The 71,745-nt window shown below is 40.2% G+C and overlaps 1 protein-coding gene across 3 annotated transcripts; it reads left to right on the top strand.

The window, feature by feature from the left end:
• The first annotated feature begins 24,128 nt into the window (after positions 1-24,128).
• Positions 24,129-62,646, top strand: BCOR (BCL6 corepressor). 3 transcript variants are annotated; one of them, XM_044670168.1, is made up of 14 exons: positions 24,129-24,227; positions 25,725-25,803; positions 26,795-29,647; positions 30,327-30,380; positions 30,868-31,054; positions 39,819-40,097; positions 40,697-40,951; positions 41,835-42,163; positions 42,582-42,842; positions 49,955-50,121; positions 55,904-56,049; positions 57,153-57,230; positions 57,493-57,646; positions 61,318-62,646. In XM_044670168.1, exons 1-14 carry the CDS (start codon positions 24,142-24,144, stop codon positions 61,610-61,612), a joined length of 5,223 nt encoding a protein of 1,740 aa, XP_044526103.1. In that variant the 5' UTR covers positions 24,129-24,141; the 3' UTR covers positions 61,613-62,646. The 3 variants fall into 3 exon arrangements, with proteins under 3 accessions (XP_044526103.1, XP_044526102.1, XP_044526104.1); XM_044670167.1 differs by having other exon boundaries at positions 40,595-40,951; XM_044670169.1 differs by lacking the exon at positions 30,327-30,380.
• The last annotated feature ends 9,099 nt before the right edge of the window (positions 62,647-71,745 follow it).

Raw genomic sequence — 71,745 nt, 5'->3', positions numbered from 1 at the left:
GAGTTGGACGCTGGCTCGGCCGAGAGACCGCTCCTGCCCTGGAAGGCTGTGGAAGTATTATTCCTTGCTAACTCTGGTGGTTGTGTGCCGCAGGAGAGAGTCCGGAACGATATTTGCGGGGCCTTGGTGATTAAAAAAAAATAGTCCCTCCTCTTCTCCCGCGTCGACCCGTTCCTCCTCCCACCCACCCACCCTCAGCAATTTCCCCCGTCTAGTCTTCCGCTGCTCCAAGGTCTAGGAAACTGCTGCTACTTGTGTGTACCTGACCAATAGTAGGCCGAGATGGGTGCAGCTTTAATTTTCTACTAATGAGTCTTTTCCAGAAAGTAAGCTGACTGCCACTTAAAGTGTGTACATATGGAGGAGGAAGAGGAGGAGGAGGGCTATGCGTGTTTAAAAATAAACAGCAAAAAAAAAAAAAAAAAACCGTCATGGCCCCAAATTGGTATGCACACAGACTGGTGGGAAAGACTTATAAAGTCTAGACAGCTTTGGTTTTTAAAACCTTATTGTTTTGAGACTTGTAGTAGGTATGGGAAGAGGTCTTTGGTCTCAAAGATAGGCCGCAGCTAGGTTCTATTCGGAGAATACCTAAAATTGGTCGGTTAACAAAGATAAGGAAGAAGTCTCCCACCCCAGAAGGTGGTGGGTGGTAGGCACAGACAGCAACTTGGATATTTCTGGCCATCTAACACTTCCTGTGGCATTGGAAACAGACACTACCAGCTGAAATCAATGGTTACTTGGTGTTGAATTCGGCTTCGCTAATAAGATGGCGAGTTGCGGGGCATTTTAATTGTTGGTTTTGTACGTGGGCAGTTCTGTAATATGCTTCTCCTCCCCTCTCTACTCTTAACTCCCACCCCCCACCCTTGAGCCATTATTCTGTCTGCACTTTGAAATGACTGTTCTTCTGGGAGCGTTGAGGGGAAAATTGGGATTATTAATATTGTGCCTGGTTTTTAATTCGAAGGTGGCCAGCAGTGTGCTGAGCACCCTAATTGCTATGGGGGTGGGGTGGGGGGTGGATTATTAGGTTTTTTCTTTTGAAGGCTGCCGGTTTGGGTTTATCCCCAGTGCTGTACTTTGAGCCGCCTTCACCAATAGGTGACTGAGAGTTAATTAGGAAGTATTCTCTGGATCAATGAGTTGCACAACTCATTAACTATTCTTCAGCCTTTTGCTGGATTGGGCCTCTGCCTCCCACGCTGCATCCACCTTTAAGAAGTGGGGGGCTGTTTTGAAGGTAGACTTGGGAACTGAGTGAGAGGGAAGGAGAGGCAGGAAGAAGGTGTGATTAAGAGGCATTTAACTTTCCAGGGTATTGCCTTCAGTGTAGGAAGTAGAGCCAGCCAAGACATCCATTTTTCTTCCTGCCTTCTCTGTCGCTGTCTGTCCTCTGGCTCTGGCTCTTTAACACACTCTCACTTGCTAGCTCTGGCTCTGCCTGTCTCTGCCTCGCGGTTCCTCACTCCCCCTCCCACCCCCCATCTCTTTTTTCTGAGAGCACTACGAGGTTTGTTCCCCGCCCAGTTCGGGATTAAACAGATAAAAATAGGACTGCCCTGAGTTAGAGCTCGGGAAAAAGCCCAAGCTGACCAGAACACTGGAGGAGGTTGAGGTCGAGGTCGGCAGTTGGATTGGAGTATTGGACCCTGGGATTGCTAAAGCTTAATAGGGCATCAGTCAGCCTTCTTCCCTTTTTCACCCCAAGGCATCTCTAAAGTGAACTGAACAAGCAGAACTGAGGATTCCTGGGTCCTCAGGTGTTATAGGCTGGGCAAGGTCAGTTTATAGTGTTTTGCAGGCTCTTAAAACTGAAAAACTGGAGCACAGAATGGGAGAGTGGGGGCAGGAGGGAGGAGAGAAAAGGTCACCATGGTTTCCTTTTCATTAACTCTTTAAGGACTTAGAGGGTAATTTGAAAAATTAGGCTGATTACTTAGAGAAAAGGGAGGTATGGCCCTTCCCAATGTTCTCATTTTTCTCTTGTGTGTATCAATGATCCTAGATGCTCTGCTCTATTAGATATGGGACTGTTTGAGGGTGAGGGCAACCCAGAGTCTAGTACCAAGTAGTATTTTCCAGAAGTTCTTTATCAGAAACTTAGCTATCTAATGTATTCTTTTTCTGCTTTTAAGTCAGGATGTATAAATACAACTCATACACTCATCTGAAAACTATAGGGCTTGAATAAATAAATGGGTACATTGACCTTCATATTTACAAAAATCATAAACAGGCACCTACATACAGAATTACATAATTAGGTCAGATTTAGAGATAGATGGAATGAAACTGAATAGAAAAGCATTTTTATTACGATCTTACCATGTGCCAAACCCTGTGCTGGAAATACAAACAGAAAACCAGACAGTCCTTATTCTCAAAGAATTCAACACAGTCATTCAGGTAGACAACACATAATAGAAGAATTCAGATGAGCAACTGGATAGGCCAAGTGGTCCCTAAGATTTGGTGGTATGATTCTGTAGTAGAAGGAATATGTCCTTTAGAGTCCTTTGGACAGGAAACAGATTTTAGTAGATGGAATATAGGTGAGTAGATCGAATGATAAGTCATAGTAATTCTTAGAGAAAAATAGACCTACATTCATATGTATATTTAGAGATAATCATGACAAGTTTAGAGAAATGTGTTCATTGTGATGTGTGTAGGACCAATGGCACATTGATTCAGAAAGTAAGGAGTCATTTGCTAATGAGCTGCCTTTTTTGGAGTAGGATGGATCCAAGGAGGTAACAGAATTCCTTCATTCTTTTGGTATCTAAAGGTCATGTCTTCAGGAGAAAGTTCTTAACTATACCACTACCAAGTTTTTCCACTATCTTGGTGCATGGACTCAGACTTGGACAGGATCAGACAGGCTTAGAAACTTAGAGGGCAGGGGTGGGTAGAGCCTTAAATTTAGATGTGGGGGGAAGAGTTGCAGATACACCTTAACATATACATGTGCAAAGACAGGTAGGCATATACACAGACATTTACAGAAATATACTGTATACTAAGAGGGTCATATAAAGTCAGAAGCACACATGATGCATGTTCAGACAGAAACTTATAGATTCTTAGGGGAAGAGACCAGTAGGAACAAAGACCCATTAAAGATGTATGAAAAGAATCACTCAGAAACAGAAACGTATAAATTGTATAATTGGTTCAAAGAACACACAGACAGAATATACATAGGGCAAAATCCCTTCCTGTAAAGTGAGACATATGAAAATAAGGGATTCTTAAGTAACCAGGCATATGTATACATACATAAAAATGTATACATACATATAAAAGGTAGTTAGGTGGCAAGAAGAGCAATACTGTTGGACTTCAGAGTCAGGAAGATCCAAGTTAAAATTCTTCTCCATGCTTTGGTAGTTGTGTGACCCTGGGAAAAGTCATTTAATCTTATGTAGCCCCAGTTTCTTCATCTGCAAAATAGAAATAAGTAGAACTTAAGCCTGCAGGGTTATTTTGAGAATCAAAAAACTCATGCATAAAGTGCTTTGCAAACCATAACACTATATAATTACTAGCTGTTGTTATTGTTAGTAATAAAAATGAGAGATTTCTAAACAGACCCCTAGCACATAGTTAGAGGTTGAAGCAGCATCCCCAAATGGTAGGGAGGACAATCAATGGCCAATATTTGATACAAGGTACTTCTTGTCTTCTGGTATCTTAAGTATCTGATATACTTAAGGTATCTAAATGCATGAAACTAAAATTTCTGGAAGTTTTCAGGGAGGCTCAACTTCCCTCACATTTCAGAACCTCTAATAAAAATCCAGAGGGGAGACTAACTATGACTTTGTTCATCATAATTTGTTTTTTGGGACAAGGCCCAAAGGGGGTGGGGTAGGGAGGGTTAAGGTGCTTTTGAATCACATTTGTTTTTGAGTTTCATTTACTGGGGTGATAGCAAGGCTAGAAAACAATATAATGGGCAGGAAACCAGGGAGAGCCATTGGAAGATAAAAGGTTTAAGAAACTGAGGGTGGGAGGAACTAGAGGAGTTGAGTTCTTGAAGTGACCCAGAGATTCACACACAAAATCTGACTTAATGTTGAATTTCCCTGGGGCTTGGATTTTTTTATGTTCCTTTTTGTCTGCTCCTGAACTTGGGATATCCCAGCCATTATTGGGAATACAATACTTATGTGGAGCCCAAAGGGGCCAGGCATTGTAGGGCAACAAAAGCAAGGTAGTATGCTATCTATTAGCTTATTAGCTAATAAACATTTATTAAGAGCTTCCTATTTTCCAGGCTTTAATGAAGAAGACAACACCTAAAGAGAAGCTGTAAAGTTGGTAGAGGTGGTCAGGAAGGCCACATGGCTCAGGATTGTCATGAAGTCCTATAGTTGGGGTGGGAAGTGATCTGGGAAGAATTGCCTGGTTATTTTCCTTAAATGGTGGTGGATTAGGGAGAATCTTATTATTAGAGAGCCTTATACCAGAAACACAAATTGGTTATGTACTTAATAACTGAATAATAATAATAACAACACTTAGATAGCCTCTACTATGTGCTAGGCACTGTGTTAAGCACTTTTATGAGGTGGTTGGTGTTATTATTTCCATTTTACAGTTGATGAAACTGACACAAACAGGTAAGTGACTTGCCCAATGTCACACAACTTACAATAATACCCATTACAGTTCAATACTTTTAATAGTCAATAAATATTTATTGAGTTCTGGATATGTGCCTGAACCTGGATTCAAACTCGGGCCTTTCTGACTTCAAGGGTTGAACCTATTGAACCCCACCTACTTGCCTAATCCTCATCTCCCTCTTTTCCCCTTCTTCCTCCTACCAGAGTGAGCATTTCCTCCCTGATGAATTTGAGGTTTTGGAGGCTTTGTTTGAAAAAGGCAGCTAGCTGATGAAAACATAGTCCCTTCTGCCTCATGGAGGTCCCCTAAGTGCTTATTAACATTTTGGGCCAACTTTGACTCAATGAAAAATTGTCCCATTTTCAGAATTTCCTTTATATCCCCAGAACAGTTTTTCTAGTTGTCTTTCAAATTAGTAAAAAGTGATGGAAAGTGTATTTGTGTATATGGCAGCTGGCACTTGGTGGATCAGGAAGCACCTCATAGTAACCCAAAGAGAAATTCCATCTTTTGGACCCAAAAAACCCATTCCATAGCTTTTTGTTGGACCGTGGGTCCAAATGCCATTGGCTGTATTATGGTGGATAGGACAGGCAACATAGACTATTGACTTCTTTGGGTTGGTGAGGAAAAGGATTCTCAGAAAAGCTGACTTTGGGAGCCAAGGTTTTGGGGTTAAAAGAGTGTTTACTTGTGATTCAAGCCTGTTGTATTTCACTCCTCTGGGACTTGAACCTCTGGCTATTTATTTAGAGACTGTTTTTCCTAGGTCTTACCTCCTTTTTATAGGCTATATAAGTACGCCTGCCCTCAGACTTGGGCACTCCATTAGGTCTGGAAAAGGATTATAGGATCGTAGTTTGAGAACTAGAAGACATCCAGTCCAACTCCACTCAGTTATCCTTATTTTACAGATGAAGAATTGAGGCTTAGAGAGGACAATTATAAGCCCAAGGTGTCACACAGGTAGCAGAAATAGTGATTGAACCTAGGTTTTATGACTCCAGTCATCCTTTTCTCGACAGCGTCGACTTCTAGATTTTTCCTTCTCCGGAGAGAGGGGGGAAAAAGGCATGGGACAGTGTGACATTTTATGCCTAGTATAACCTCAGACTCACTCCTTTTGCAGCTTTTTTTCCCCCTTACCTGCAGCATATCCTCTTAAATAAAGCAAACATTTCTTCAGAAAAGCAAACTATTGATTGCCCTTTTTAAAACCACTCTTCTCTAAATCTGAGAGAAAAGAGGCCTATTTTAAAAGGGGAAAGGGGTTCATGTTCAAAGATGGGAACAGACAGACTTTTTGCATTTAAAATTTAGAAGAGGCCAGGCCTAGAGACAGGAGGTCCTAGGTTCAAATATGGCCTCAGACACTTCCCAACTGTGTGACCCTGGGCAAGTCACTTGACCCCCATTGCCCACCCATACCACTCTTCTACTAAGGAGCCAATATACAGAAGTTAAGGGTTTAAAAAAAAAATTTAGAAGAGGACTGGGGGAAACTGGGAGCTTTTCTTGCTGAGTATGCAATCTGAAGCCCTTGATGGAGTTGTAATAGTATTTAAGCTGAGGTCCCTTTTCAGAGCCTCCAGCAGATAACAAATTCTAGTTCTCTTAGACCTGCCTGAAGGTCTAGGACCTGAACTTTGGGGCAGGCACTCTCTGCCTGGCCAGAGTTAATGAATGTTTCGCCAAGACCTTTTTTGGCGGGCCTCGACCTCAGCCAGTCTAATGAATGCACTGTCTTAGTCACGGGTCGGGCAGATTGGAGGCCACCAACTCCTCGGAAAACCTTTTCTAGTGAAACGATTGGACTCTTATTTTTTCTATAACAGGATTGGGGGAGGGAGAAGTTGGAAGGAGGGGGAGACACTACTGGGTAAGGTGAGAGTAAAGGACGGGAAGGAGTGTCAAATCTGAGATAGGGAGGGCATTTTTCTCTTCAAAGAAAAAAAAAAGAGGGAGAATGCTCCCTAGGACAGTTTTGCCATTTTTGAAATCATAGAATTCAATAATTTTCCAATGGATACTTCCTCTATGCATGTTTTCAGTGGAAACCTTACTTTTATTGTTTAGTATTGTTCTTCCTCATTCGAAATTTCCCTTGTGCCTTAATGGGTTTGGTGCCGTGTGATTAGACATGCAAGGAAGTCCGCTTGGAGAAGATCCTGACAGCATGAAATATAATTTGTGATCTGAAAGACAGTTTCCAGTATAATCTCATTATGCACCACAGACTCCCGGTGTTATTTTGTAGAAGGCGGACAATGATCAATTTACATTGACCCGGGGCTGGGCGAGCTTTTAGATGGTAATTGCCATATTGATTTGCATGCAAAAAGGAGACCTGCTAAAATTAAAGACCGGAAGCTAAATTAAACTAAATTTATTGTCTAGGTGAAAACCGGAGGGGAGGGGGAGGGAGGGGAAGCTGGGGAGAAAGGAGTCAAGTGAGGGTGCTTTGCCGTGGGCGGGGCAGATAAAGTTGCCGAAGAGTTTCTGGAGATCGATACTCCAAAAAAATGTGACCAGCTTTTCTTTTTCTTCATATTTTTCCACATTTGAGGGAGAGGAGAATGTATGAAAAGGGGCAGTTTCGACGCAGCAAAAGATAGCACTTACCCATTAAAGACTAGGTCTTTTAATTATATGATATCCTTAAGAAATACGGTTCGTTTAAGGTTTTCACTGTTTCAATCACTCCCCACTCATTTTTTTAATCGAAGGAATCACTCATCAGCTGTCCAAAAAAGCTAGGATGAGAAGAGTTAAAATTTTGAATATCCCTGTCTTGCCTCCCCTCCCCCTTCCCCCAAAGGCTGCAGTCTTTATTAGTCTGATAAGACAATTAAAGGAGAGAATGGGGGAGTCCACCAGAGCTGGAGCTGGAAACTCGGTCGCTGCCAGTGCTGAGTGCATTCACTGGACCGTTAGGAAAGGGGGTGGAGGAGGTGGAGGAGTTCCGCTCTGTGGCACAATAATACTCCGGGCACAGTTGTATTGCCTCAATTCAGCGATGGCGGGGTCGTTTTATCGTTTTAAGGAAGCTTCTTTTTCGAGGTTTAACAAGTAGGAGCAAGAGATGTTGCCCGTTTTCTCACGCCTTTCTAGACAGGCGGTGGGGGGCGGGGTGTGTTCTCCGTAGTCAGGTTTGTCTGTCCCTCCTGCTCAAGGGTTGTTTCCTCAGACTCTGGTCAGGTCATGGCTTTGGCCAGAAACTTGGCCTTAGTGTGAGGGGCTGGAGCAGTCTAGAAGAAATACAAATGACTGGCCTCACCTTTCTGGGTGAAGTGGAAAAGGATCGGAGTGGATGAAGGAGGGAATTGCTTTAAATTCTCCAAGCCAATAAACATATCCTTCCGCCTGCTTGCTTTCCCCCATCCCTTCCCCCTCCCACCATCTCTTTTAAAGAACTTGAGTTCTAGACTTCTTTGCTTAAAGAGGGGGAGGAGGGGGAGAGTTTTTGTTTTGACTTTAAAGAAAGGAAAAAAAAAAAAAAACCAACTTCCTGGCCTAATTCCCGGTGGTCAGACCCACTAGATGATAGGCCACCCCCACCCAGGCTCGGGAAAACTTGATTTCCCCTCTGTCCCTCCCTTGCCCTTCCTTCCTTTCTTGGAAGGATGGCACTTAAGTCTCTCTGCTTCCTTATTGGAGGCTCCTTTAGGAACTTATCATATGAAGGAGACTGGAAGGCTCAATTTAGAGGTGGGGGTGGGGGCAAGGACAAGTGCCTTTTAGACCTAAGATCAAATCTTATTGGAGGCCAGTCGGAGAGATCTTGCCCTTGGGTGAGGTCTACCACCTCTTTTGTTCTTTCCTGGGCCCCTCTTTACATTTACACAGCCTCAGGAAACCTACGGCCTTGCCTGGGCTGCCGAGGCACCCCCACCTGGGTAGATGGCTTTTTTCTTTCTTTCAAGTTAAACCTTACCTGTGGCCTGTGTGTAATTATCATCTGTGTATATGATCTTATGCATTTGATTGACCCTGTGTATATGTTTGTCTCCACCTGAAAACCCAAGAGACAGACAGCCTGGAAAAAGTAGTCTGGTAAATGCCTAACTGTTCAGAGTGCACTGGCCTTAATAGGCCAGGGCATCTTTTGAATGTTCTCAAAGCTTAAAAGAGATCCTCCATAGAAAAGGGGGTGGGGGTAGGGGGACAGGTAGGGTAGAATATCTTAAGTACACACAACTCAGAAGACCTGAATGGACAAACTTAAACTTTTATGCTCTAGTAAGAGTCTTCAAACTTAGCGGTTGTTGCCTTTAGTGGTAGAGGGGGCAGAATGTCCTACCCTTATCCATCCCTAACAGATTCTGGGGAAAGCCCTTTGGTCTTCTCTGACTCTAGATTCTCTGCATTTATTGCTTGGTACCTTAGAAAATAAGATTGTGGGAGGACACTTTTTAGTGAATGCATACCTTCCTGCAGCTCTCCATCCATTACCCCACTCATATTCACTCTCCTCTTCCTGCCTATTCTAGAGCTTCACTGGCTAAAGAGCTAGGTCATGTTTCCCTTGGAAAATATTGTGGGGAATACAGCTGGGGGAGGGGAGAGAATTGTTGCTTTCCTGGTATAGAGGAAAGAATTGACACCCTTTTTCTATGAAGTGTTGGTCATTCCTATGAAGCAAAGTGTCCTCTTAATGGATTCTCCCACTTCCTTAACCTGGCAGCATGCTGGCAGATATTAACTGATGTTTAGTGCCTCAAGAACCTGATCTAGAAGGAAATATAAATAAGGATTGGCATTTCAAAGGAGGCTGCTGTTGTACTGAAATAGTGGAATGGGAAAATTCCCCCCAAGAAGTGATGCCCCACTTCCATTCTGTTTCCCTTAGTGATGGGAAAAGAAGACTTTTTAATTCCCCAAAGCCTAGCAGAAGTCCTAATACCTGTGAGTTGTTGAGTAAATAAATGTCAGATTTCTTTAGATTGCAATTGTTTTCTCTTTTTGCCCCCAACTTGCTCTAGGAACTAATAATAAGTAGGGGAAAACACTATGCTTATCCAGTTCATATGTAGCCTTAACCTAGGTTCAGATTGAGTGACCCACATATTTCACCTATTAGCCACAGCTCTAGATAAAGCTCTCAGCTCCTTGATTTTTCTGTCAAAGGCAAGTTCCTGGTGGCTGCCTGGGTTCCTTTTTGTTACAAAAAAGGCATGCTTTTGCTGTCACTGTTTTATGGTTTAGAAATGGCTCAGAAAATATTGAGGTCTTTAGAAAGTTTTCTTTGCTAATTGGGAGAGGAATCAAAAAAGTACAGAGAGATATCAACAAAAGAGATGAAAGAAAATCATCAGAAGAGTTGAGATGACCTGAAGTAGAAGTTCTAGATGATGTTTTGTTTGATAGATAGTGATTAAGTTCTAATGTTGTGAGGTCTCAGTTTGAGTTTTCAATGAACTCTACCAAAGGTCCCTTCTTGATCTAACTATCCTTATGTAGAAGAAAGACCTGGCTTGTATGGAATGAAGCTATAGAAGTAAGTCTGTATGATCAAATTTCCTACCTAGTTCCCAGGGGAGAAGTCAGCATTTCACTCAAGCTACACTTGGTTCTTGTCTCTCAAGGGTATGGCAGCTTCTGAAACAGGAGACCTCTTCTTGTCTCCTCACCCTTTTCCTCTTCTTTTCCTAAAAGCCTTTGTGTGAGACTTCAGTAGGCGTGAATTGCTGGTCTCTCTGTCTCTGGAAAGAATTTCTTTACAGGCTTTGCTTATTACATTGTTTTGTTTATTTGTTTTTTAAACCATGCTAGCAGTTTTTTTTTTCCTTCATTGCTACCCTCTTCTAAAGACAACACAGGAGTATGCTCCCAATAGCATGGTTTTCACTGTAGGTAGGGGAATTGATCTAGGCCTTTGATAGTTTTGCTTTTCTGAAAAAAAAAAACCTTAACCCTTTCTTATTAGGTGTCCTTGGACCGCCCTGCCTGTTGATTTTGGGGGCAGGGTGTGGGACCATCAGGGCCATTTTATTTTAATATATATTTTTTTCAGCCTTCAAATGCAGAGTTGGAGTTATGAAGTCAGAATTCATGTTGCTGTCTTGGTCTACATAAAAGCTATATTTAATTAGATAAACTCCTAGGGCATTTAACAGTTCTGTACAAATGCAAACTTGAAATAACTCTTAGACATACGTCATTTAGGAAAGAATAAATGAACTACAGAAATGTCCAAACTATGTAAATCCTAGAGTAGTCTGCTCTCCCATAAACACATTACAAGAGCCAAGGCATTTCCAGTCAAAACATCAGTAGAACCAGCAGCCTCTATCCTTATTTATTATTTTATTAACAGCATTTTACATGGCATTTAACAAGCATGGCTTGCCTGCTTTGCATCATGACAGAATAAAGGCATAAGATGGGGAGGGTAGGAACATTCTCTCAAGTTTCTAGTTTGAGAACATTTTTTAGATTGGAAGTACCATGATAGCATGCCACTATGGCATCATTGGATTTGTTTCTGCTAGCTACAGGTAAATAGAAGAAACTAGTTTAGTTTCTAAAATGCCTAACAAAGAAATAAACCATTATTTTTACAATCCTTCCTCCCCCCCCAAAAGATAAAGGAAGTTATTTAACAGATGCAGTATTGCAGTATAGTTTTTGATTTCTTGGCTGTCGAGTGAAACAGAGTACATTCCAAGATACTTTTCCCTAGTAAGTTTATTGGTTCTCTGAGTTTATCCAGTATCGTTATTCTTTATCTTGCTAGAAAGTTTATAATGAAAACTAATGCCTTTCTTAAGTCATAAAATGAGCCTTGTATGATTATTTAATTAAAATCTATTTAAAGACTGATTAGGCATGTAATTTGCACTAATAATGATGATTATGGAAATGTTAAACTTAACAAAAAAAAATCATGAAGGCGATGTTTAGAACAGTTGGGCGACCAGTAAGTGTCCAGTGAATTAACAATTTCTGAGATGTAAGGCATTAAATTATCTCGAAGGAGTCCAAGTTCTACCTTCTTAGGTGCTTTTTCACCAAGAGGGGGGGAAACCTTAGCTTTTAGAAATTCTAATTTTGCTCTACATCCTACTTTGTTGAATTCATGAATTTGTGAGACTGAACTTTACCTCCATATCAAAATCTCTTCTTCCCTCCTTTATCTGTCTTTAGTAGAACAGTCCTATTGGACCCTTTCCAGGGTGGGGGAGAAGTAGTTGTAGAGATGTGATATACTACAGATAGACAGGAGAGAGATGAGGATAGCTATGTTGCCAGAATAGTCAGCTGTGGTAAACATGGTCTTCTTTATCTTTAGGCAGAGAATTGGGAGGGGGGATGCTGGGGGTCCCATGTCCAGAGGGACCAGCCAGCTGCAGTAGTTGGTGCTAAGGCACTGAAGGCAGACACAATGCTGCTGTTGTTGGTTTGATCTCTAACTGTGGATTGTTAGTCTGGATTTAACTATGTGGTAAGGGGGGAATGTGAAGGCTGTTTACAGCTAGTGCAAATAATGTGACAGCTGTTGGAGCTCTAGCAGCCCTTCGCCTCTCCTGCACTTACACAAAGCTCTCACTATGGGAGCAGGGAAGCAACCACTGCTACACTTAAGTCCCAGCAGCAACAACCGGAGGTGGTTCCAGTTTGTCCCCATCTACTTCAGCACCCTGAACAAAGAAGAATCTGAAGCTCCCATTGATATATTTCCAGATTTGGGATTTGTTTTGTCTGAAGGAGAGAAAGGTGTCTATTTAATGAGTTACAAGTTCCACCTAACTCCAAGATTAAGGGAACTTAGGTTTTAGGTTGTCAGAGGTTTCAACAGCTTCTTGCTGGCCTGGAGGGAAGAAATTGGAGAACTTTTCACTTTATACTTGAAGTTTAAATATTTAAAAAAACTTGTAGGCAAGCAAGTTTATTGGAAAGAATGTGTTCATATTTATTCCATAGGTTCTCTGAAAGTTGCAGGTAGAAGTTTAAGGAAGGTCCTCTTGGGAGCAAATACCTAAACACAGGAATATGATTTAGGTATAGGTGTGAATGTTATCATAGGGGGCTAGGCAGTGTTTTGAATTTCACTCCCGTAATTGTTTACAGAATTGGAAAAGCAAGTGTGTATACTCTGTATGCAGAGAATAGTTTTTTGTTTATAGCCTCCTCCCCCTCCCCCCATTGGCTTTCCCTGTCTCTACCCACTTTCTTTCTTTGATATTAAAGGGTCTCCCCTTCAGTTGCTCATAAAAAAACTTGTCAAAATTTGGGAGGGGGGATGCTGGGGGTCCCAGCAGGAAATAAAGGTGTAATCCTGAAATCTGCACAGGATACCACCCACTCTGTGACATGTTAAGACTACTGCACACTGCCACAAACCTTCCACTAAATTACTGGTATGGGGCCAAAGCACTGTTGAGTAGTCAAAACGAAAAAGCAGTTGGTTCAGATGTGTCACTTGAGCCAGAGAATGTTTTGCTGTAGCTAGCGATGCCTGCTTTGCTGCTTTTTTCATCTCCTCAAGCTAAAATCTGAGTATAATGGATGGAAAAACTGAGATGAATTTGGCAGTTCACCCTATTATATTCTAGGTTCTGGGTTCCACTTCAGTCATATCCTACCCTCTAAAATTTTGGTCATTGGGTAATTGCCTTGACACAGGATGTACTTAAATCAGTTTGAGTTCTTCCTCAGCTCCTAGAGTTTTAAGAATTAGTCAATCCAGTGAACAGTTCTATGTAGGCTAAAATTTTGCATTCTAAGTGATATTTCAGAGTCAATTCTGTAAATTAGCCCAATATAGCCTCTTTATATAAGACTGGTGTCATTTTCTGTAGGAATGTTGCTTGTGAAACCAGTTTCACCTTGGCAAACAGATAAACAAGTCTCAATCTCCAAAACAGGCGATTTTTTTTTCTCCTTTCAAATCTCTTAAAGCAACCCACTTGTATTTCCAGGATTATTCTAATGTTTGTAAGAAGGGATGCTTATTGACCTTTTTTTTTTTAAAGCAAATGCAAATTAGAGAAAAAATAATTTTCTTTCAAGGATAGGCAATGTATTAGTCACTTGTTATCGGACTTAGAAGCAGACCTCATTTGCTCGGCTGCCAACTCACTCACATCTGCTCTTAGCTGTTCAGGGTATTTTAACCTTGGCTGTGTAGTGTCTTAGTCCCCCAATCAAACATGAGTGATTAAGATCTAAACAGCTACAAAAATTCACTGACCCCCCATCTGTAACACAGTTGTTCCACTGCTTTGTTTTGATGTTTAAAGTTCCAGACTCAGATTCTTATTATTCTGGGGGGGGGGCAGAGACAGGATGGGGGACCGGATTGAATTCCCCTTTCAATCTGATTGGAATCCACTCGGGTCCCTCTTCCCTGAAGTTGACATATATAGTTATATATAGACATAGTGTTATCAAAAGGAAGATGCAGGAACCGTGGAAAACTTTCGTTTTTAAAAAGTAATATAAATGTCACCATTACCATAGTAAACATAAATGAAACATTCACTAGCGGGAATTCTTTCTTGATGTGGAAGTGGGCACACTGGGATATATTAGTAAAGTTGTCCAGTTTGGCTATAAGTAGTAAAATTAGGAGGCCTGGCTTTCCACTTGGCATTTTTCTTTGAAAACAAACCTTAGAGATGATTGGTGTGGTAATCTTGTGGGCAGCCCCACCCCCCATCACCTTTCCCCTGTTATAAAGGTCACTAGTTGAATCTGTCTGGAGGGTTGGAAACGGGGAAGGGAGGGGTCCTTTTTCTGTGGAAAAGAAGCCCCTTCTACTTAAGAGGGGTTTTCCAATACCCCCAGTTTGGTTATAGCCGCAAACAAAAAACGGCCCCCATGATGGGAGGGCTTATTTTGAAGAGCACCAATTTCTCTGATTTCCCTGTCACTTTATGCAAGCGGGACTGTCCAAACTCTTAAGCATATCCCAACAAACTAAAGGGGGAGGGGAAGAACCACAGGCCCAGTGAGGTGGCAGACATTAAAACGACACGACCTTTTTAACCATAGGTGAGCTATTATAGAGGCAGCGAACCAAGTTTAATATATCTGCCTGGCTGCATGCCGGCCATTTGCTGAATAACGAAGAAGCTGTTTTCTTCTCTGGCCGGAGCGGGGGAAATCTTCATTTGGGACTCTGGGTTTCCGGCGACCGTGAACGAAGTGAGCTTGAGGAGCTCTCCAGGCGGCTAATGGGTGGTGTCAGCTCCTCAGATCCACAGTTTTCCTGCTGGGGTGGGGGTAGGGGTGGGGGGCGAGCTCTGGCCACTTCGGCCACTCTTATGCAAACATACATTCCTAGGATCGATGTCTGCTCTTGTCCTCCAGCTGTAGATCTAAATCTGTGGAGTGGCCTCTCTCCGCCTTTTCCCACCCCTTCGCCCCTCTGGCCCTAGCCTCTTGTTTGTGTGAAGAGGTTGCCTTGGCAGTGGTGGCAAGAAGGGAGTAAAATCTGTAAGAATGGGAAAGGGGTTTGCGGTGGTACTGCCCTCCTCGCTACCCTGCCCCGCCCCACGTTAGGGTGTGTGTGGGTCAGCCTCAATCCTGGTTTCTCTTTTCTTCCAACATCCCCTTGCGGAAAGTCACTGCACCTTTTCAACTTCAATTGTAGCCCAGCTCTCTATGGCAACGTGTGTGTTCCTCCCCCCATGAAGCTTCATGACTGCAGCACGAGCAAAGGGGCGGGCACGCGTGGGAGAGTACATGCCACTGCGGTGATTGCTTGATACCCTAAGCTTAGCAGGCCAGACTAACGTAGAGGGGGTCAAAGGGAGAGGCTCCAGGGTGCGCGGTGTTTCTTACGTGCCCAGGAGTTTACGGATTGGCTCAGAGGCGTGTCGGGCGCTGCAGGAAAAAAGGGTTAAAAAGGGGGCTGGCCGGGTAGTGGAGGCCCAGGCCTGGCTCTTTTGCTCCGGATATGAAATGTTCGCGTAATTACCTGAAATAGGTATTAGTGCCAGTCTCATCGCCTCTGCCCCTCTAAATCTCTCCGGTCTCCATCCCTTCCCAACCCCCCACCGAGCAGCCGCCGCCGCCGCCTGTTGTCCTTGGCAGCAGCCCCGGCGGAAACCTCGTGTGTGCGTGCTTGCGCGCGCGCGCGCGCGCGCGCGCGTGTGTGTGTGTGTGTGTGTGTGTGTGTGTGTGTTTGTGTGTGTAAAATGGCGGGGAGACTCGCGGTGGCTAGGCTTAATCTCCGGCCTGGCCTACAGGGTCTGGGGGAGAAGCAGAAGGGAAATCCGGGGCGGAGGGGGGAGGGACAGGGAAGCCCGGGAAAGGGGTGGGGTCTGCGAGTCCTGGTTTGGGCCTGAGGGCTGGAGCTGGTTGCTAGTCTCTAATCTATTCTGTATCTGGGCGCCTCAGTTATTCAGATGGGGGGGACGCGTGGAGGCGGGGAAGATGAGTCAGCTTGGGGGCCGGGGGAGTGGGGAAGCTCCGGTTCCGGAGTTTGCGGTGGCAGAAAATCTCTTTGTTGCTGATTGCAAAAAGGTGTGTGTGTGTGTGGGGGGCATTTCCCCCCCCCGAAGCCTTTCGATAGTTTGGGGTTGGGGGAGATGTAGATGTCACGCCAAGTAAATTCTAAAACGTTGCCTGACATTGAGATACTGGCCCCTCACTCTCAACCAGTCCACTGCCTCTTTGCTACAGGTTTGGCTTACTTTAAGCCTGGCTATCGTCCCTTCTCCCTCCCACTTATTAAAATGTTTTGAATTGGTAGTCTCACCTGCTCCTCCCAAAGTGAAGGGAAGGAAGAAATGCTCGGTTCCTCTATTTTCTCATATTACACTTCCTCTCTTCTCCCGCCGCTCCCCGCCCCACTCACCTTTCATGTTGTTAAATTTATTACTAATGCAAAACGGGGTTTGAGGAAGCCTGTATGAGGGAGTGCGCTCGAGCGCCCGAGAAGGAGCAGGAATGGAGAAATATTTGCCTGGGGGGAGCATATGTTTTGGTGCTGCTGTGTGACTTTCGCCTGTCGGAGGCGTGACTGACGGAGAAAGGCGTACAGCCTCCTTCTCTCTTGTCCCTGCTTTCCTGGCCCCTCATTCCCTTCCCTTTCTCCCCATCCCCCTTCCCTCTTGCGACTGAGCTACGCCTGTCGGTACATCTCGGGCTTGCTCTCTCCCATCTACCAAGCCCGTAAGCGGCAGAGCTAGTAGGCGAGCCAAAGACAGATACTAGTATGCACATCCGGGGAGAGGGAGAGGGGGTACCGTAGGGCGGGGCGGGGCCGACGGCACCGGCGGCGGCTCCAGCTGCCTCGGAACTGCTAGGCAATGCCGTTGCACTGATGCTGTTGCTGCTGTTGCCGCCGCCGCGTTTTGTTTACCAGCCTGCCGGGTGGAAAGTCCTGGTAGCCTCGCGCAACACGTGATAGTATGGGAGCCTCGGGACATTGTGGGAGGGAGGAATGATCTCTCTATTCCACCTTTAAAAAAAATCCCAGAATAGAATCTTCATCACTTCTTTTTTTTTTTCCTTTTTAACACCCAAAATGTATCATTGTGTGACTCAAGATGTATTTTCGAGATCGAGGAGAGGAGGAGCAAGTTCTGGTTGCTCATTGAAGTTAAGCTTTCTGGTTATACGAAACACCAAGGGGTGGGTAAAGGTCAAAACTTCTCTGCTAATCCATAGTCGCTGGGACTTTGCTGCCTTCTGGCTTGCCTTCTTCCCTGACTCTTATCTGTACTTTTCTACTCTCCCTCCAGCTGGGTTAGGAGGGAAAGTCACCGGGGCAAGAAACTAGGGGAAACAGTATCTCTGGGAGGGGGGGTCGGGGGTTTATTTTGTTACACTTTAATATCGAGGAATGATAGGCTAATGGGAGCAGCGTTTCCCTTGCTTAAGGTTTGTCTACAGTTTAGAAAGTTAGGGGTGGCAGCTGGGTATCTCAGTGGATTGAGAGTCAGGCCTAGAGACCGACTAGGTTCAAATCCGGCCTCAGACACTTCCCAGTTGTGTGACCCTGGGCAAGTCATTTGACCCCCCATTGCCCACCCATACCACTCTTCCACCTAGGAGCCAATACACAGAAGTTAAAGGTTTAAAGAAAAAGAAAGAAAAAGTTAGAGATATTTAAAATAAATCATCTGGGGCCAGAGCTTGTTCAGGTAGTTGTGATAACTAATCCGTTGGAGGTTCCCAAAGGGTCATAGGCCTACCACACTAAATCCCTGGTACTGACACTGCTGCTTAACAGGAACAGAGCCTCCTCCCTGACCTTGATTCCCAACCAGTGGTTTTGAGGTCTATCTAATGGGACTGAAGATATCTGCCTGTGAGATATACTCTTTCTGATTGCTTAAAAAAAAATTTTTTTTTTTAATTTCAAGCTTCCCTAAACCCCCTTATCTTTTTGGCTTAGATACCCCTTATGAGGCTTTTTAACAAATCTAGAAAATGATCACAGTAGGAGTCTTGAGAAAATTAGAAAGCCAAGATAATTTATAGCATTGTTCAGTTTCCAAGAGTCAAGATTGTTTGGTTTTCATTTTTTTCCCCCTTTGGTGCCACATGATGTGCAGACTTTAAACCATCCAAAGCCTACGGTTGTGCTGATGATCAGTCAAGACTAAGGCAGTGGAAATTGGCTAGGTGCCAGGAAGAGCGACTGGAAAAAGAATAGACTAAAGGTGGCAAAAGAAACCTAGTTCCTGTATTCCTTCTTGTAACTTTATTATAATATCTCCCCCTGCACACCCCACACCCCCCCATACACCTTCCAGTTCTTTCCTTGCCTGCCCCTAGGGTATAACCCTATTTGCTTTGAAGCAATTAAGACATCTATTCCAGGATTCCAAGAGGAGTGGTAGATGAGCATTGTAAAAGTTTATACTGCTTTATCTCTAAATGGCATCATCTCTACACATTCCAATTTTAAAATTTTTTTTATTAATACCTTCTTAGCTCCAGGGCCTTTCCTACCCACCCCACCCACATTCCCATGAATTGGATTTTTTTTGGTGAGTTTCTATGTCAAGACAGTTCATTGCTAACAGAACTTTTCTAACAGTCACTTGTCATCAGGCCTCACCAAGTTCTGACCCAAATGGAAAGTCTCCCTGGTTTTCTTTTAATGTATTGCCAAAACAGGGGAGGGGAGGGAGAGACAAAGAGACAGAGACAGAGAACTTCGAAGAACAAAGGTTCAATTTTGCTGCCCACAAGTGAAAAGGTAACAAGTAGAGGACACTTAAAAAACTGACTCCATATATCTTAATAAAATCCTGTCATTACCCCTCCATCACCATTTTTTAAAAATGCCACCAAGAATTCTGTAATTCAGTGGCACAAGAAGACCCTCTATCTCCTGATTCCAGGCATTTCATGGCTAGAATGCTTCCCTTTCTTCACCTCCTGGTTTCTCAGACTTTTCTCAAGTCCCAACTAAAGTTCTGCCTTATAAGCAAAATCTTTCCTGATCCCCCTTGACCTTCCTGTGTTCATTATTTCCAATTTATACTGTATATATATGTTTGTAGATTTGTTTGCATGCTTTCTCTCCCATTCAATTGTAAGATCCTTAAGGATAGGAATTTTTTTTACCTTTCTTTGTATCCTCATCAATTGGCACATCTGTAGGCAATTTTAATGTTTATCAACTTAGCTGACTGTCATTTTGACAATTATTGTTCATACCATGATGCCTAGCCTATGTGTGACATGATAAGAAGTTGTGGAGTGGTTCAACCAAGAATTATTAGGGCAAATCGGTTTCTCCTTATAACAAAACTTTATCCTTAAAAAGGAAATACCATGCTTAACAGTAGGTAGGATGTGGGTATTTGGAGTCAGATTTGGGTTCAAATACCTGTGATTCTCTTTAACTCTGACCATTAGGCAAGTCCCCTGGCCTCTCTGGGTGAGCCTCAATTCCTTCATCTGTAAAATAAGGGTAAAAACCACCTCACAAAGGTGGTTGTAAGGTTCAGATGAGATGAATATGCAAAGCACTTTGCAAACTTTAGATTTATAAAATTTGTCAGTTATCAGTATGCTGTCTATATTCCATTTGCTTGCACTGGCTGTTCCCCTTTCGTGTAATGCAGTCCCTTAGCAGTTTGGTTTTTTTTTCCCCCTTTCAAAATTCAGCTCTGGTACCACCTTCTACAACAGATTTTCTTAACTTAGGTAGGGTCTGCAAACTTTATTTTTTAAAAGCCTGGACAAGTTATTGGTTTCTTTTCTAATCATATATTTCATTTTACATATTTGTTTTGAGAAGGGGTTCCTAGGTGGGTTCATGACACAACTTTTTGCTTAAGACCTCTTCTTCATAAAGCTTTTCTTGATGCATCGCCTCCACTCCACAGTTATTTTTCTTTTTTGTGTGTTGTCTCCTCAAATAGAATGTAAGCTCCTTGTGGGTGAGCACATTTGTTTCATTTTATCTTTGACTCCCCAGCATCTAGCAGTCTGGCACATTGTAGTTGCTTAATAAATTTTTGTTGATATGTCATAATTCTTTGTCAGTATGAATTTCCTAGTTATCTTTGGGCAGTCATCAGAATCAAGGTTATTGAAAGTCATTAGTTAACTGTTTCAGTAGTTGGCATCATCAGCAGTTCTTGGTTGTTGTGTGGTGGAGTATTTGATAGAAGAAAGTTGAGTCTTAACTGTGCTCTATCCTTGCAAAGGTCAAACTATCAATAAATTAGTCAAGAGTGCTCATTATGTACTAAAAGTGAAAAGTCCCTGTCCTCAAGGAACCAAAATGTTGACATTAATATGATACATTAAAAGTAGTTTCTTGGGTGATTTGGGAAAGGAATGAATTATCAATTAGACCAGGGGTCGGCAACCTTTTTGGCCATGAGAGCCATAAACGCCACATTTTTTAAAATATAATTTCGTGAGAGCTGTACAGTGCTCACAGTGTGCGAATTGACTGCTCCTGCAGAAAGAGCCATATCTGGCCCTCAAAAGAGCCAGATATGGCTCGAGAGCCATACGTTGCCGACTCCTGAATTAGACAGTATCGGGAAAGACTTATCTAGGTGGTAATTGAGCTAAATTTTCAAGGAAACTAGGGATTGGAGAATGGGGCTAGGGTAGATACACACTATATAGGCAGGAAGGTGGAAGTTAGAGCATTATGTGTTCAGAACAGTTAGATTGGCAAAGTACCTGGAGGGGGGAAAAATGTGAAAGAAGTTTAGGAAGGTACGAATGAGCCAGGTTGGGAAGATATTAAAATGCCAAGAAGAAAAGTCAGTTATGAAATTACCTAGAAAGTGGCAAAGGGAAAGTATGACTTAGTTGCCCCTGTAGCCACACACAAATAGGAAAAGCAGATGGGGTAGTAGCAGTGAGTTGGGAGAGGGGGGAAAATACACATTTGGGGGGGATAAATGGTTTCAGGATTTGGAAGTCAGCAATGTTACTTTGTAATGGTCAGTGGCTTATTCTAAGTATCTCTGTACACTAGAAGACTGGCAGTTTGCTTAAAAGGAAGAAGAGGTCAGAAAGGAGAACCTGAAGAGTTAAAAGTCTGTTGCTTGTTCAAATGAAATTACGGCTGGCAGTGGCGCCGCTGTTTGTTCAACAGACCTCCACTTTTAAACAGTTCACAAAAAGTTCATTGGGGCTGGGAAAGATTATAAATATATATGCTATTGTATCCCACAGTATCCTACAATAGCAGAAACCCCCTCCTCTATTCTCTTTCTCCTCAACAGACCTAGGACTTTACAGAGAGGTTCCCCATATGTTAAGGGAAAACCACTATGCCCCTCTCTCAGAGATAGAGACCATTCTTGAGCTAAGTGTTAATAATCTGTAAGGTAATAATGTTGTGCAGCCTCTAGGAAGAGGTCAGGAGTAGTCAGTAAGTGAGATGATTTTTAAAGGCCTAGCACATTTCTCCTAGCAGCCTGGTTTAAAAGGCATATTTAAATACATTTACAATCAGGTGCTGTTTATGCTGAAGCAGGAACCAGTGTTTCCACAGAGAGGAGCTGGGGTGGGGTAGGTGGATTAGAGATTTGAAGCTGAGTAAATTGAGCCTTGGGATTCCCTGAGAAAGGGTTAGAAGGGGGAATGCTGTCCAAGTAAGGTATGTTGTCCTAATGAAGTGGAAAGTCAGGGCACTTGTGGGGTAATTTTTAATTAATATGGACAACCAGAATGGATAATTTCAGCAGCCCTTCTCCATTTAGATCCCTTTTTATGAGATTATTTTTAAGCCAAAATTGTTTTTTTCCCCATTGGATCCTTGCCCTTACACATATTTATTGTAGAGTATGAAAAAGGGAAGGTTGAAATTTCTTTTCAGTGTGAACTGTTTGCTTGCTTTTAGAGTGTTTGGGTTTTCTCTATTCCCCTTACTATTATTTATATTTATATTTATATTATCCCCTTCTAACCCTAACTAGCTTGAAACCCAGTTCAGCAAGTAGCCCTCAACACAGTTTCAACATTTCAATGTTATTACATCAGGGGAATGACATACTTTAATTCAAGCATAGTATAGCTCTAATGTTAATGATATCCTAGTAAGAAAGCAAAGATAATTAGCACAATTCTTTTGACATGAACCACCTGAATCCTCAATTTTTTAAAAAGGTAGGAGGATTTGGGATAGTTTGTTCTAGAACCATCACTTCAACTACCAAAACTTAGTTAATTTTGTATATAGGAGAATATAGCCAGATAACTAAGCCTTAAGGAAACCCCTAAATCCATCTTCTCAGGCTAGCCGATTACCATCAGGAAACCAGTAAATCTGTCTAAGAAAGTGTTTTCCTGGTGAAATAACTCTTGAATAACACTATCCTATCTCGTCTCTACAGATTTCTACTCATTCTAGGTGGATTTTTTTCTGTTCCAGTGTCATTTTTGAGTGACACTCTTCTGGGAGTGGAAGTAGAAGTAATCTACTGTTAATACATATACTGTTCTAGGTGTTGGGTGGGAAGACTCAATGAAAAACCTATCTAGGAAAAACAAAATCAAAGGGATTTCCTTGCTTTTGGATCTATCTTGCCACCACCCCTCTCCACTCCCCCACACTCACATACACTCACACATTCATTCCACTCTAGTGAAACGTTCTGGGAACGTGTGGTGCCTCCAATCGACCTCATGCAATCTGGTTCCCTGCTCTGTTCAGTACAAATGTAAAAGCAATCATTTGCATATTTTTCAGGCTAACAAAGGAAGTGTGTCTACTTGCAAAGCATTTGGGCTTTTCTGAAACTGTGTGGGTGTGTGTGAGGGAGAGAAGAAAGAAAAGTTCCCCCAGTGGTCACACAGAGATTATTTCATGGGGGTAATACATTTGGGGGGGGGGGTGGATGGAGAGGAAGGAAGAGCCCAGGGATGTCCTGAGCATTAAAGGATTCCTACTTATTAACCCAGCATTTAGCAGCAGGATTCAGGCAGAAACTCAGTCAAAAGAAACAACTCAACCTCCAAAGAGCAATTAAAATCCTGCACTGGGATAAATCATGTGCTGTGATAATCCTGTTAATAAAATGCAGCTTGTCCTGACACTTCACTCATGCAGCAAACTAGAATTTAATGCAGGTGGGAGATGGCAAGAGGAAATAAAAAGGTGAAGAGGCTTTCCTGTCTTCCCTTTCTCCCTTCTCTTTTCCCTTAGTTTTGAGACTTTATCTATTTAGCTGAAGGTCTAGTGCTTCTCCTTTTGCCAGCAGCTCAGTTGGGTCAGGACTTATGCTGCTAGCTAATGATTTCTTTCCCCAAGTAAGCCGGTGTCATTGAATTACTCAGCTCTTACCCTCAGATCACTGGGGTGAAAGAGCCCCAGGTTTGGTGCTTAATCTAATCTTGAGTTAGGGTAGAGGTTTACCAGCCCACTTTATTTTTCACCCTCAAATTCGATGTTTGTATTTATTAGCCCCTTTGCAGAAAAGCACATGGTGCCTGCCCAAGACCTTATTCTAGTTTTCCTTGTTTTCCTAACCCTTAAAAAAAAAGTTCAAGATACATAAGCTCAACAACACAACAAAAACCACCACAAACTAAGATGATTTGAGTGTGCCCTCTCTGTGTTCCTGGGAACTGGTTAATTGTTGATGTTAAGTTTAATTGTACCCTAAAGGGGAGGAAGAAAGATGTGTTTTGGAATTTTGTGCTTGCTTTCTCCTATCCACTCAGTCCCTAGAAGATTTAGTAGTCCAAGTTGATCAGTCTTGTCATTTTCCCAACTCAAATGAAATGAACTAAAGAGAAACTTTATATTTTTGGATAGACCTAGAATGAGCTTTAATTTTATTGCTGTTCCTGGAAAAACTCCATCTTCTTTGACCTAGAAATACCCTCCATTTCCCCCCTTTTCTGCTGGGTATCTATCTGCCGCCTCTTTCAAGGCAGCATATTGCCCTCACCAATTTGGCATTCATTATTAATTACTTGGAGGGAGGCCTGCCATGATGTCCTGCTTTCTACTTCCCTCCTCTATGAATTTCATCTCAACTTTGTGGTGGTTTTGTTTTTTTATATTATTTTCATAGCCTAAAACCGTGAAGAAAAGCTGCGATTTAAGAAGACGTCATGCTTTCTGCAACCCCCCTGTATGGCAATGTTCATAGCTGGATGAACAATGAAAGGGTCCGAATGTGTGGAATTAATGAAGAGAGGTAAATGTTCTAGTTTAGGTCTAGAGACACCCTTTCCTAACCTTTTCCCCCAAAGAGGGAGGATTTGAGTCTCCTATACTGTACTCCTTTGGGTCCTGCCTGGAGGGAGGTACAAAGGGACTCTGTGGCCACCACCTTACAGCAGCCATAGCTTTCCCAAAAGGGGTGGGGAATAAAGATCTGCCTGTCTAGCCAGCAGCCCCTTGATTTACAGTTTTAACAGGCAACCTGGCTCAGTGAAGCATTGACGCCCTTTAAAAGATTAGCCCCTAAAGCGGCCTTTCAATGCACTTTCATACTTAATTTATTATTTCATATTTATGAAGGAGAATTAATCCCAGTCTATATGCTGCTTTAACTCTAAATGTCAGGAGTGTGGGCCCAGGTGGGTTGGCGTTGGATATGGGTTTAAAACAAATAGTTTGCTCAGTAATAAACGGAGAAACAGCCGCCCTTTTCTTCATTTAAGTCTCAGGTTCCTTATTGCCCTCCTTGTGGCTTGCCCTTCCTCTGAACACATTTTCTCTTGATTTCAATCCTTCAACAATTCAGTTAGGCTTCCTAATCAGTGATTTTGGAGCAGTGGGGTAAAGGCAGCTAAGCATTAGATGATTGAAGCTGCTCTTCTGGATAATGACGAAACTTTCCTTCTGCTGCATGTCAGCAGTTTTATCCCTGGGATTTGGAAGTTGGCACCAAGGTATATTCTTTTATCAATGCTTTCTGTGATAAGTCTCAGTGCTACTGCACAGTCATGGCACAGATGTGCAGTTCCTTTTTAGCATGGAACAGCTGACATTTATATATTAGTATCTGTGTCACCCTACACATGATACTCTCAATCATTTCTTTATAGAAAGTCAAATATAGCTTTATTAACACTGTGGAAACCAATTTTCATAGTCCAAGGCAAAGATCTTGCCTTTGGGGAAAGTTCTGAGGATGATTGTGACTTTATTGGGAGCTTGCTCTGTGAGCCAATCAATTCTTGATAATTCAAGGGGTTATTAATCCAGTTTGAATTTTATCTAGGCTGTTGAGCTTTCCATCTCTTGGACCATTTTACTTCTGATAATCCCACTTCCTGGTGGAATGTCTGAGGGCAAGATGAGAAAGTTCACATCAGCCTAAACTAGCAGCATCTCTAATGAGACTTGGAGTAGGGGGAAAGAGGTTAGAGAATAGTTCGTGGATTTTTTTAAAAATAGAAAGTCCTATGCATGAATTTAATATGTATCGATGCTACCTATAGGCCTCCCTTTAACCATAAATTAAGGAGAGTGGACTCTTCCTTTCAAGTGAATCTAACTTTTAAAAATCACCATCATTTGGGGGAAATGGAAGTAGTGGTTATATTTTGGTTTAGAATGAAATATTACTAGGTCAAATTTTTTTTTTTAAATGGAGTTATTAGGAAGTGGTTTATCCTGGGGAAATCTGAGAATGTTTTCCTGAGTGAGGAATGTTTCATGCAGCTGGTATAATCCTTTGTAATAGGAAAATTCCAGTAAGTGATGGTGAAGCTCCGAAAGCCAGACTGGAACTGAGGGAAGAAAACCCCTTAAACCACAGCGTGGTAAGAGATGAATGGTGTCATACTGACGATTTCTGATTCAGTGGTCAATCTTATAATGTTTTACAATGAATTTTTTAAAAATACTTTATCAATGGGAAACAGTTTCTTTTTTAAAAAACCCACCTCCATCCCCAGCTGTTTCTGCTGAGAAATCTGTGGTGAGGGATGAGGTAAAAGTTTGTTGAGTGTACTAAGCTCCTAGGCTATCTTTACATCCTTTCATTCTCTGGGGAAGTATACATGTTCTCAGGTCCCTTTTGGCTGGTGGTAGACCACCAGCATTTACTCTGATAATAAGCAGTGGCACATTAGCAGTTCCAACTGGTCAGATTTTCTATCATCTTCAAATCGACACTTAAGGTTTATAGGGTTTAACTTTACAGTGAAATACGAAGCATTTGGCCATCCCTTTGGACAGTAGAGTCAGCATCAATAGAAAACGATGTTGGACTCATGCCCTCATAATTCAGAATTGAGACATTTAAGACCTCCCATTCCTAGTTTTCCTTAAAGAATACTCTCTTTTTAGGGGTAATAACTCCCTTTTTATTTCCAAGAAAGGAAGACATGGCGAGGCTTATTGCTTTTCTCAGGGTCCTCATACCCCATCAAGATTGCTCTGACTCTATTGGAGCTTTTGTCATCTCAGTGGTCGCAAAGAGTTTCTGCTGAATGGAAGGAATTTCAAGATAATTTATTATTGAATTAATGTAAGATAGGTCAGACCCTAAGTTATAAAAGAGTGTATATGTTTCAAACCAGCTAAACAGAGGTGAGTTTCAACAAACCATTCCAAGAGAGCCCTGCAGGCAATAGGAAAAAGAATCTTGGAGTCCTCTTGCTTGATATTAGAACCCTTAAGTTTAACTATTGTAATGATCAGTGTGTATTGTTTTCCCTGAAAGTTAAGAATGCATCTGTAGTGGTAAGTTAAAAGATTGGTTTTAGTCACTGAGCTTCAAATAATTTTTGCATTTCTTATTCTACAAAGGTGGATGCAACTACAGCACAGCGCATTGACAGTCTTGCAGCTCTGACTATGGACAGGACTGGACTTATACGGGAAGGACTCAGAGTCCCCAGTAATATTGTCTATTCCAGTTTGTGTGGACTTGGCTCAGAGAAAGGACGGGATGCTGCCTCAAGTGCTATAGCTAGTCTCGGATTTACCCCTGAACGAAATCCAGAGATTCAGTTCAAACCTAATCCTTCTGAGACAGTAGAAACATCAGCTGTCCCTGGAAAACCCCCAAATGGTTTTAATACTATATACAAAACACCACCAGGAATACAGAAAAGTTCTGTTCCTACTGGGGAAGCCTTAGGGCTGGACAGAACTGCAAGTGACAAGCAGAGTCCTCTTAACATCAATGGTGCTAGTTACCTAAGGCTCCCCTGGGGAAGTCCTTATGTGGAGGGTGGAGGCACACCAGCCATGTATCCTTTCCTTGACTCACCAAATAAGTATTCGTTAAATATGTACAAGGCATTGCTACCTCAGCAGTCCTACAGCTTGCCCCCACACTTGGCCTATTCACCAGTCTGCACCAATGGTGAGCGTTTTTTATATTTACCACCACCTCACTACGTCAGTCCCCACATTCCTTCATCCTTAGCTTCACCAATGAGGATTTCCACTGCTTCGGCCTCCCCAGCCATCCCCCCTCTCGTTCACTGCCCAGACAAAAGCCTGCCTTGGAAGATGGGAGTCAGTCCTGGGAATCCTGTTGATTCACATGCCTTTCCACACATTCAGAACAACAAGCAGCCCAGGGTCCCTTCTGCCAAGACAGCTACTAGCAATCTGCCGGGGGACCCTGCCCTGTTGTTGCCCCCTTCGCCCCGACCATCACCCCGAATCCACCTTCCCACACAGCCTGCAGACACCTACTCTGAATTCCATAAGCATTATGCCAGGATCTCCACCTCTCCTTCTTCAGTGACCCTGTCAAAGCCATATATGAATGTAAGCAATGAGTTCCCCACAGCTAGGCTCTCCAATGGGAAATTTCCCAAGACCCATGAGGTGGGTGAAAGTGCACAGCCAGCCCCTGGGCACTCCAGGAAAACAGCAGCTCATGAGAGAAAGGATGGTAGATCACCTCCCCTCCTAGAAAAACAGACAGCTACCAAAGATGTCACAGATAAACCACTAGACTTGTCATCAAAAGTTGTGGATGCTGAGACTTCCAAATCTGACCACATTAAAAAAATTGCTCCCACCACGGTCCTCGTTCAAAGTAGGGCTGGAAATGGGCTAGTATTATCTGGAAGTGATGTTTCAAAAGAAACAGTTTCTCCTTCAGGAAATAACTGTACCATATATAGACCTGAAATCATTAGTACTGCTCCCTCATCCTGGGTCGTTCCTGGTCCAAGTCCCAATGAAGAGAACAGCGGCAAAAACATACAGTTGAAAAACAAAGCGTTAGACTGGGTGATTCCACAACAGAGGAGTTCTTCTTGTCCTAGAATGGGAGCCACAGATACAATAGTCAATAATATTTCAGGGTCTTTGTCAAATGCAGGTCGCCCAGCATCTGCTTCACCTGCTCCAAATGCCAATACAGACTGCATGAAGACAAACAGAAACACTCTCGATACGACACCATCCGTCATACAGCATGTGGGTCAGCCTCCTATCACAACAGTGGCCTCTGCCAAGCATAATAGCAGCAGCAACAAGGTGGCCAAAACCAGTAGCGCAGAACCAAGTTTCAAAGCAAATGAGAATGGCCTCCCACCAGGTTCAATATTTTTAACTCCAAATGAGGCCTTCCGGTCCCCACCAATTCCTTACCCTAGAAGTTACCTCCCATATTCAGCTCCTGAAGGTATTGCTATAAGTCCTCTTTCCCTACATGGAAAGGGACCCGTCTACCCTCATCCAGTGTTGTTACCTAATGGCAGTCTGTTTCCAGGGCACCTTGCACCCAAACCAGGAATTCCCTACACCCTGCCTACAAGTAGACCTGAATTTGTGACCTACCAAGATGCATTGGGTTTGGGCATGGTGCATCCCATGCTATTACCCCATACCCCTTTAGAAATCACTAAAGAGGAAAAACCAGAAAGGAGATCCCGATCTCATGAAAGGCCGCGCTATGAGGATCCAGCTGTCAGGAGTCGATTTCCTGAAATGTTGGAAGCTAGCAGCACTAAGTTACATACAGAGGCACCTCCTGATAAGAACCCGAAATTGCACTCCAGCTGGAATCACAGTAAAGCTAGTGTCAAAAGTGATAAGCTAGTCTACATAGATCTACTTCGAGAGGAGCAGGATGCTAAGAATGAAGCAAACTTAACCAAACCTGGCTTTGTGACTGAGAGCAGCAATCAGACTGATGATCCCCCCAAACCCATGGTGGAGCAGGTGCTGCAGCAGCGCAGAGAGTTTATTGCAATGAGAGAGGAGTATGGTCGGAGCAATGATTTCCATGAAGCATATAATTTTAAACAGGCTTCAAATCCACCAGTGTTCAGCTTAAGAAAAGATAACATTTCAGTAAGCCCTAACAAAGAGAACCTAGTTCAGCCTTCCGCTCCATTCCTGGAGCCAGCTCATGGAAATGATGGTACAGCCGTCACTTTTGGTAAAGCCCAAGATGATACCAAACCTTTTTGTGTGGGAAATGCCCCAAGTATTGACGTCAACCCCACATATACCAAAGATGGATCTGATGACTTAGATTCTAATGATAGCAAACTTTTGAAGCCCAAGCCATCTAAGTTGGCAAAAAGAATCGCGAACTCTGCTGGTTATGTAGGTGACCGATTCAAGTGTGTCACAACCGAACTGTATGCAGATTCCAGCCAACTCAGCAGAGAGCAGCGGGCGCTGCAGGTGAGTCCTGAATACTTCAATAACTAGCTTCAGCATTTGCCAGTTTTGAAACTGAACTGTTTAATACAGTATTGGGGGTGTATAGTAGCTCTTGTCAGAACTCCTATCAGAGATTGATAACTTAAAAGTTTACGATAAATGTGTATGTGTTAAATTTGTGAAGTAAGAGAATGGGAGTGAGTGGTAGCCAATAGTTATGAGGTACATGTATCCAAGCTGTTTTAAATTATTGCTTTAAAAGAACTCCACCAAAGTGCTGGTAATTTTAAGTGTTAGGTATGGTGAAGGCTAGCCAAAGACTGCATGATGTTAACCTATTGGTTGCTGTGATTTCTTGGCCTTTACTCTTAGATATCAAATGTATCTAGAAGTTCTGATTAGTATGCTGTAATAGGTGATAACTTGGTGGAGTAGAATAGCAGCCACTTCGTGTCTATAGGTTTCGTGCAACTTTTGACCAACAACAACAAAAACTAGTTTAAAGGGATAGAAGCTGTATGTTATCTTGTTAGTGAGCTATAACAGATATGTACTGGAATTTCCTAAGATTTTTTTTTTACTTGTTAAAAGATGAGTATAGCCAAATTGTTTTGCAATGTTAAGAAAAAATTGGTTTATGCTTATAAAAATGGATGAAATTATCTAAATGATCCATTGAGTGCCCATTTTAATTACATAGATGGAAGGATTACAAGAGGACAGTATTTTATGTCTACCTGCTGCTTACTGTGAGGTCAGTTCTTCAAATTTTTATTACTAGAATCTTACATAAACCTTTGAGTTAAATTTCATTTCCAAATACACAAAGGGAAGTTTGTGGGCCATGGTCGTCTTTATTCATTGTGCAGTTTGTTTGTGTCTTTGTTTTTTCTTTTCATTTTTTTTTGTTTTCTTTTCTTTTTGTTTTTGTTATGTTTACTTCCAAAAGAGAACACTTTTGTCTTTAATATAGTGTGTGTACATATATATGTATATATACACACACACATACACATCTCTAGAGCTATGTACATGTAACTGTAATAAAGAAATGTGTGGCTATTTGCATATAGATACTGTTAAGTTTTTTTTGTACAACTCAGATATATTAAATTTCTATATCTTATAAACTTTGGTTGGTTTTGACCAGACTTGTCTTTGGAAATGCTTTCCTGTAAGGTAAGGTCAATAAAGTAGTTTTTATTGTGAGTTTTTTTTTTTCATCTCCATTCTCTTTCTAGCGTGCAATGATGCGCTTCTCAGAGTTGGAGATGAAAGAAAGAGAAGGTGGCCATGCAACAACCAAAGACTCAGAGGTCTGCAAATTCAGCCAGGCAGACTGGGAAAGCTCTAAAGGAAATAATGAAAAGAAGCCAAAGTCTGTCGCATTGGAAGATGCCATTGCTGACCAGAATGATAGTGACAGATGTAAGTAACCTTATGGCTTATTATAGTGTATGAGTGCCTACAATACCACTGTTCCCTGAATCAGCATCCAGTGTGAGGTTGGTGATTGGTCCTGCTAACTTAAGAATCTTTCCGTGGTAGTAATGTCGAGAGTTAATGGTTCACTTCCAATGAACCAGATTAACATATACTCAGGATGGGTTTGTTTTGATGTCGGGACATGAGTAGCAAATTATAGCTTTAATTCTTCTACCAACCGGGAACATGGCTTCTATGAAAACAAGTTATTGCCTTGAAAACATCTCACGTTTCAAGGAAAAACTAGTGCCTTACCTACAAATCTAGCTGTGGTGAGATGAGTATATAATATTGAGGGACTATTGTAATCATCTGCTAATTTACTAGTGCTTTCTTCAGGAGTGATGCTTGCAAGATACCTTTTGTTTGTAGCTATGGAATGATTGTGCTGTCAGTTAACAGTAGGAGGCTTTGTTCTTGTTTTTTCTGTCCCCGCTCCCTGTATTAACATTCCGATCTGGAATGAATGGGCAGTACTATTGTTCTCTTCTTAAGAGCACAGGTGTCATTGGAGTGGAGTGGGGGGAAAGGACAATGAAATAAATTTTATTTTACTGGTCCAGGGTCTGTTTACCTGTAAGAGTAAACTGCATAATTCAGAGGGGGTGAAGGCCAAATTGCTCATTACTACTCTGCTTAGACCTGAATGTTGCACCCCGTTTCTTAGTGGGTGCAAATGGCAGAAAGCCATTATTGCTTTATTCTTATTTCATAAAACTTGATTTCTGAGGCTCCAGTTATTACTACAGAAGTTCTCTTGGCCGAAGTATTCGGGTATCTAGCTAGAGCATGTTATAACCAAGATCCTGTTTCCTGAAATAATAAGGGCAGGGTAAGCTGATCTTTTTTTTACAATTAAGTATTTGTTGACTCTCTGTACATTTGAAAGGGGTTGTATGTGGGCGCTTTATAATTGTGTTTGCTACAATTCCTCTTCTCAAAGAAACTTTTAGGTTGGGGGAAGCCTCTTCTTCCACCTCAGGGTCCTAATGTTAGGAATGGAATGGTTAAATCAGTCTCAATGGGGGGACAGACCCTAGAGAGTATACTGCTCAGAGACCAGTCAAAAGAGGTTTTCGTCGCCAAACTAACAAAGTGACAGTCATTTGCAGTTATGAGTTAGGGGGCCAGAGTTTCTCATTCTCTAAGTCTTACATGACTGGGAATAAGGAAAGGCAGATCTATCTGTCCAGGAGTATTGAAGAATCCATCATAGATTGAGAGCTGAAAAGGATCTTAGAAAATCTAATTCACTACTCTCATTATTGCATTAGAGGAAACCGAGGCCCACAGATATTAAATAATTTACCACAGGTCATATACTTGGTAATAAAATTATGTATTTTTTGGCTTGTTTAGAAGTGTGATTTGCTGGGGCTTTCCTTGATAGCAGGGTTTATCAGAAGAATTTCCATATTATAAAATGTAGTGTTGGTTGAACAAAGAATGGTTAATTTGGGAGTGAATTTTTATTAGAATTCTGCTTGGTTGTCCAAAGGAATGGACTCTGCTTCTGGTATGTAAAGAAAAGAGAAAGGGAAGAAATTAAAAAGGAAAATGTCTCAGTTATTCATCTTACTTATTGTTTACTGTTCATTTTTAAAAGCTTAAAGAGACTTCATTTTAAGTGATGGCAAGACTGGCGATCTTGGGAAGTTATCTTCATAGCAGAGAAAAACTATGGGTAAAAGTGGTAGTAGAAAAGGCTCACTTTCAATTCAAACATTTTCTTCTATATGTGAAAAGTTGTGTAAGGATCTTGATAAACTTCCTCCCTTCCTTCTTAGATGGTGTTAAAGGAGATATACAGTGAAGGACATCTGCCAACTCTCACTCTCATTTATCCTTTGAATTACAGTGGTCTCTGACCTTAAAATATTCACTAGGCAGCAGAGAGAGACTCAGAAATGAGTCAGTGAGATTTGATTCACTATCCTCATATTCACCTCATTGAGCCTCTTGAAGGTGATGTGTAGGCAGGCTTGTCCTCAGGTGGTAAGAACAAGAGGTGACCCACTAATTCAGGTAGTCATTGCTGTTTTGAAAGTCCTTATGTGGGGGACAGTGAGGTTGTATTGCTGGTGGTACTGCTGCTGCTTTCTCAGAGTAGAACGCTCATGATTCAGTAGGTTCTTGGTTTATTCAGCTGTGAATTGATTAGTCAATCCTGTTTTTTTTTTTTTTAACAGCAATTTGTACTACTGTGCCAGAGAATTGGGGTGAAAAATGGGGGTGTGGAGTAGGGTGTAAGGTAGAAGAAAATAACTACAGCAGATCCCTCGCCTATCCTGGTTGGCTGTTATTGCTGTTAATCTGCCATCTCTGAACTTAGTTGATAGAGCATAAGACAGTACAGAGGCTAAAGAAAATTGGCCAGCTGGGCTTCTCATTTGTCTCTTGGGTTACAATCATGTAATTGTCAGGGTCTCTTACTAGTCGATGTTCCCAATAAACTGCACAGTGATCAGTTTACCCTGGCTAGAAGAGCATTGTTTCACAAAGCTGATAATAACCATTTCCAGCTAGGAGGAACTTGATTCTCCAAGCTTGGATTCTCCTGAAGGGCTTTACTGAGACTTTAGCATGACTGCCCTTGACATGATACCAACTGGTAGAAGGAAAATGCAAATAGCATTTGAATTTGACAGTCATTCAAATACAGTGTACCAAGAGAGATACTTTTTTTGTTGTTGCATTTTTACAATCTTTTACTAAACAAAGTAGAATGAAATCTTTTAAAAATTTGAAATAATTTGAACCTACTGTAGTCCAGGAAATAGAATGAGCAGCCTCGAGGGCATTTTCTGTCATTGGAAATGTTCTAACAGAAGCAGGATGACCATGTGTTAAGAGATGTAATAGAGACTGTTCATACACCAGGAGTAGGAGGTTGCACTTTTTACAACTTCTTTCAAGCTTCAAGATTTCTTGGCTTTGCTCTTTGCCTTCTATATGAGAGAGCCTGTTGTCCTAGAGTAGTGTATCTAAAAGGGATGTGGGTTGGTCTTGATCAAGAATTTAAATCTGGATAAATTTGGTCAACTTTAGTACCTTTAGGAAGCAGTAACACATTGATTAGAAGGAGAGTGTAACTAGCTTTTGAATTTTTCCTTTCGAATTGAAAAAATGGGTCAAAACAAATGGTTACTTTTAACTTACTGAAATTATAAGTGATTTGTATATGCTGCTTTTCTGCGGTGATGCTGTGGGCTAATAAAACAGGATGCTTAGTTTGAAGGGGCATTGATGATGTACTTCAGTATAAAATGTTCTCACATAGCTTCTTACCTCCTAAAACTTTCCATCCCTTCTGGTCAAGCATACTTGTTTCACAAACTACTTGGGATACTCACTTGGCGAGATTTGGGACTGGCTTATTTAGAGGAATATAAAACTTATCAATGGTAGAGTTTTAACAAGGTTAACCTCCACTAGATGTGATTGACTGCCTGCTGAAAGCAAGATTTAAATCAAGGATAACCCACAAATGTCTTAATACTCTTCCATCTTGTTTAGGACTCACTGGGCATTGTTAGAACAGTGGTGAGGCTGCTTTGTTGCCACGGTGACTTGTAAATGTTACCATGGCAACACTTCTATGGAGCACTGCCATAGCACAAACATGATAAATTATGGGATGCATGTGCTGTGAGTCATATGATTGTGCAGCAAGCAAGTGATTTAAGCAAGTGACATGCAGACGCATTCACATCTGTTTAGGTCATGTGACCAGTGCGCACTGGAATATATCTCGCTTTTAGAGTGACACTAAAGTACGTATGATGAGTGCTTTGAATGTCCTTCGTTAGTGATCTCGGAAGGCAGTCTTTCCCTCCAACTCATTCTTTACCTCTTTTTTTGTCTTTTCTCCCTCAATAATAATTCTGTCTTTAGTGAATGAAATGACTTTCTTTTTTTTTGTGGATGTCAAAGTTGAGGTATGCAGGAGTTGGATACCGAGCCTCTCATTAGATTGTGGATATGCATCTTAAGGGATCTTCGTGATGCTTCAGTATGGGAACCCCAGTATCAGAGTGATGGAAGATCACACCAGAGAACATCCTGTTGTTGCTCTAGTTGGCATCAAGATCTTTGTGCTGTGGAAAAACACTGCTGCAAAATGATTCCTTAAAGTTGTTCACAACAGCAAAAGGGAGTGAAGTGGCTTGGTTAGGAAGACTGTTTGGAAAATGGCCCAAATCAAGAGAAACGCAGAAGAAACCAGTATTATGTGTGGGTGGGTATGATTTTGATAACTTCGGAAATGAACATTATAGAATTCCTTCTAATGGTTTGGTATGTAGAATAAGAGGCACATCTAGAGTAACAATCCAAGAAGAAGGATGAGAGCTTACTTCTATTATCTAAAGATAAGAAGTTGATTTAGAAAGTCAGGAATTCCTAGCACCATGATAGAGGAGTTGGCATTTTTAAAGTAATAGAATTTAAAGGTGGACTGGAGATCATCCTATTCAGTACTTTTTATTGTAGAGAGGAGGAAATTGAGGCCAGAAGTTTTAAGTTTCTTGACTTTTTGTACATAAATGGTTTGCACAGTCAGTATTCAAATCTGAGTCTTTTGACTAAATCCAGTGCTTTATTGCTTTTTTTCAAGTTGAATGGGAAAAGATAAATCATACTTAATAAATGAGTCCTCCTATTCCTTAGGATTTGCACCTTGGTGGGAGGTGGGAAGGGTGGGGAGTGGTAGATTGTATATGAAAGAGATCCCTTCCTAACTTGCAACTTTCATCACGTAGTGATTGTCAGGTTGCAGGTACTAGGCACAAACTAGAAATTGGTGGCTTGAAAGTAGAAATAGGGAAGGTTGACTTTTAGAGTATTGTACACATGTCCAAAGAGTTACAGTGAGCTTTGATCTTTGGGAATGAGATTCAAATCTTAGTAATGTTACTTACACTGGCAAAATTAGAATTTAGAAGTCACTCATCTCTAAGTTGGTCTTCTGTGGAAGGTACTATTAGTTTTGACCCTAGCTCAGGTGGTTGAGATCAAAGATTTTCATCAGTGCACTCATTAGTGACAGTTAACTAGATTGCTGATTTCTGTGCAGGAAGGGAAAAGTGTCAATGGATTTTTTTTTCAACCTTGGGATTCATGTTTGAACTTAGGTAAGGATAGGATGTGATCCAGACCATTATTAATGCAGGTGACATTATGAAACCTGTTGATAAAATATTAATAAGGGAATTCATGGAAAGTTAACCTCAAGAAACCTAGGTTTGACTGAGTGGGGTAAAGATGAGGGGTCATTATGTGACCGCTTAAGCTTTTTTTTTTTTTTTTTTTTTTTTTTTTTTTTTTTTTTTTTTTTTCCGTGGAGCTCAAATGTAAGAAGAGCAATGCTATGGAAAAGGAGAGTTTATCTATTGTTCATTTTGGATCTGTATGGAGAAAAGGAGCTTTCCCAAAAGGAAGTAAATATATTTCACTTGTATTTCTACAAGCATATGATTGTTGTCAGAAGTGAATGAAGTCATTATATGGAAGGAAAAGGAGAAGGGAAAAGAAGGTGGGCAACAAGAAAACAATTTCATCAGTTGCTCTCATTTTATCCTGGAGCAAAAAAAAGGCACCATGAGGTTAAGTGTGGTCTCTTTAGACTAGAGTTTTATCTAAACTGCCAATGACAGATCATTTTATCGTATATTCAAAACTCCCCCCAAAAAAGTATGCTGCAGAACCACCTCCTGTTTCTTTAAAAGCAAAAAAAAGCACATTTAAAACTTTGTTTTAATTATTAAAAGCCTCCAACTAGAAGATTTTTAGGTGTTGCCTTTTCAGTTTTCTCACACACAGACTTAACTGGCAAAAAGTTTGGTTGGATCATTCATATAAAGGAAAATAAATTATTGTAATTAAGATGGATACCATTCTCAAAAATTACATAAAGGAGTTAAAAATAGAATTGGCCCAAGTGTCTGGCATCATTTTGTTATAATAATTTCCATGGAATTTGGATTTTTGGAAGTGTTCAATGGTCTTATGGGGAATGGAGGTGGGGTATGATTTAGAAGACACCAGGTAAACAGTATTAGTTCCACTTTCTACTTTCAAAGTAGTAACTACTGTAGTGAGATAAAAAGAGAATCTGAATTATAATTCACAACTTCCTCTGGTTTTCTAGTCTTATACAAAGTCCATTAATAGCTCATTTATGACTTGCATAAGCATTTGCATAGGTCCAATGTGTATGTTGCTATTTGTGTTTTCTTCTGCTATTACAGGAAATTTTTGTATTTAAACACCTCAAACTGAATGTCCCAGAGATATCTCAAATTCAACATAAGCAAAACTGAACTTCCAGTTGCCAGACTTTAAGCATGTTCATCTATCTATTTCTACCTCCACCTCTTTATCTGACTTCTTTTTTATCTACATAGTTCCCACCTTAATTCAGACCCTCCTGGCCTCTTGGATTATTACAATAGCCTTTTGATTGATCTCCCCAATTCAAGCCTTTCCCCTTCTCCAGTCTGTCCTACACACTATTGCCAAAGTCATTTTCCCTAAATGTAGATCTGACTATGACTATGCGTCATGTCTTTAATGTAAATTCCCCTGTTGAGTTTCTAAAAGTCCTTCATAACCTCTTTACAGCCCTTCTTCCAGACTTATGGAACATTACATACACACACTGCCCTCCCCCTCCCCTGTACTCTTGAGATGTACCCACATTAGTTTTTTCTTGGTTCCCCTCACATCATAACACTACATGCCAGGAATGCATTCACTCTTCTCTGCCTCTTAGTATTCTTCTTTCCCTTCAAGGTACAGCTTAAGCACTACCTCTTTCTGCTTGAAGTCTTTCTTGATTTCTTCTCCCCACCCTTCAACTGCTAGTGACCTTCCTTCAAAACTATTTCAATATTTAGCTACTTTGTATTTTTCTCTTTATGTTTATTTTGTATATACTTATGTCTGTACTTGTTGACTTCCTGTTAGAATGCAAACTTCTTGCCAGTAGGGATCATTTTATTCATTGTATTTATATCCTATGTGTAGCACAAAGCTGGGACATGTACTATAGGTGCTTAATAAATGCTTATTGGTTAATTGATGCTACCATTACAAAGGATACCTAAATGTGGCATTGTCTTGAAATACCTGCATTTGGCCTAGTGCATTTCAGATAAGTGGGTAGAAATTACTTTCTTTAGAATGTTGGGCTGCTTAACCATCAATAGCTCTGACTTCCCTGTTTAAATAATATGTGCCAATGAGAACACATGAATGGCATTTGAGAAGTAACTATCTGTTGTATTTAAAAGCATCTAAAGGAACATAGGGTTTGAGAACAAAAAACTTTTAAAATAGGTTTGCTTCCTGTAGTGGCAGGTATTAGTGGACCGATGAATGTCCGGCTTGATAGGAATGTTGCATTCACCTTTTCTGGGCCTAAAGTAATGTGCCTACCTTCACTTGTTACCCATCTTGTGAATTTCAGGGAGTTTTCTCCTCATGTCTATAGTTATTGTATATGTGTAGTCCCTATGGCAAATGGTGGGTGGGTGGGGGGGTGTACATACATACTAGATAACATGGGGTGATAGGATCAGGTTCTTTGATACCAGAGAGATAAATACATTTTTTAAGCTCTCCTGAGCTCTTTCAGCTCTGGGATTCACTTGAGAAAGCTGCCTTTGGTTTCACGCCTTGTTCGTCTTTGGCACTACCCATTCTTTCTCTTCCACCAGCGTCTCTCAGTCTTAAGAATTCATATCAAAATGGTCCATTTCCCCACACATTTCATTTTCTCTGTGATGACTAGTACTGTTGCTGCTATTTTATGACTTGTTGGGGACTCTACTGACCTCCAATTTGTTTTTTTAGAAAATGTTATTTTCTAAGGTTTCGGTCTTTAGGCCAGTTAGAAGGGGCAGATTAGATGCTCCTCAGGTCCACTGAATCCTAAGCCAAGGGTATCTGTCCAGTTTTGGCCTGTTCAGTCTCCATTTACTACCTCTTGTTGTTTATCATAAGCTTTGCCCTGATGATTAACTAGTGAAATCAATCATGGGTTGATAAAGGCTTTTTAAAGTATTGTCTATATGGCAGGCACTGGGATACAAAAGAAAAAAATGAAACAATTCCTGTCCTCAAGAAGTTTACATTCTATCTATGATTTTCCTGCTTGGTCTTAAGTAATCTATATATTTACTTAAGTCAGGGAGAAATGGCAAATTTTGCCTTAAAGAATTCTGGGATAGATGTAGGTATTTATCATTTGAAAGAAGGAGTTATAAGGGTTTCTTTTAAACCTCATCTCCCTCCTTGTCCCTCCCTTCAACCCACCCCTCACTGCCTTCCCCTTCCGCCACCTACCCCAAGGAGGGAAAATCCAGTATAGGAGAAGGATTTTGTGCCTTGTCATCCCATTTCAGAAATGAAGAACCAAATTTTTTGCATGGAACCTGCTTTCTCTTAGATGACTGCTGGTACAGGAGCATCCCTTTCTCAAGGAGTTGAGTTTAGAATTTTGGCGTTCAGAATCTTTAACACTATCCCCTGCTCCCAATATTTCCAAGTGGAAATATTTCTGTTTTTCTGTAAAGATTTGCTAGTGATAGATTGACTTTGGAGAGAGCCACCCCCATGGCCTTTAAACCTCCATTTTGTATCCCCCCCTCAGTGTCATCTCATGTGGTCATTTTGGGGTTTTTTGCTTTATTGTTGTTTTTTTCAGGTGACTTTAATAATACAGGGAATAAACTAGATCGCTTTGAAGTCCCCGAGGAAAAAGATCTTCACATTGAGAAATGTTTCTTGGAGAGGCAGCCTCTAAGTGAAAGGACTACAGACCTGCAGACCCCAGACATGCCCCACAGCCCCGGCCCCCGGCTGGACAGAAAACGAAAACTCTCAGGGGAGAGTCTGCAGCCTGATGGCAGCCAACCAGAGGCAGTAGCAGAGGAGCTGCAGGAGGATCCTCTACTGAAAGCCAAGAGAAGACGAGCCTCCAAAGGTGAGCTCTACTAGCATAGGCCAGGCTGGCCTTGGGCTTCCATGCATGGGACTGTGGCAATGTGTATGGATGTGTGGGTATGGATATGAGGCACTCAACCCTCCAAATACAGACTGTGATAGTAAGGAATTACTCATTTCAAGCCTCCTAAACATTACTATGCTCAGCCCTTTGAATTCAAGCTGTCTTCATGGGGGAAAAGAGAACTGGCAGTACCCAGTCAGAACTAGTGATGAGGCACACATAGCCATGACCATACAGATAACCACAGTCCACGGAACCTTTTAATGCCTGAAACTGAAAACTAAGCCAAACAAAAACAAACCCATAATGCCTCACATGACCCACAAAAAAAAACCACTCCCCAGTGTGCAGCGAAGTGCTGAAGCTGAGACAGTGATGCCCTCCTTCCTCCCCACAAGTGACTTGTAGCTCATTTTGTTTTAGACTTTAGTTGAGGGGGCTTTTTGATTAATTTTTAGTTATTTTTCCATTAGATGACTGGCCTGAGAGGGAAATGACAAACAATTCCTCTAACCACTTAGAAGAGCCACATTGTAATGAGGTGACCAACCTGAAGGTGTGCATTGAATTAACAGGGCTCCATCCCAAAAAACAGCGTCACCTGCAGCATCTTAGGGAACTGTGGGAGCAGCAGGTGTCACCACCAGAGAGATCCCCGCCCAGCAAGTTGGGCCGGCAAAGCAGGAAAGATTTAGCTGAGGCTGTGCAGCCAGAGGTCACTGCAAAGGTTAAAGACTGCACCGAAGAAAAGCACCCCAGGAAAAGGTCAGAGGTCAAAAGCAATAGAAGCTGGTCTGAAGAGTCCCTCAGAACAAGTGACAATGTACAAGGTATGCAGAGGCCACTAGGGAACTTGAGTTGGCTTACTCTTAGTAGTGATGCATGCTGGCACCACTATTGTGAATGGATGGATCATCTGCAGTTCATATCTATATCAATACCTATATACCCCCATTTTTAGGGACTTTACCTCCTTAGAAGAAATTGACTGACTGAAATGTGCAGGCAGGGGAATTTTAAAACATGATATATATGTATTATTAAAATAGAATATATTCTCTTCTCTTATCTCTCTTTCTCTCCCCCCCCCCCTTTTTTTCCCCCCTTTTTAAAGCCTAACTGATTTGGTTTGATCATATGACTTAGGAGTGTACAGGAAAGAACCTTCATTTCTTTGGATTCCTTTTGACACTCAGTAGCTCTGTGGCAGCTTAACTTAAAGGAGTGAGGGAAACCATTGTAGGCTGATAGTCCACAGGCTGGGTAAATGCCAGAAATAAAGTTGAAGCATCACCAAGGAGCTAGCTAATAACTCCATCAGTCCATCCTCAGCGGATCCGCCGCCCAGCCTCGATGTTGCTAGCCTGATGTTGCTGCACCTAGGCTAGCGATTGGAGTGTCTACTGCTCTTAGATCCCTGCAGCACCTAGGCACAATAGGCAGGGGGGAGGGGAAGAAGGGAGAATTTGCATTTGTGTGCTTGTCAGGCCCTTTAAAATGACTTCCCAGCTCCGGGCTTTGTGGGTTAACCTATTTGCTGTTTGAATGTGGGTAATTAAAATATTAATGCTTTGAAAACATAATTGGTATATCTTTAAAAAATGAAGCTGCTTTGGTGATAAGTGTTAACAATACGCCTTTCTTTCAGCACCCGCTCGCTCCAACGGTGTAATGCCTTCTTCCTCTCCACCCTTCCCCCCTCTCCCCATTTAGGCTTGCCTGTATTCCCGGTGTCTCCGCACATGAAGAGCCTTTCATCCACCAATGCGAACGGCAAAAGGCAGACTCAGCCAAGCTGTACGCCAGCCTCGAGGCTGGCTGCCAAACAGCAGAAAATTAAAGAAAGCCGGAAGACAGATGTGCTGTGCACAGACGAAGAGGAGGATTTCCAGCCTGCATCCCTGCTGCAGAAATACACCGACTGTGAGAAGCCATCAGGGAAGCGCCAGTGTAAAACCAAACACTTGACTCCACAGGAGAGGAGGAGGAGGTCATCTCTGACAGGGGATGATACCACAGATATAGAAAACAACGAGGACAAGGTATCCTTATTAAAAAAAAAAAAAAGCCTATTTAAGGTCCTAGTCATACACTAACTTTGCCTCCTACAGTCACCACCAGCCTACGTCATAATATGCTGTAATAAAGCACCTGTTTTCATTGGCCCCTCCTGAAAACGTAACTTTCCTGTCCTTAAGGTACACAGAGGTCTACTATTCTTCCAGGAGAAAGTAAAGTTACAAATTGAGCTTTGATAGATTTTCTACCATCCTTCCCCTATATCCATCCCCTATTCTCCTTTCCCCAGGATGCCTACAGACAATGATTTTCTGCCCTCAGTGAGGTTTATAGCCCATTAGGGAGATGGGAGTGTGGGAGAAGGGTTTTTAAATAGACACTAGTAAATATAACCAGTAAATGATTCCTGATTTATTTTTTTTTAAAAATTTTTTTGGACAGGTCATGGTAACAAGGAGGTTCAGGAAGCGACCAGAGCCAGCTTCAGAGTGTGACTCTTTGCCATCCAAGTTGCAGGAGCAGAAACCGTATGATCGCCTGCCACAAACTCCCTTGATACCTTCCTCCCAGTCTGCACAGCTACCGAGCCCCACTCAAGAGACCACCCCAACTCGTCCCATGCCACCCGAAGCCCGGAGACTGATTGTCAATAAGAATGCTGGTGAAACACTCCTGCAAAGGGCAGCTCGCCTAGGATATGAGGCAAGTCTCAGTGTTGAGCATCTAAATGAAGGTTCAGCCTTTAGGAGTATGGGGGATGGGAGCACAAGGTGGGGGGATTTGCGTCTTAGTTTGGGGGGAAAACATGACAAGTGATAATGAATGGTTCATTCAGAGAATTCCGGATTCAGAGAATCGGGTATTAGCAAAGGTCTGTGTTGTTTTTGCCTGTTTGGGAATGGGGGGAAGGCTGTTAGGATATTTGTGCTCTTTTCCCTTTAACGAATTATTCAGTGTTTCAACAAAATAAAGGCCCTTCCAATGTATATAGTTCATGTTCAGGCAGGTAGGATCTCTTAGCATCCTCAAGTTTCACTGGCTTATCTGTGATAGAAAATCTGACATAACCCAGAAGCTTCAGAGCTTGAAGGCTGAAGGGGAATTTTAATGAGCCCTGTTGGATTTTGATTAGTGAAGGGAGGAAAAGTTATTTGTTTTTAGTTTCTGTCCTGCAAACATGTTTACAGATGGAGTGGCAGGTGGAAAGTGTTCAGGATGCTTTTCTTTTCAGAGCATGGGGCAGTTTGATGGAGTAAAATGGGGCAAAAACAAGCAGCTTGATTATGACTGAAAAATCCATAATTTTGTTGTCTAATCCTTGACATAAGGCCAGAAATATAAATGATTTTAAGAGATTTCTAAAAGGTTGGGCAACCAATAAATCTGGTAAGAATGGTATCATCGTATTTGTTGGTAAAATTTTATCTCTACTTCCAACACTGTGGGTGATTCTCTGGTCTTCTTTAAGAATGTGTGGCATGGTAACTTTGACCATTCTTTCTGTTGTATCCTCTTCACACCAAAACCAAAATAGGGAGGTTCGGGAGCCTCTGCCAAATATATAAAGTTGCCAGCCTCCCTTGCCTGTTGATATTTTCTTCCACTAGCTTCTCTCTAGGTCCTCTCCTCTTTAATACCCCTGTTGGCCTCTGTCATCAGTTTGAAAAAAAGCAGCCCACAGAGCAAAAATGCATTTTTGATATAGGGCCGGCAGTAGCCCTGGAAGAAGTTAATGCTGGAATGAAATGTAATGTGGCCAAAGTTATTCTTGGAAACCAAGCATCTTGATTGTGGAGAATGTATGCAGCTTTTGGAAACTGAGACCTTTTTGTGAAGTTTTTAGGCTTTGCGGAAATCCACTTTTTTATTTCTTAAACAACTCTTTTACATGGTTTTTCATGGTTACTTTCACTTTCTTTAGTAAGAATACTTGACAGGGAACCTTTTCCTCACTTCAGTTCATTTCTGAGAATTGCATGTTAAAAATTATAACTTGAGTGTGCTATAAGGGAAAGACTAGGTAGCCAGAAACTTGGGTACTAGTCTGTTTCTACCACTAAATCAAACTGTGTGACATTGGAGAAGATACTTAATCATTCTGGGCCTCATCTATAAAAATGATGGTTTGGACTAGACCAACATTTCCCTCACTTATATTTCATGTGATGTGAATAGATGTAGGTTGAGAAATTCTTTATATTCTCCTTTTCATATAGAATTGTGTATGATCACTTAAAAGTTAGTTAGGTGTTCAAAAATCTATATAATTGCTTCTGTTTTGTTCCAAAGTTTCTCTAAAGGCCTTCCATGCCACTATTCTAGAAATCTTCCATAATCTTTTCCCCTCCCCAAAGCGTCTTTATATGTTTTTCCTAAATATTTTAGGTCCCAAGGTATTCCATTATTAAATTAGTTTAGGAAACACTGGACCAGGTGATCTCAAAGGTCTCCTTGGTCTAAAATTTTATGATTCCCATGAAGAGTTCTACTATATTAAGTTTCATGGCTTTTTTTTTTTTTTTTTTTTTTTTTTTTTTTTTAAGTTCAGTTTAGGATTTTTTTTCCCTAATGAGGACCTTGAGCCATGATGTCTTAGGGAAAAAAATGATCTTATTTGAGTTGCATCCTACTCTCTCATCCATTAGTTTCCACTAATTAGCTCCATTGGTTAGAATATAGAAGTGGTAGTATTAAGTCAAGGTCATTCCCATGATATTTGAAGGTTCCTGATTCTTATCCTTTTCATGTACTTCTGATCAGCTCTGTCTGGCACATATGTGTCGTTTGTCAGTAAGGGAATTGGGTGATAGATTGAATGATAATTCATCATATCACTAATAGTGGGGAAAGAAGTATTCAGTCTGTCTGAGTGTCCCAAAAATCAGCAGTGTTGCCCTCCATATAGAGACTATTGTTGTGGATAATTGGACCTTGTATTTCTCATCTGGAAGGAATTTATGAATCCTAACAGTTGGCTCTATCCTTTCCCCTCTCCAAGAAACAGACATTTGCACCTGAATCCTAGAGAGATTTGACTTGACCAAAATCACATAACTAGTTAATGCTGTTTTTTCTTCAATAAAATTACACACAAGAGTTGGGTACTCTCATCTAATGTTGTTAACTTCAAATTAGTATAAATTGTCCACTGGCTCCTGACTGCATGCCTGGTTGATTTTGGTTGAAGTTTGGCTTCTTTAGGGCCTGTTCAGTGCATGGGAGATTGTGGGGGGAAAGAGGAAGAGAGAAACTGAGAGGGAAGGAGAGACAGAGTAGAAGAGAGAAACCAAGGGGAAAGGAAGAAAAAAGATGTGAGAGAGATATCATACATGAGCATATAGTACGGGAAAGAACAACAGACAAGATTTGCTATTAACTGACCTTGGTCAAATCACTTCCCTCTCTGGGACTGGTTACCTCATCTGTAAAATGGTGGGGTTGGATTAGAATATGAATTCTTTCAGATTCTTTCCAGCTCCAGTATCCAGTCATTCTGATTTCTTTAGAAATATGATCATCATTACACTCACCTTAAGTTCATTACAAGTAGAAGAAAATTCCCTAGAAAGACAGACACTAAGCCCGATCAAAATGATCTCCCTATGGGGATCTGCACCAAAAGTACAGCTCCAGGAAGACTCCAAGAAGTTATTAGTGGCTTTGAGTTGGAGAAATAACTTTTTATGTGTTCCATCCATTGACCGACACTTGGATAGTTATAATTTCATTTCTATTTAATTTGCATTCTTACCTTGAATGAATATACTACATATAAATTATGCATGTTGCTGCTTATTACTTTTGATGCAGTAGCTTAGGCACTTAAAAGTAACTGGAAGATTGAATCTTTTAGAATTTAATCAAACTTTCTGAGATATCTTTTGGCATCATATAAAATCTTGTCCCTATCCTTGGGACCTACAAGACTTTCAACTATTCGGGCTTTTAGTTGAAGGGCAATTGACTTAATCTCTTGTTGAGGATCCAATTTAAATGGATCACTATGGCAAGTCTGCCATGTAGTTAGTTTTTGCCATTATGGTTTACTGCTTAGCAGGGTGAACTTGCATGCCAGAAATAAGCTATTGTCCAATTTTGTGTGTCGTAAACTGGTTCTTAAGATTCTCTCTCTCTCTCTCTCTCTCTCTCTCTCTCTCTCTTTTTTTTAAACCCTTAACTTCTGTGTATTGGCTCCTTGGTGGAAGAGTGGTAAGGGTGGACAATGGGGGTCAAGTGACTTGCCCAGGGTCACACAGCTGGGAAGTGTCTGAGGCCGGATTTGAACCTAGGTCTCTAGGCCTGGCTCTCAATGCATTGAGCTATCCAGCTGCCCCCTGGTTCTTAAGATTCTTAAAAGAACCTCTATTTTCAGATACTTCTTTGAATAGACCACCTAAATGCATGTGTAAATTGCCACAGAAGTTATAAAATCTTTTCCCCAGTTTATGAAAGCTTATGTTTCTGAATCTAAAATGTGCCTGTCGCCACGTGCTTGTACGTTGAGTGGTAATGGTTAAATTTTTTATGAATTAAATTACGTTTTTTAAAAAGTTAATGAGGCATTTAATTAATTAACAATATTGAGTTTTATGGCCTTTATGGTTACATTTTGTGGTTAATGGCATTACACTTAATAGCTGCTTACCACTGAACTGTCTAACAAAAAAAAAAAAAAACCAAAACCTCACCACTTTTTGTGGCAGTATGTATACTGTCCTTAAAACGTTTATTGTTTTGGAAACTATAAAAATGAAAAGAATTGACGTATTTTATGTTTTGATTTAGGTGTCATAGGCTCACTTAGAGTTTCAGGATTGGAAGAGACTTTTTAGAGGTCATATAATCAACTCCTTAATTATAACACATGAAAAAAATTGAGGCCCAGAGAAATTAAGGCATTTGCAGAAAGTTCATGGGGCAGAGCTGGGTTTTCAATCCAGTTCATCCCAGTGCTTTTTAACTCACTGGTGAAAACCAACTGGACCGTGAAGATAGTCTTCTTGAGTTGGTCAGCCTCGTTAGAGCTGTGTTGCTTTGTAGACCTTATTCATCCAAAAGAGCAATATCATGTTACTAAATTTAACAGACAGTAGGATTTCTCATATTCTCCTGAAATAGTGTGTTTTATCCTAAGCTTCAGAAAACCTATGGTATGAGTCCAGCTCCAACAATAAGTAGCTAGATGTGACAATCCTAAACCTTAGTTTCCTCTTCTGTAAAATGAAGAGAAGGGGAATGTGCATTTATATAGCACTTACTATGTAGCCTGGGACTATGAAGTACTTTTTACCATATGTGAAGGTATTATCTTCCCTGCCCACCTCACAAATTTCTGTGAAGATCTTCACAGATCTTAAAGTGATTTCTATGGATATGTTCTTCCCACTGTTGCAGATTTCTCTCCATTTCTGCCCTCCCTCCCCTATTTTATTGATTCATGAATTACCTTGGTCATAAAGTTTATTACCTAATGGTAAAAAATTGGGTGATAGCTCTTGCCAGTTAAATAGACAGATCTTTGAATGAAAGTTTGTCTCTATTCCATTCTCAAGCCATTTTAGCTTGAATGAGCCCTGCCTAGTGTTTGGTATCCAAACCTAAGTTCATCTGTATGCCATAGTGAAACATGGGAGAAGGACTTTAGAAAAGTTTGTGAACCATTTGGCAAATTTTAAAAGCTGTTATTTTTTTGGTGGAAAGAAAAACCATAGATAGAAAAATTGATTAGTTGCTGATTTAGTTTGTTTCACTTTATCTTCAAGGCAAAGAGAATTGAATCACCTTAATGCTTAGGACAGTTTCAGAAGGGAGGGAGTAATGGACAGAGAAAGGAAACTGGGTTCATAAGCCTTAGAAGTAGACATTGATTTCAGCCCATCCTAGACATTAATTACATCTAGCTACTCCAGGTAGAAGTGGAGATCCCAGGTAAAGGCCATAGTTCCTAGACTAATTTGAGTCCTTGAGATTTATTAATAGGAACAATTAAGCTCTTGGTTGGTAAAACACCAGACTTCTGGGATCTGGTTAAATTGATCTGTGCACCAGCAGTAAGTGGCTCCTGCACTTGATCCCAATGTCATGTGACCAAGTTCCTTTCCTTGGCTGGGGCATGCCACTCATTAGCTTGCTGCAATCCACTTTAGTCTGGTTAGTGAGGGCCTGCTAAAAGAACAGCTTCATGCTGTATCCTAGATACCAGTTCTCAGGTCAGGGTATACTAAGAGCACAGATTATTGTGGGCTTTCCAGCAGATCTGAAACTGAATGAATAAATGTGCTTTTTGCCCCCCCCCCCCTTTCCTGTTTGCCTGATCTTATTTGAGAAGAGAGATACCCCTCAAAATCACTATGTGATTCGGTAGATATGATGAGCAGATTAATAGGAATGCCATTTAAGTTTCCCAAGGTGGGTAGTGGTTTTAGAGCCTTTTGGTATTGTATAATTTCCACCAAGCTGCCCTTAAAACAAAATTCTTCTCTGTCCCCCATCTTCTGCAGAATGATCATTTCATTGATCAGTCACAAACTGGTCTAAGACTTAACATTGTTTTTCTTCTGATGGAAAAGATCAGAATCTTGAGAATTTCCCTTCAATGGTTGTTTGGGAGAAGCCTTTCTGCCCTGACCCTAGCAGTGTGGCTGTCATCAGTTCTCCTGCGGCTCTGGTGAATTCTTGAAAACTGTTCTCTGCTGGGTGTGACTTGTAGGAAAATGTTGTAATATGTTTTCTTTTCTTTTTTTAAACCCTTACCTTCCATCTTGGAGTCAATACTGTGTATTGGCTCCAAGGCAGAAGAGTGGTAACGTAGCTAATGGGGTCAAGTGACTTGCCCAGGGTCACAGAGCCAGTGTCTGAGGCCAAGATTTGAACCTAGGACCTCCCATCTCAAGGCCTGGCTCTCAATCCACTGAACTACCCAACTGCCCCCTATAATATGTTTTCTGATGGCAAACATTGTTCTATATGTTTGAAAACTTTCTTCATTAAGGTAATAAAACATTGAATAAATTACTGCTTTGCTTTACAGGGAATGTTACATATTAATATTTAACACTAAGGAAGTAAGATTAATAACAGTGGTTCTACGACAAACTATCTACTCGGAACAAATTCTGAAGTGTGTATTGAGGGATTGGCTTGTTTTCATGTAGTTCCTGAAATTTGTAGGTTATGCTATTGTATACTTATTTCCTGCCATTACCTTTAAATAAGCAAAAATATTCATATGATTGCCACCACTGGGGTGGAAGAAGGGCTTGAGTGAGACCCACCTGACAGGGACTTTAGAGTTGTTTCATACAATTCTGGGACACGCATTAAAAATCAGATTGACTTGTGTTTTTCTGAAAAACTTCATCCCACTTTGTGATATAATGCAGTGTATGACCTTCATTCAGCTTTTCAGCACACTTCTTCAAACTCCAACCTATAAACAAGACCATGATTCTCTCTGACCTAGTATTTTCTCTTGATGGTGACTATCAGGGCCTTGGCATCTGCCTCAGAAGTATTCTCCCAGATGGTTTTGCTTCTCTGAAGAGCTTGTTAATGGGTCTGTCACCACAAATTTATCAAAAATTATTTTTTTTGAACCTCTATTCTTAGATCTCTTTGGTGCCATAGTCCATAAAATTATTTTTTCTTAGGTTAGAGTGTGTATAGTATATACTATATAGGTACTTTCTTGTATTTGCCTACATTATGGACTGTGGGCCTCAAGCTTAATACTCTTGACAGTATATCTGTAATATTACTCTTTACTTTCTATGAGTCCTCCTAGCTACCAATAGCTCTATTTTCTCTCCCCCCAGGAAGTGGTCCTGTACTGTTTGGAAAACAAAGTTTGTGATGTGAACCACCGGGATAATGCAGGCTACTGTGCCCTGCATGAGGCCTGTGCCAGGGGGTGGCTAAGCATCGTTCGCCATCTCCTGGAGTATGGAGCAGATGTCAACTGCAGTGCTCAGGATGGAACCAGGTCAGTGGTGTTTCAGGCTGTGAAATTCTGAATGTGGCCAAGGGGAATTGGGGGAAGGGAGTGGAAGAGGTAAACGTGAGATAAAGAGATGTGTTTCTCCAAAAATTAGTAGTTACTTCTCTGGATTCCTAAAGTTGATTGACACAGAAACTTAAACTATTTCTGTAGCTTGTTCCATCTCTGGAACATTTAGTAACATATTAAATCACTAAATCCTAAATGAAAACCATTATGGAAAATTTAGGTTCTTTTAGAAATGTTTATAATGTTGGCTTCTGAAGCATTCAAATTGCTGCTTTCCTTTCTTCTTTTTAAAAACCCTTAACTTTTGTCTTAGTATAAATTCTAACAGAATAGTGGCAGGGGTTTGCCCAGGTTCAAATAGCTAGGAAGTGTCTGAGACAAGATTTGAACCCAAGTTCTGCCAACTCTAGGTCTGGCCCTCTATCCACTATTCCACTATGCTATCTAGATGTCCTTGATTTCTTTTTCATATTCGACTTGATCCTCCTCCCTTTCTTTCTTCCTCCTATCTTTCCCTCTGTATAAAATCTGTTCCTTTCATAGGATTGGTTTAAATGGATCATTTCTCTGATATTTTCTCCTTTTGGCCAAATGAGACATGGTATGGTCTTGACATCTGCCATTGATGCCTTGTTTTATTGTTGCTTTTTACAAAGTTTTAATTGTTTTCAATGAAACCTTGATTGATTTGCTAAAAATAAGTTACTTTCCATTCTTTTCCTCTACTTCTCCAGCTAAGTTAATTCTTTTCCACTTCAGAAATGCTGATTAAGCTTATCCAGGTGTATTCTCTATTCCATACCTTTTCAATTTTATTATTTTTTAGCAAGCCTTGCATTAGTACTGTATGGTGGATAATCTGGGTAAAGTAAGGATAACCTGAGTTCGTATCCACCTGGGTAACCTACTGTGCCACCCAAAGCAAGACACCTAACCTTTTTTGTGCCTCAGCCAACTCTTTAGGGCTTGGGTGTTGAACCATTCCAATCTTTTGTTTATTCATTTATTTTCAGGCATTGGGTGTCTTTAGGGCAATCCATTCAAGCAGTATTTTGCAAATATACCTACTAGTACTAGTAAATGTTGTAGGTCATGCTAAGAGCAGGTGATGGCTTAGTTTTCTTCCTCAATCTTTAATTGTCTTGAGTTATTCATCCACATTTAATTTAAAACGGCTTTGTTTCTTCTAAAGCTTATTAACATATTTGTTTTAATGTACTCTTTTTAAATGTGTGTTTCAAATGAAATTATTTGAGTGAAAGTTTGTGTTTGTAATAGACTTAATAAACCAGGGCGAGGCCAAGGAGAGAGGGTAGAATAAATGCAGCCATTCCTTAGTTTTTATGCTACGAAAGTAGCATGGTTATTCAAAGTAATTTCAGAGATTAAAAACACAAATAGAGGGCAGACACAGGATAGCCAGGGCCCCTTGATGCCATCAAAGAAGATGTAAAGTACTCCTAGGTATATTCACAGTCTTATCAGCAGAGTAGGATGGACAGTTGTGTGCCTTTCACAAATACCCCAAACCGAGACTTTTCAAAGTCATCAGTTTTCTAGGTGTGTTATGTAATCCTGTTGAATTGTCAATTTGAGTTTAGTGCAAGGAGACCTCTGCAAGTTTCAGTCTAAACATTTTACATTATTTTCCAAAACCAGTAAAAGAGACAATTCACAGGTGAATGAATAGTAGGCCAAAGATACATTAGCACATACACTAGAGCAGTGTTGTCCTAACATGACTTCTGGATGCGTAGTTGGAAAACAAATCCACCATAGTGAGCCCTGGCAGAAAGAAACAAGATTTTTGTATTGATATTTCAAAAAACTGATAAATTGGAATCATTCTTAGTACAATATTCAGGAGATTTCTTCCCTTTCCCTTCCAAAAAATGTTTTTTCAGTTTCTCAGGGCCTTAATGTTCCATTCTTATCTGTGATGACTAGAATTGGGAGCATTGGTTATCCCTCAAGAGGAATCTTGCTGAGCTCCCTTGGCTTATGGGCCTGAGAGTGCACATCTTGAAAAGTCATTTGGTTTAATTTCCTGACAGTGAGTAGGAATCTGCTTTTGTAAAGCCTTCTCCCCAAAGCCAGTGGAAAAGGACTTGATAGCTCCTCCCCACTTCTGTGCAGATATGGGTCTAGACTCTAGAACATTGCATCAGACTTTTTCTGTCGGTTTATTTTATTCCTTTTTTTCCCTTAGTTTTAAGGAATGGCTTTGAGGGGATGCCAGTAGTAAATATAAAAACAAAATGTGTTTAATAAAAACTTAAAAAAAAATTTTTTTTAATAGGGGCAGTTAGTTAGCTCAGTGGAGCCTGGAGATGGGAGGCCCTCGCTCCCATCTGATCTCAGATATTTCCTGGTTATGTGACCCTGAGCAAGTCACTTAACACTAGTTGCCTGGCCCTTACTGTTCTTATGCCTTAGAAATGATAACTTAGTATTAATTCTAAGATGGATGATGAGGATTTAAAAAAAATGTATTGTTAAAGGAACATGATAATATTTACAGGAATAAAGCAAAAACAAACCCCAAATGACCTATAATGTGCCTTTCACCTCTAAATTTATTATTTCCTACCCCTATACCCACCTTAAGATTTTAAAAAGCAATTTATTGACAATAACCCCATATGTTGAAAAATACTACCATACTTCAGAAGGCTGAGGTGACTTGCCCAGGGTCATACAGCTGTTCTCACAGCTAGGCTTCCAACACAGGCTCAGTGGTCTCTCCATGATAGTGACATTCACAATACCCTCACCATTTGTTTTAGATGTCTCTTTTTTGCTGCCTCTTTTGCCATGTTGAGTGAGTAAGAGTGAGTGAGTGAGTGAGTGAGTGAGTGAGTGAGAGAGAGAGAGTGTGTGTGTGTGTGTGTGTGTGTGTGTGTGTGCGCGCGCACGCGTGCTTATTTATTTATTTATTTATTCATTCATTCATTTATTTATTTATTTATTTATTTATTTGTTTGTTTATTTATTTGTTTATTTATTTGGTCTGAACAGGGAGGTGGGGGGAGGAGGGTCAGACGGGGACAGGACAGAGGACACTATATCTTTCCCAAAAACTTCATTACCTTGTAGGCTGACAGTGCTTCTCTTTTGCCTAGGAATAGAGAGCATAATGTGTTTGTTGGGGGGTGGCGGTGGTATAGATTTGTCTCTTCTATTCCTAGATGTGATCCATGGGAGAGAGGGAAGGAATGGGCATTCATTAAGAGCCTGCTATGTACTGGTCACTATGCTAATAAGCACTTTACAAACATTATCCCATTTGAGATTAACTCTAAAACCCTGTGAGTAAGGTTGTACAGTTATTATTAGCCTATCCTCTTAGTATAAATGAGAGAAGAGACTAGTGAGTGGCTAAATGCTCTGTCTGACCATAATGCTAGTTGGGGCTCTGAAGTAGAATTTGAACCTAGCTCTTCCAGAATCCAATTCTAGCACTCTTGTCTACTACACTTCTTTCCTCAATTACTAATTGATTCAGGAATTCTTTGAAAAGGGTCAAAAGTATTATCATAGACCAGAACCTAAAAGGGCCTTTAAAATTATTAAGGACCTTTAAAAACAATTTCTGTCATTGATCTTTCTAGAAATATAGACTTTCTTTAAAGATAAAAGAAAAAAGGTTTTAGCACAGAAGACAATGGATACACACACATACATATAGGGAGGAAAGATTCAAGAATCTTGAGTTGGCTTTATTTCATTGGTTAATGTTCATATCCCAAGCACCCTTCTTCATCATTGTGGTCCCTATCCTCATCATTCAACTAGATTGGCGGAATCTCCCATAATTGTACCTAAGTCTTGTTGCTAGGGGTTACTGGAAAAGGATACATACTAATGCCATCTCAGTTTCTTCCCATTCCTATAAATCTTAGGAATACAAAGACACAGGATAATTTCAAAGCCATGTCTCAGGCAAACAGGTGAAGTCTTTCAGAATCTTGTGACTTTTGCCCAGTCCCAGCTCATTTGCTGATAACCAACACTGGCCTTGGAGTTGGGTGACATGGCTTCTTAGCCTGTTTTATGACCTTAAACCTCTACTGACTTTAGTTTCTTCTTCTATAAAATGAAAGAATTTGGACTATATATTATTTCCATATTTACATTTAGTCATTTTTTTTATGTAGACTTCTTGTGTATATTTTAAAAGCTAATGAGTTGGCTATACCTATTAGGAATGTTTTTTAATTGATTTTTTGAAGATCATTTCACTGAATAATTTTTGGTGACCATTTTTGGTTCTATTCTTGCATTATGGACTGACTGAAACCTTTACATTTTCTACAAAGTACAGATTGAAAATCTGCTTTAGCACTGCTGTAACCTATATCAGACTATTTGCTGCCTTGGGGAGGCAGGGAGGGAAGGAATCTGAATCACAAAATGTCAGAAAACAATTGTCAAATAGTTTCTATGTGTAATTGAAAAAAAATCAGTTTAAAGAAAGAAAAGAAAATTGCGTTAGCACATTCCTGACCAGGACCTTATTTACTGTACAAGAAGAAAAATGTATTTCAGAGGGAATCCTATGAACATTCTTTTAGCATCGTTTTCTCCTATTCTTTTTACTTCTATCCTTTGCCACCTTATTTCAATTTTGTTTTTACTGTTTCTGGTCCATCCAGATGAACTTTCATGCTGTTCCTCACTAATTCCATTCCATCTCAGTCAGTCCCCCAGAGTAGTAAACAGACTTCTCCTCTTCATCTCCATCTCCAATAACCTCTAGCTTCCTTCATTGTTTAGCTCAAGAACTACATCTCTGTGAAGCCTTTCCTTATCCCTCCTCCATTCCCCACCTTCTAGTGCAAATTGCTGTGAATATGTTTAATTTTCATATTTGCTTTATATACTTCTTATATGACTGCCATTTCCTACCCAGGAGAATGTAAGCTCCTTTAGGGTTGATATTAATATGGTCTTATAGACAAGCTTAATAACTACTTGTTACTTAATTGTCAAAACTCATTAGGTCATCAGAAGCATTCAGGTTTACATTCTGATTTTGTTCTTCCAAGGTCTGCATCTAGAATAGAGCACTGGATTCCTTTTTTCTTTCTGGCTTATAATGAACTAAGTGTCTTCTATTGCTATTGAAACCTTTTTAGGATTTTATATGCAGCCATATGAAGCCCGGATCCCATTCAATAAATAAAAAGCCTCCTTCCAAACCAGTTCTTCCTAGTTTATGATTAGGTTATATGAGAAGCTGTCTCTGTCCTTACTGTCTGTCCTCTATATGATATATAAAGCTGGTTTTTAAACTTAACATTCTTTCTACTTTCTGTGCCTCCCATATTTCTTCCCCTAACTTCTTTGATGGACTGATGATTGATATGTATGAGGTCTTTGATACCTATTACTGAAGGGTCAGGCTCTCAGAGAACTTTCTAATTAATATCATTTAAACTCCATTTGACTTTAAAAAGTGACAACACTTAGGTGCAGAGTTACTGAGTTGTTTGGGTTTTTGTTGATCACAATGGCAGGTATAGCCATAACTTGGGTGTTAATACATTATCCTCCCCATTTTAAAAATAACTTTAAACTTTTCTTCCCATGTGAAATAGTTTGGCCCTAGATGAGGAATGACTTGGGACCAAAGGTCAGTCCTATAATTTGTAAGTGATAGGAAATAAGGAATGCTTCTTATCCTTAAAATGGAATATTGGATCCAAACAAGAGAGGAATATTTAGTATATTGAACACCTAATGCTTTCTTTCCTAGGCCTATCCATGATGCAGTAGAAAATGATCATTTGGAAATAGTTCGCCTCCTTCTTTCTTACGGTGCTGATCCAACACTTGCCACGTACTCAGGTAGAACCATCGTGAAAATGACACACAGTGAACTAATGGAGCTATTTCTAACAGGTTGGTAATTCTGTGAAATTTGGCAAGGAATGTTACTAACATACTTTTACCTAAAGTATACCAGATTGTAATTACTTGATAACAGAACTTTGGAATGGAGGACAATTAGGGAGGAAGAAAAGTCTTTAGAACCTTTCACTAAATTTTTAAAAATGCAAAATTCTATTTACTTTGGGATTCCAGTATCATCTAACACATTTGTTTAGTCTCTTGATGAATAACTTAATGTAGCAATATTTTCCATATTCTTTTTCTGATGTTTCTGATGAGAAAAATATTCCCAAAATATGAAAAATATTTTTATTATATTGTTGAGGTACTTATGTAGCAAAGTACTTGAAACAGCGAGTACTTAACAAATGTCTATTAATTGATTTGAACATGGTTTATTATTTTTTAATGAGACCTGGTTTTAAGTTATGCATGGAAAAGAATGGCATATATTGAGTAGTTGCTTTTTAGAAAAATTTAGCATTGGGAGTATAAAACTTTTTGTGATGTAAACAAATATCTCCAGTGACGGCATTTAAGTTGTTATCCAGGTACCCTAATGCATGCTTTAAAAGATCCTTAAAATTGAAACCTAAAATCAATTTTGAAACTCTTTGGTTGGGTGGATAGCCTAATTTATTGCTATTCCAAATAACTAATATGTCCTACCTCAGAGTTAGTAGATTTGAGATTTTCATGCTTACCCAAAAAAGAGAATTGGATTGCTTGAACATTTAGTGTGTTTCTAGGAAAATATGTAGAATCACATTTTATAAAATGGTGCTTCTTTTTTGTAATTCAGGGTCAGTTACAAGACTATTGGTCTCTAAGACATTTGGGGGTGGGAAAGGCAGGAAAGACTGAACAAAGGCTTGCTATGTCTTTTGGGGGAGAAAGGTGAATAGAAAAGGATGTATATGGGTGCACAAGATACTCAAGTGCAAGCTATGTATATCATATGTTCATGGCTAGTCCAAAAGTCTGTTGTGGATTTAGACAGGAAGTGACGAGCTAGACTGGTTTGACTTTGCATGACAGACAGTCCTACTAAATCTGCCAACATTTTGTTCTCATCGGCATGGTTTTTGTTTCATTTTTTTCTTTTTCTCTAGAGTATTTAACCGACCTGCAAGGTCGAAGTGGGGATGACCCTGGTGTCTGTTGGGATTTCTATGGCAGCTCTGTGTGTGGTGAGCAAATGTTATTCTTTTATTTTGGTCTGATCTTAGTGAGCTTCAAAACATTCCTTGCTAATCCAAAACCTCCTCCATTCTCCCCAGCCTCCCATCTCCACCCTGCCCCCATTTTTACCCTCCCAAACAGTATTTAGAAAGGAAAAGGCTCCCATTTTATTTACTGTGACTTACTGGGCTACACATGAAAGTTTCCTGTTCCTTATAGATTGTTTTTCCTGCTCTTCTTCCCTTTCCCCTTCTCCCTTCTTAACAAAAGATCCTAATGATGAATCTGGGTTTGATGTACTGGCCAATCCCCCTGGCCCAGAGGATGATGATGATGAAGATGTCTTCAGTGATGTGTTTGAGTTTGAATTTTCAGAGGGACCTCTCCTGCCATGTTATAATATCCAAGTATCTCTCTCTCAGGGGTAAGTATTGACATTACTTGATTGGAAAATGATTGAAAAGTGCTTGTGGTGGCAGGAGTTAGACAGATCTTTAATAAACACGTGGGCTAGGTGAGTTGAGTATTAAGTACTGCTATGTCTCTGTGCAGTAGATATTCTTCAGAAAAATTGTATATAAATTTACTAAGGGCATCATTACTTAACGAAATACTTTTGGAAAGAAAACAATTATTCCCATACATTATCTGCTTTATAAATCTGGACTTCCTTCATACAGTGAGTCTGAAAGGAGAGGGAGATTAAGAGAGTAATACACTACTCTGCAAAACATTTAGAGAGTATGTTCTCACACAAGGCAGAGGTGTTAATATTGGGTCTTTTCTTCCTTACAACTCTGTGAGTTGTCTGTACAGATATTCTAGTATTATCCTATTCCAACTTGGGGAGATTACTGTGTTCTAGGTTCACACATCCTTAATGATTCCAAGTCCAGCGAAGGGACCCGGCACAAAGTCACATTGGAAGTGAAGAAGGATCTGGCTGTGTTTGTCCTTTATGCTAGATTAAGGACAGAAAAATGTACTTAGGAGGCTTTAAGTATGAGCAGCCTAGGATCCCCTCTCTCCACTGGAATAGTTCAGCTATGTTAATCAATCCTAACAATGTTTAATCTGTCCTCAAATCTGCATTTTATTTAATTCCTCTATTCAAGTTATAAGCTGTAAAAAAATTTTCAAAGAACTTCTCCATGCGGCCCGCGGGACCCGACACCACCCCACTCCCCACCCCCCACCCCCACCCCGTCATTTTGCTCTTTCCCAATCATTTACAGACTCAGAAACTACCTGTTCTCTTTTAAGAACATTGTCATTGTAGTGTCTTAACTCCAGGCTTTAAATCCTGGAGGGAATGCCAGTATTTCCTCTTATTATTTATGAGGAGGCCCTAACACAAGCTAAAAGACATGGCTTATTTGTGGACTATAATCAACAAAAGACTGCTTGGGAGGAATGACAGTATACAGTCTTGTTTAAGAATTCGTTTGGAAAATCCCTTTAGTGGGCCAGTAGAGTGCTGGTGCTTACAATTTTTACAGATGACCTAGTTAACTAGAAGGACTAAAGACAAACTTGATTCTATTTCATCTGTTGTCGCTTCTCTCACCTGTTGTAGAAATTTAATTTCACAGTAGATGTCAGACCCTCCCCACCATATCCTGAGTCATCTAGTTAACAAAGTCATCTAGTTAACAATGCCGCTTATTGTTCATTGTAATAGCCTTGTTGATAGCCCTTCTTCATTTAGAGGGAAGCTAAATATCTGGTCTTCCTTCCTAACAATACCATCTCCCCACACTTAAAATATGAATGAAAGGGAGTCCTATTTCCTGCTTTGTAGGAAAAGAAGCAGATCTTAGGGCATCCAAGGAGGATCCATTGTTGCTGTGTAAAATTGCAAAGTCTCTTAGATCCATATACAGGGAATACTTATTAGTACCCTCAGCAGCCCATCTAACATTTTTATTTTTTTTAGGCTAACCATATAAACTGTATTATTTAATAACACATAGGTGGGGGGGGGTGCACTAACCTTTTTGGCTGTTCCCTTGTTTTGCAATTTAACTTTACTAAATTAGACCCTTAGGAAGGAAATTTTATCAAGACATTTTAGAGAGAAAAATATTCATTAGCCATTGCACTGATATTTAAAGTATGAAGGTAGAATGAGATGAGTGGCACATTTATATGGTTGGGCCTGATGTGAATTGTAGAAATAGATCACTGGAGGGGCAGTTTTTAAACTTCAGAACAAGATAGTGAATATTTTTTTTGGTTCCAACATAATTGCTTTAGTATAAGGATCTCTAAGTAAAGCTGCAAAAGGACAACCACTCTGCTACTTAGAGTCTTAAGAGAGTTGTTCAGGAGACTATAAATGGGTTAAGTAACTCCACAGTCACACAGCTAGTGGGTGCCAGGACCTTCCTAACTAAAGCCCCATCTTTTATATAAAACAGGCTTCTCCCAACTTAGGAGAAAGAACACTATCTACATCTAGAGAAAGAACTATGGAAACAAATGCATCAGAAAAATATATGATCGATCACATAGTGTGAACTTCTTGTGGGCTATGGCGGGGGGAATCATGAATCATGTAACCATGGAAAAATATTCTAAATTTAAAAGGGGGGGGAAAGGGGAAAAAAAGAAAGTAGCTGAAAAGAAAAAAAAATTAATCAAACCAGCTCCTCCCATTTATATAGAGTTAGGGCATATAGCTAAATGACTCTGGAGAGTCCGAGCCTGGGATCAGGAAGACTCATCTTCCCGAGTTCAAATCTGGCCTCAGACAATTACTAGTTATGTTACCCCAAGCAAGTCATTCAACCCTATTTGCTTCAGCTAGTCATCTGTAAAATGAGCTGGAGAAGGGGGGGGGGGGGCAGCTGGGTAGCTCAGTGGATTGAGAGCCAGGCCTAGAAACGGGAGGTCCTAGGCTCAAATCTGGCCTCAGACACTGCCCAGCTGTGTGACCCTGGGCAAGTCACTTGTCCCCCATTGCTTACCCTTACCAATCTTCTGCCTTGGAGCCAATACAAGATGGAAGGTAAGGGTTTAAAAAAATAAATGAGCTGGAGAAGGAAATTGCAAACCACTCCAACATGTTTGTCAAAAAAAACCCCAAAATGAATGCTATCTTTCACATCAGTGTGTTTATAGTTTTATTTGGGGGTTTTGGTTATATGAGTATACTCTTACAACAGTGACTAATATGGAAATGTCTTGCATGATAATAAAAATAAAATAAAATAAACCAACAAGCTCCTCCTTCAAGCAGGTCCATGCAGGGTAGGAATCAGTAGGGTGTTTTGGTTTTGGAGAGGTGTGGGGTTGGTGAAGTTGCAGGGATTAAATGGTCATATATTGTAGGTAGGTGGCTTAGGCCTAGAGACGAGAGGTCCTGGGAACAAATCTGGCCCCAGATTCTTCCTAACTGTGTGACCCTAGGCAAGTCACTTAATCCCATTGCCTAGTCCTTATCACTCTGCCTTGGATCTGATACACAGTATTGATTCCAAGATGGAAGAGAGGAGTTTAAGGGGGGTTAGTGGGGAGTGGAGCTCATTGGAGAGAAGTAGTAAAAGAAAAGAGTATAAGTGTAAAGCTAGAGCATAACTTGGATTGTGTAAGGAATTCTTTCTAAGGACCCTGTTCACCTGACTCTTCAAAGGAGAAGTGTGCAGTGTAACCCTAACACAGAAACCCTAGAAAACTAGCTGTTAGTGTGTTAGCCTTCATTATTAGCCTGACTTGTGCCTTAAACATTCTCTTCAGCCCACAGGGAGTTAGTCTGTCTCTGATGGGCTTACAGTAGGCCATTTAGGAGTACACTCTGAGCAAAGGCCCACCCGGGCTGCATCTGGGGCAGCCTCTTTGAGCTCACTCGGCTCAAGGCCAGTCACACAGGGTGCTAGCATTAGGGTGCTGCTTGGGCCAGGGCTCCTGGACTAGCATGAGGTACACCGCTGCTGGTAGAGATGTCTGCGGGCCGGGTGTGCCTTATGGTGACCTCTACCAGGGAGCCACTTTCCCAGCTCCCAGCTACCTGACAGGTCTCACAGTTGCCTGTTATTTGAAACCATTTTTTAGTTTTTGCCAGTAACTTCAACCACTTGTCTTCTTTTTTCTCAGTCCCCGAAACTGGCTCCTGCTCTCAGATGTGGTTAAGAAATTGAAGATGTCATCCCGAATATTCAGGTGCAATTTTCCAAATGTGGAAATCGTCACCATCGCAGAAGCAGAGTTTTATAAGCAGACGTCTCTGAGTCAGTTGTTTTCATGCCCCAAGGACCTTGAAGTCTTCAACCCTGAAAGCAAGGAATTGTTGGACTTAGTAGAATTTACAGCTGAACTTCAGAATCTGCTTGGGTCCTCAATAGAATGGCTACATCCAGACGAAGACCTTCTCCCAGAGGTCCACTGGTGAAACCAACAGGTCGCTTAATGTACAGTACATATATTGTTAATCCTTTTGCTTTATGTATATGTGTTATATTACAATTGTTTCTGTAAAGAAAGGACACTATTGCATATGAAAATATCTTTCCTTTATATAAGAAATGAATTCCAGTTGGAAGGACTTTGAAAGAATTTTTTTTAAAGTAACTTTAATCAGTTTTTATGAAAATTGTTATATAATGTTTCTTTACTTTTAAATGCACACATGCTTTGGAATAAGTTTTTGTTTTTGTTTTTTTTTTACTTGGAACACTTTTTTTTTTTAAAGGAAAAATATTCACACATTGACTTTGTTTCATACAAAGCACTGATGACACAGACCATAATTTTTATAAGTGACATGATTGAAGTCATGTGGCCTGTTTGGGAGAATGAATTTGAAAAAAAGGCACTTCATGATATTATTTTTTATGTTTTGTTTACAGAATTACCTGCTTTGGCCAGGTAAATGCTATTGGATATAATCCAGTAGTTTGTAATATAAATTAAAACCATATCCATACACAGCAACTAATTGTATGAACTTTTATATCCTAATTTAAAAGCTGTGAAATTAGTTTTCACGCATCAAACCGGATTGTTTATATATGTTTAAACATTTTATGCTCTTATTTAAAGAAGACTTTGAGCTATTTTTTCTGTACCTTGTAAAATATTGGGGGAAAAACTAACATAATATGTTCAGGTTGCTTGGAGATGTACATAAACTAAAATTTTCTGAATTGTGTGTTTATGTTTGAAATCTGTGTTTTAACTTTGTAAGTAAATTCTTCTGCCTTTGTATTTATATTTTACAAAATTTTTCTTAAAAGGCAATAAAACTGTTGAGAAAATGAGAAAATTAAAGTAATTTATGTCTGGTGTGTTTCTAAAATGAACTATAAATTTCATTGTTACTCTTAAGGGGAGGGTGGAGAGGAGAAGAGCACTCATGAAAGGTGAAATGAATAGGTGGCAATATAGGTTTGAGAAGTTTATAGCCAGCTTCTCTGTCTAAACCAAATTGGGCATCTTCAGGTGATGAATGCTTTATGTTCTAAGGACTTGAACCCAGAACAAAATCTAATAACAATAGCCAGTGTTTTTATATAGTGCTTTAAGTTTTACAATGCACTTTATAAATATTTTCTCATTTTGTTCTTGCTTCAACCCCAGGAGATAATGGAGGCTGTTTATTATGCCTGTTTTACAGGTGGGGAACTTGAAGCAGAGGTTAAGCAATTTGCCTAGTACAGAGCTAGTAACTAACTATATTTATCAACTTTTATTTTGGTTTCTGAGGCCAAAAAGTAATAAGCAGACTTGCCTTCAAATCCCAGAAACATTTATTAAGGGCAGGAAATAGAAATGTAACAGTTGACCATTTTTTTAAAAGTATATGTGGAGTTGAGAAGCTTATCAGTACTATGAAGGTCTCAATAATTAGAATGGCTATGTGGTTGTGAAAAGATACAAGGCATTTGTAAGATGGGTGCTCATCTAGATTTTATTTTCAACAGCAAATAAAATTGAATATTTTCATATACATACATACATAGTAGAATTAAATATGAGGATTCTATGTGAAAACTGCAGAATTGTATACAACTTCTCTTTTTTATGTATACATAAAGTTCAAATTGTAGCTTTCAAAGCTGTCTTGCTTGTCTGTTTCTTTCTGGCCTTCTATCTTCTGTACATATGTCTCATGAACTCATCTTCCTCTTTTTTTTCCTTATTCCTAATAATACCCCCCTTAGTTTTCCAAACACCCATTGGGTCAAAGGAAGCAAGCCTTTGTAACAAATATTCCCAATCAAGTAAAACTAATTTCCGTGTTGGCTAAGTCTGAAAATGTATGTTTTATTCTGCTTCTAGAATCCCATCACCTCTTGGGTATCAAGAGGTGGGAGTCAAATGAGTCATCAGAAGTCCTCCACAATCATAGTTGAGCATTGCAATGATAAGAATTCTCAAGGCTTTTAAATTGTTTTTATTTGCTGTGTTATTCTTCTGGTAGAAATTTCTCATTCTGCTCATTTCACTCTACTTCAGTTATATAGATCTCCCCAAGCTTCTCTTGGGGGAATCCTCTGTTTCATTTCTGATAGCACCACAATATTCTAACATTCATATACCATAATTTTTTGTTCATTAAAATATTCCCTAACTGATAGTGTTTTTCATTTCCACCTCTTCACTACTAAAAAAGCAAAACAAAAATTGACTTTTCTCTGACAAGATCTTGACAGAAGAATTCCTGAAGAGCCATCTTGGATTCCAGCTTACATTTGTCTCTGGAGACAGTTTGGTCAGGATTCAAATTCAAGCCAATGACTTTTGGCTTAATGGCTTCACCAGGCCAATGAAAAGTTATTTTTAATATGTTTTCCAGAAGGAAGGTGGTGTCATATCCAATTGGTTCTTTGAAATACTGTGACTAGAAAATAGCTAGATGGCTTGATGAATCAAGAGCTAGGCCCTGAGATGGGAGGTCATGGGTTCAAATGTGACCTCAAGACATTTCCTAGCTATACTTTGGGCAAGTTACTCAACCCCATTGCCTAGTCCTTGCTGCCCTTCTGCTTTGGAACCAATGCGTAGTAATGCTTCTGAAACAGAAGGTAAGGTTTTTTTTTTTTTAATAAATTATAAAACAAAACCACTTCATCTATTGATAGTTTAGCCTGCTCTTGTAGATTCCTAAGGCAATATCTAGTCAATCAGTCCATTAAATGTTCTCCTTTGTAGGTCTGGGGCCATGAGGGCAAAAGCCCAGGGTGGAGTTACCCATTGCCAAAATTCAGTATTTGGATACTCTCCAGTGACAGAATACTTGTGATAAACATTGCATACTCAACAGATTGGCTGTCAAGTTTCAACATCTAGCATGTGGCCAGTATGTACAGTTGGCCTTAAGCTGTAGTTAATGTCTGCACGAATCCATATGACATCATTTTGGGGTGGGCACTAGCATTTGGATTGTAAAGTTGGGTGAGGAATGTGCATTCCAAGCATAGAAACCGGCCTATGCCAAGACAGAGACAGGGATGGAATATTATGAGTGAGGAACAGCAAAGAAGTTCCATAATACAGCCGGACAGAAGTTGCAGTCCAAATACTTGAGGTGAGTTCCGTAGTTCAGAAACAGACTCTTTACATCTATATCTTTTACACAGGCCAGCTTCAGATCTTCTTCCCCTCATGTCCAATTTGGTGCAGTGACTTCCTTTAGGGTCCTTTAGGGAGACAGCCCCCATCCATCCCGATTTATGAGACCAGATTAATCTTATTGAAACACAAGTCCAAAAATTTCCCTCCCCTGTTTAAAATGGATGAGGAGGAAATCCAAAACCCTTAGCCCAACAGATAAAGCCTTCTGTGGCCTGTCTTCTTTAGCTGAATTAAGAAATGGGGCATAGCTTCCAGGAAGAAGGAGGTGATTGTCCTCTTACCTAGTCAAATCTTAGCATCTTACTTAGTCAATCCCCTAGCCAAACCATTACATGAGCATTGTGCTCCATTTCCTTTTTCCAGATTAACTTTTAATTTCTATGTATTTGCATTCCCAATCAGTGTTTTTCTCTCCATTTCTTTGGTGAGATCTGCCACTATAAATTCAGGTTTTTCCAATCTGCCAAATTTTGCTTTCACACTTCGTAGTTCTGTTTTAGACCATTCAGGGACCTTCTGCTAAAGTTCCATGCTATCTTGGGGATCCACAAAGTCCTCTGCCTCATTGGATGTTGATTTATTTTTTTGCCATGAAATATTTTTTTTTCATAAATGCCTGTATTCTTTTACCAGATCTGGAGGCCATCTTCCTTTCTTTTATTAATATCTTACCTCTTGACTTCATCTCTTGCTTGTACTCAAGGGCTTTGAGTTTTCCTCTTGAGATTTTGGGTAATTTCATTTATTTTTCTCTGATAGTACTCTATCACTCACTTTTTGACTCCTACCCTTTTGAAATAGGGTTCCTCTAGTCTCAACAGTTGGATTCTTTTTAAAAATATTTTTCCGTGGTTATATGATTCATGTTGTTTTCTTTCCCACTTCCCTCCCCACTCCTGGAGCTGACAAGCAATTCCACTGGGTTATACAAATATTATCACTTGATACCTATTTCTATATTATTCATTTTTTGGAATAGAGCAAAACCCCAAATCATGTACTCGTATAAGCCAGCAATAGATCATATATTTTCCTTCTGCATTTCTGCTCCCACAGTTCTTTCTCTGGATGGTGGATAGTGTTCTTTCTCATAAGTTCCTCTGGGTTGTCCTGGATCATTGTATTGCTGCTAGTAACAAAGCAAATACATTGGATTATCCTACAGTGTTTCAGTTTCTATGTATAATGTTCTTAGTTTTGCTCATTTCATTCTGCATCAGTTCTTCTAGTTCATATACAAATCCTCCAGTTCATATATAAATCCTCCAATTCATCATTCCTCACAGCACAATAGTATTCCATCACCATCATATGCCACAATTTGTTCAGCCATTCCCCAATTGAGGGACACCCCCTCATTTTCCAATTTTTTGCCACCACAAAGAGCATGCTATGAATATTTTTTGTATGAGTATTTTTCCTTATCTCTTTGGGGTACAAACCAAGCAGTGGTATGACTGGATCAAAGGACATGTATTCTTTTAATGCCCTTTGGGCATAATTCCAAATTGCCTTCCAGAATGGTTGAATCAATTCACAACTCCACCAGCAATGCATTAGTGTTCCAATTTTGCCACATTCCCTCCAACATTTATTATTTTCCTTTACTGTGATACTAGCCAATCTGCTAGGTGTGAGGTGGTACCTCAGAGTTGTTTTGATTTGAATTTCTCTAATCACTTTTTCATGTAATTATTTTTTTAAAACATTAATATTAATTTTTAACATGGTTACATGATTCATGCTCCTACTTTCCCCTTCACCTCCTGCACTCCCCCCACCCTTGGCTGATGCACATTTCCACTGGTTTTAACATGTGTCATTGATCAAGACCTATTTCCAAATTGTTGATAGTTGCATTGGTGTGGTAGTTTCGAGTCTACATCCCCAATCATGTCTGCCTCAACCCATGTGTTCAAGCAGTTGTTTTTCTTCTGTTTCCTCTCCTGCAGTTCTTCCTCTGAATGTGGATAGCGTTCTTTACCACAAATCCCTCAGAACTGTCCTGTGTCATTGCATTGCTGCCAGTACAGAAGTCCATTACATTCGATTTTACCATAGTATATCAGTCTCTGTGTACAATGTTCTTCTGGCTCTGCTCCTTTTCACTCTGCATTAGTTCCTGGAGGTCTTTCCAGTTCACATGGAATTCCTCCAGTTTATTATTCCTTTGAGCACAATAGTATTCCATCACCAGCATATACCACAATTTGTTCAGCCATTCCCCAATTGAAGGACATACCCTCCTTTTCCAGTTTTTTGCCACCACAAAAAGCACAGCTATAAATATTTTCATACAAGTCTGTTTATCTATGATCTCTTTGGGGTACAAACCCAACAATGGTATGGCTGGATCAAAGGGCAGGCATTCTTTTATAGCCCTTCATGTAATTATTGATAGTTTTTGATTTCTTCATCTGAAAACTGCCTGTTCATATCTTTTGACCATTTGACACAACTGGGTAATGGCTTAATTTCTTGTACATTTGACTTAGTTCCTTATATATTTGGGAAATTAGATCTTTGTCAGAGAATTTTGTTAATAAAATTTCTTTCCCAGTTTGTTGCTTTCCTTCTAATTTTGGTTGCATTATTTTGCTTGTACAAAACTTTTTAATGGAATATAATCAAAATTATTGATTTTATATTTTGTAAAGTTTTCTGGCTCTTGCTTGGTCTTATCCTTTCCCATAGATCTGATAGGTGTCCTATGATCACCTAATTTATTTATGATTTCCCTCTTTATATTTAAGTCATTTACACATTTTTAATTGATCTTGGTTTAGAGTGTGAGATGTTGATCTAAACCTAATTTTTCCCATACTGTTTTCCAATTTTCCCAGCAATTTTTGTTAAATAGCGAGTTCTTGTTCCAAAAGCTGGGATCTTTGGTTTATCAAACACTAGCTTGCTGAGGTCATTTACCCCTAGTCTATTCCATTCATCCCCCACTTCTAGCTCTTAGCCAGTACCATATTGTTTTGATGATGACTGCTTTGTAGTACAGTTTAAGATTTGGTACTGCTAGCCAGCAGCTAGATTCTGATTTCTACCTCAGATACAGGAACAAAAAATAATAAGCCCTGATTTGTAGGATTTGCTGGTTTCTGAGGTGTAAATGCATCTGGCCTAAAGTATCCCAGTTCCTTAGTTCTCTGCTGGGCTCTTTCTCTCCACCCCCCACCCCCATAATGATTTCATTGGGATTTTTTTCTGGGTTATATATGTATTATCACTAAACATTTCCATATTATTAATTTATATAACTGAATAATTTTATAAAACTAGAACCCCAAATCATATACCCAAATAAACAAGTGATAAATCATATACATTCCAACTCCAACAATTCTTTCTCTGGAGGTGGATAGCATTCTTTGTTGTAAGTCTCTCAGAATTGTCCCAGATCATTGTATTGCTATTAGGAGCAGAGTCATTTCATCTTTCCACAATATTGCAGTTACTGTGTTCTGCTTATTTCAATCTGCATCAGTTCATGAAGGTCTTTCTAGCTCTTTCTGAAACCATCCTGTTCATCATTCCTTATAGCACAATAGTATTCCATCACCGTCATATACCACAATTTATTAAGCCATTCTCCAATTGAGGGACAGCCCTTTTGTTTCCAATTCTTTGCCACCAAAAAGAGAATGACTCTAAATATTTTTGTACAAACAAATCCTTTCCAATTTTTTTTTTTTTATCCTTTGGGATACAGATCCAATAGTGGTTTTACTGGGTCAAAAGGTATGCATTCTTTTATAGTGCTGGGCACTTCTATGACATGGCATGCTGCTGAGTTGTTGTCATGGCCTGGGCAAGGGTCTCCCTTGCACTGGGATGAGACAGACCCATTGCAAGCCTGAGACAGTTTGTACACATCCCTGTTTCAATGTGAGGTGGGGAAAGGGGCAGCTGGGTAAGCTTAGCCTTTTCTACTTTCTATGTAGCACCCACTATGCACCAAGCCCCAAATATCTCATCCGACCCTCAAGGCAACTCTTTAATGTAGAGGCTAGTATTACCCCCATCTGACAGTTGAGGAAACTGAGGCAAAGAGAAGTTAAGTGATTTGTGCAGAGTACCGCAACTAGGAAGTGTCAGTCTGGATTAGAGCTCAAGTCTTATTAATTCCAGGTCTAGCACTCTTATCCACAGAGCCACCAACCAACCCCAATCATTGAATTGTTGTCTTATTTAGGTTCTTAGTGTCCTGGGTCATTTAGACAGTTGAAATTGCATCTCTTGCATATACCGGTAATCCCTATTTTGGAAATGTCTGAGAGATTGTGGTGGCCTGGAGAAAATTTCTACTTCTCAACTTATTGTGCACAAGAACCACAAATGTAAACTGTATGGACATCTACAGGTGTTTTTTTTTTTTTGTTTGTTTGTTTTAAACCCTCATCTTCTGTCAAAATTGAACCCAGAACTGCTGATCTCTAGTCCTGGTTCTCAGTCCTGGCTCTGGACATCTACAGAGTTAATGAAAAGTATCTTAAAGAGAAGGCACTAGCAGCAAGAAGAACTGTGGGAAACTTTATTGCCAGTAAAACACTTTTTAATTACTTTCCTTATTGCTGTGCAATGGGAAGGTGGAAGTGCTGGGTTCTAGTCCTGGTTCTCCAAATGACTGGTAGAACATGGGCAAGTCATAACTTTTGGGGCGTTATTTTCTTTCTCTGAAATAATTAATAAAAGTGGTAAACATCTGAAAGATTCCTCCAGCTATAACCACCTATAGTTTCTACAGATACATCATAGATTTGTGATGCATCATGCAGATTGTAGCCCCTCTTCTTCATAGATATCTCTGTGAGTTGCAGTGGCCAAAAAAAATTTGGCACTCCCCTTAGTCACCTTTATTCAAAAGCACAAGAGATAGAAGTTCCTTTTTTTTTTTTTTAATTATCTGTAAAACTATGTCTTACTTCTGAGGGACTTATGGAAAAGAACGCTACCCACATTCAGAGGAAGAACTGCAGGAGAGGAAACAGAAGAAAAACAACTGCTTGAACACATGAGTTGAGGCAGACATGATTGGGGATGTAGACTCGAAACTACCACACCAATGCAACTATCAACAATTTGGAAATAGGTCTTGATCAAGGACACATGTTAAAACCAGTGGAAATGCACATCGGCCATGGGGGGAGGGGGGCAGAGTGCGGGGGGGGGGGTGAAGGGGAAAGTAAGAGCATGAATTATGTAACCATGTTAACTTTTCTAAAAAATAAATATTAATAAATGTTTATAAAAAAAACAAACTATGTCTTGCTCTTGTTTCTATTTATCAGTTCTTTCTCTGGAATCATTTTTCAAAAAATATTTCTCTTGCTGTATATAATGTTCTAAGCTCTGTAGCATCCACAAGACCTTAACTCTCCAAGATAGTTTTCAAAATTCCACCATTGCAATAAAGCAGAACTTTAGAAAAAGAGTCTGCACATAGTTATTTAGGAACAGAGGTGATTTTCCTCTGTTGATGTACTGGTAATTGTCTAATAACTAGCTCTCAAAAAATTTACATATAATACACTTTAAAAATTAATATTTTCATCATTTTTTAAAATCTAGAGCCAACCAAAATAAAAAATCTAGCCCTGATTTGTAGAATTTGCTGGTTTCTAAGAGGTAAATGCTCACATAGAAAAATTTAGTTAGCTTTAGTGATTTCATCCTTTAGTAGCAACTTTAGTTATTGAACAAATACTTGTTGAGAATTTACTATTTACTAGACACTGGATTATAATGGATTCTTTTTTTAAATAAAAATTTAAAAATATTTTTGTTTTAGAAGGCAGCTATGTGGCTCAGTAAATTGAGAGCCAGGCCCAGAGATTGGAGGTCCTGGATTCATATCTGGTCTCAAATACTTCCTAACTGTGTGACCTTGGGCAAGTCACTTAACTCCAATTGCCTAGCCTTAGAACTCTTCTGTCTTAGAACCAATATACAGTATTGGTTCTAAGACAGGAGGTAAAAGTTATATATATCTATATCTATATATCTACATATCTATTTCTATATCTATATCTATATCTCTGTGTGTATATATATATACACACACACATCAGTGGTTCCCAAACTTTTTTGGCCTACCGCCCCCTTTCCAGAAAAAATATTACTTAGCGCCCCCTGTCACATACTATCACCACCTCTTTACAGTTATTCACTGCCCCAAATGCACCTGTGGCCATCATTGCCCCCCTGGATCACTGCAGCACCCACCAGGGGGTGGTGGCGCCCACTTTGGGAATCACTGATATACATATACATATATACATACATATACATATATATGTATATAATTTCTTTTTTGGTTTGTTTTTCCATTTCCATTTCCCAATGTTTCTTCCATCCAGAAAGCCATCACTTATAACAAATTAAAAACAAAGAAGGGGGAAATAGTCCAGTAAAACTAACGGGCACATTGAAAAAATCTGGCATTATATACAGAGTCCGCATCAGAGTCACCCACCTCTGCAAAGGACAGGGATTCCACCCCAAAAGCTACTTGAGGAAAGGACCTGCTTCATTTCTTTCTTGCTTGCTTTTTCATACCTTCAACAGTTTCTTGAACATAGTATGCTTGCTGAATTGAGCTGGCTAAGGATGGGGTCAGGATTTGTAATGCTCTATAATTGTAATTATTCCTATCTTTTAATAGGAAAACCTCCCCAAGCCCAAACATGGTGGTGGTAGGGTGGGATGGGCATGGAGGGACAGTACATCACAGACCACCTTAAGTCATGGATGCCTTGGTGGATAGCTGAAGCCTCTGCATTAGCTAACTAATATGGGTGCTCTCTTGCCTAAAAGGGAAGAATTTGTATTGGCTACCCACATACACGACTGTGGCCCAAATCCATTTAGTTCAATTGGGGAGTTTCTGAAGTGAGTTTTGAAAAGTGGAATAGAGAAAGGAAGGATTCCAAAAGACTTTCC

The sequence above is a fragment of the Gracilinanus agilis genome, chromosome 3, assembly GCF_016433145.1.
Source record: "Gracilinanus agilis isolate LMUSP501 chromosome 3, AgileGrace, whole genome shotgun sequence".
Taxonomy (NCBI): Eukaryota; Metazoa; Chordata; class Mammalia; order Didelphimorphia; family Didelphidae; genus Gracilinanus; species Gracilinanus agilis.
This window is presented reverse-complemented; position numbering and strand designations above follow the sequence as displayed.

Bases quoted from the DNA above. Each gene is read 5' to 3' on its own strand.
- BCOR (XM_044670167.1), top strand. From the start codon at position 24,142: ATGCTTTCTGCAACCCCCCTGTATGGCAATGTTCATAGCTGGATGAAC. The intron at 29,648-30,326 runs GTGAGTCCTGAA...TTAATTACATAG, and splicing joins GAGAGCAGCGGGCGCTGCAG to ATGGAAGGATTACAAGAGGA. The intron at 40,098-40,594 runs GTGAGCTCTACT...TTTTTCCATTAG, and splicing joins GAGAAGACGAGCCTCCAAAG to ATGACTGGCCTGAGAGGGAA.